The 70,201-nt window shown below is 42.3% G+C and overlaps 1 protein-coding gene across 1 annotated transcript; it reads left to right on the top strand.

Annotated features, from left to right (window-relative positions):
• Window positions 1–29,488: 29,488 nt before the first annotated feature.
• On the top strand, window positions 29,489–42,708 carry C1GALT1 (core 1 synthase, glycoprotein-N-acetylgalactosamine 3-beta-galactosyltransferase 1). Its single transcript, XM_075211759.1, has 3 exons — window positions 29,489–29,820; window positions 35,092–35,759; window positions 40,634–42,708. Exons 1-3 carry the CDS (start codon window positions 29,598–29,600, stop codon window positions 40,814–40,816), a joined length of 1,074 nt encoding a protein of 357 aa, XP_075067860.1. The 5' UTR covers window positions 29,489–29,597; the 3' UTR covers window positions 40,817–42,708.
• The last annotated feature ends 27,493 nt before the right edge of the window (window positions 42,709–70,201 follow it).

Below are 70,201 nucleotides of genomic sequence, written 5' to 3'. Positions count from 1 at the left end.
TGGTGTGAGAAACCCCCCTCTGCAAATCCTGCGTTTGCCCCTGTGTACACTCCTCTGACAATTTTGTTCAGAGAAGAAGAGAAAGTAAAGATTTCATATATATTTCCTCTAATAATAAAGGGTATTTATTACATGGTCTTACCACAATTATTTTGGTCTCAGAAATCAAAAAACTGAACAGGAAAGACATCTGGGATGACTTGAAAAACCAGCAGTGACCTTGTTTTTAATTTTAGTAATGCTGTGAAAACAGGAAGTATCTGTTCAGCGCTTTTTAATCTCACTTTGCTCTTTTATCATTAACTATATCATGTGGGGGGTTTGTAAACTGTTATTCCTCTGCTGACATAACAATGTGACACAAACAATTGGTATAACATTTACAGATAGACAAAAATATAAAATACCTTATTATTAAAAATTAGAAACAAAAGCAGGTACTCGAAATGGGAATAGATGCCAATTTCCTCAATACTTATACACCTGTAAACAGCACTGTATATGTAAAAACCAATACGGCAGAAAACAATAGAAAAAAGTATTGGCAAAATAGAACAAGTTTTATTAGTCCAACGTAATAAACCATCTATATAATTTGATCTGCTGCCTTTGTTTTATTAAAGGAAGTCACATTATTTATTCACTGGACTTGTGTGTTCTTTTGCTGGCTTTGGGCATTCATTCACTGGTAATTTCTGTATTTCTCCTGTTTTCTGGTTGTACAAATCTAACTATTACTTCATTCTTTAAACCAAAAACATATTTTTAAAAGTAGACATAGTAATGATGATGGTACATGTCTAAAAATTTGTTTTTCTGTTGTATCTTCCACATACACCATCCTCTTAAAAACGAGAATTCCCTTAAAAGTTCATTTACTGGACAATTCACCTACATAAAATATCCCTAAGAATAATAGATAATCACTTTAAAACAATAAAAAAATGATATCACACCTCTTCACACAATGGACAACAATATAATCTATATACCACGGCATAAACTCTTTATACCAATGAATCAAAAATATAACTTTTTTAATTCCGAAGATGTATAAAACACAGCCGGCTATCAGTCCTTAGACCATCCGTTTGTATTAATATTTATTAGCACTCTAGTGAGTCACAAGCATCAGTCCTTTCTCCTGTAATAAGATTAGAAGCTACAGTTAGGAACTCCTTTGACCCTGATAGCACATCAAATGGCACCTTGCATCTAATTAAGAGTGGTCATGGTGTGAAGAGGTAGCTGTTGGTATTTACCATTTTGATGTAGTTTTTAGTAATGATTTTATTCCCAACTCTCATGAAAGCCAGATCAATGTATTCTATTTGTATGGTGGCAATTTTACCTGTAAATTCAAGGTTGTAGTCATTCTGGCTAATATATGTAAGAAATGAGTTCAGGGAGTCAGTATCTATATTCCATACTAATATAATATCAACTATGTATCTTTTAAAGATCTTAATGTGATCAAAACAGGGGTTGGTATCATAAATGAATGGTTGTTCCCAGCTACCCATAACTAAAATGGCAAAACTGGGTGCAAAGATTGTTCCCATAGCAGTCCCGCACACTTGAAGATGGAAGATGTCTAAGGGCTAGATTTACTAACAGGCGTAATGCATGGCGGCTTGAAGCCGCCATGCATTGCGGCAGTTTTCCGGCAGGTTTGCATTGCAAACAGCCGGATTTACAGAACATGGCGCTTTTGCTTTAAATGACGGCGCTTTCGTGTGAAGGTGGTTTTTTGGAAAAATACACCTGTCTCATGGCCTGTTACTATTGGTCAGGAGATTTGACATCACAAGCCCTATATAAACCACTGGCCTGACACTTTTTTTTTTTAGGGTTTTGAGGAGTTTTGTGAGAGGAGTTTGGAGGATTGTGCTTTGTGATAGTTGGTGAGAGTTGGAGTTTGGTGGATTGGTGAGCGATATCTGATTGAAGTGTGAGTAGTCCTGTGGTATTTTTCTGTTTTGTACATTTATTTTCTGTCTTGTATTTTTTGTATTTGACTTGTCCTTTGTCTGTGTTACTTGTGTGTGACTGTGTTGAGAGTGTGTCTGTAGTTAGTGTAGTAAGTCTTTGTGTTTGTAAGTCTTTCTGTGTTTTGTGTGGTTCACATTTATTTGTGAACATGTCCAGAAAGACGTACGAGGAGGAGCTGCGCCAGATAATGCCGGCAGAGATTGTGGAGGGAATAAACGTCCAAGACACGGATTCGCCCTCTTTTGGCCAAGTAGTTGGTGAGTTATTTGGTTTTTTTACCCTAACAGTAATTAAAATGTTATTTTATTTTTAAAAGTGATTTTTTTATTTTTCAAGTGTATTTTTTACTCTATTAGTTTGTAAAGGGTTTTTTGTTTTTATTCAAACCTGTTTTTTTATTTGCAAACAAATTTTTTAAACAAACTGTATATTTTTAAATTGTTTTTTGCTGCAAATACATTGTCTGCTTTTTCTAATACATCCAGATTCGCCAGGACCGCAGTTCAGTCCAAGTCCGAGGCCGACACCTCCACCTTCAGTGAGAGATTCGGGCACAGACGAGCAAGCAGGTGCGTGATTTATGTTTAGGAGAGAAATAATGGAGTTAATTGATTTCCTGTGCAAATGTTGGTGTCAATGTTTTTTTTATTTTTTTTTTGGTTTATGGTTTGCAATGAGAACTTAGGGCTACATTTACTAAACTGAGATGTTGCCTATAGCAACCAATCAGAATATACCTTTACTTTATTTATTGCATTTAACAAAATGACAGCTAAAATCTGATTGGTTGCTACAGGCAACATCTCCACTTTTGCAACCACGCCGTTTAGTCAAAATACCCCAGCATGTACTACACAGAGGGAGTACAAAAATAGTATTAGTTTACCCCAAAGTACGATCTAGCAGCATTTGGCTGACTAAATCCTCATATTTGTAGGTTTAAAATACTTTGCTTTTTTACCCCCCTCAGCCATACATAGTCCAAATGATAATGTGTATGCAAAAGATAAAAAGTGCATCCTTAAGCAGGTAGCATAGGACAAGAAATCAGGAATGCAAACATTGTGAAACAATCTGTAGTTGCAAAAGAATGCAATATACAAACATATTATATCCTATATACTTACCGTCATTTTTCATACACAGGGCCCTCTTCATACCAGGCACCTCACCCAGAGTCCCTGCAAATGTTCCCTGAGCCAGATGATCAAACCATCATCACCCTGGAAAGAGTGGATGCCCCTGTGTCCGGCCTCCAGGATGTTTCACCTGGCCCTGCTGAACAACCAGAACACCAGCAACCTGCACCTCCAAGTATGGACCCAGCCAAAAAAATGGCGCTATCTATTGGCGCTTTCCAGCAGCAGCAAACAATATTTATGGAAAGCCAAACTCGCCACATGTCCCAAATTGCGGGCCGTTTGAGGCGGTTACACCGCACAAATGCAATCAACCGTCTGGCTAATGCCTGGGAACAAACCAATGTTTAGATGGCCCAAATGACTGGGGCTGTGGAGGCATTACATTCCTCCGTTCGCGAGGGGAATGCGAACGTGACCTGGCTGGCATGCCAACTACAGCAGGAACTTATTGCCCGCTTGCCGGCACCTTTTTCTTCTGCCACCACCAGTACCGCTAGTACGCCTAGCAGATCAGCCCAGAGTACTCCTCCAAGGAGAGGTGCTCGCACCAGGGGTGGGCGAGGGAGAGGAGAGAGTGGCTTCAGAGGTGGTGATGTGCCTGCAAAAAGGCGCCGCTAGTGTTTGTTTTTTGTATTTTCTTCAACTGTTTTTTCATGCATATGTATACATTGGCAAATAACCTTTATTGTGTTAAACTGTAATAAATGCTGTTTAATTTCAATGCTCTCAGTCTTTCTTTTCATCAAATTAAACAAGAGTATACTGGTTTGGGGAAAAATGCAATATTTTCACTTACACATTGACATGTGCCTGTAACTTTCTAGGGACGTTCACATTTACTACATGAGGAATACACACTATCCTCTGTTTAAAAGTTAACATTTGGGCTAAAAAATAAAAAAACACTCACATCCAACACATTTTAGATCAATACATGTTTCTCATAGTATGCACGTACATGTAAAGTAAAGCTGATTGTAATGAGACGGTCTGTATTGTGCCTCCACCCCTGTGTGCTCTGCACATCACCAAATGGGACACGGACCGCTACTCATTCACTGTCTACTGCAGGGGTGGGCAAACCTGTCCTCAAGGGCCATATCCAGTTCATGTTTTTAGGATTTCTTTAATCATGTACAGCTGAGTTAATCTATTTGGCTGGGTCAGTAATTATCCCACCTGTTTCTACAGACAGAAATTCTAAAAACATGAACTGGATATGGCCCTTGAGGACAGGTTTGCCCACCCCTGGTCTACTGCAATAATCGGTGGGGTAAGTTGATGTAATGCTAGATTATGTATCAAACAGCCAGCCAGGATAATATCAGACCCCTTTTCAGGTGCATACATAGCCCCCCCACCAGATTATTCTAGTAACCTGAACCTGGTTTACAAGAGTACAAAGGTGCGCTATAACACACCTCTACTAGTGGGTATGTGACTCATTGAATTTGTGCTGTGCAGATGTGTGAGGATGCAGCAGAGGAGTCATCAGCCAGAAACCCATTTTTTATTTTGTAAATGTAGAATTGCTTTTACACTCTATTAAGGGATAACTATGTAATGACATATTGTGCATTCTGATTTTGGACAAACACCAGTATTCTTGAGGATTTGTTGCAATTTAAAAATAAAAAAAAACACATGTGGAAATCAGTCAATACATTGCATGGTGGGAAAACACAATAAAAAAAAAAAAATACACTGAAATTACAATACACTGTGGCCTTTTTACATATACACTCCCAAAGGAGCTAACTTTGTACATGAAATGGCCCTTTCCCTTCTGTTCTGATTGACCAAATACCTGAAACAGCACACTGCTTGAACAATCTCGCCGCTCACAAGCAGCGCTTTCATTTTGTTCTTTTGAATGGCGGTTTTCCGGCGGCTTTATAAACCCCCTAATAGTAAATCCGGCTGTTTGTATGTTGAACATTGTTGAAACCGTCACGGCGCTTTATACAGAGGCGGGTTTGAAAACATTATTTCTGGTCGTTTGGACGGCTGGTTTAGCCTTAGTAAACCCGGCGATGGCTAAACCGCCGCCAAACCCGCCGAAAGTCGGCGGGTTTACAAACACGCCTGTTAGTAAATCTAGCCCCAAGTAGTTGATGTGTTAAGATGAAAAGAATAAGGTCACAAATAAAGTCCTTATGGGCCTTTGTCAGGGTCAGATCAGGTGTCAAGAACTGTCTACAGGCACTGAAGCCTCTTTCATGTTGAATAGCGGTATATAGGGATTGCATGTCAATAGTCGTTTTCCTGCCACTTGATATTTTCAAATACCAACCACATAAAGACCTGATAATGACTGTATATTCATAACAAAATATATCTGGATAATGTGGAGTTTGAGTCAAGACAATATTTAATACTAAATACAAAGAAACATGTATAAATCTAAATCTAATCAAATAAATTAATAATGAACAATAAATAAATGTTGGTAATAAAATACCACAATTCGGAGAGAAAGAAAAGTCAGCAATAATATATAGTTATGTCCAGATAAAACAAATTAATCTTATCAGAACAGACTGATTTTCTGCTGTAAATGTTCCACGGACACAATCTTGGGTAAAAATGATTGAAAAGTAGTCCTTATGTTAGTGGCCAAGTCACTGTAAGGATGTCAATCATATAAGTTGTTAACTATTAACTGTTATGAAGTAAATCATATATATGAATAATTAATTATTAATTCTACCATTATCTGTTTTGCTTGCTTCTTAATCCTATTGGCTACTTTGTTATAATATTTTGACACTTTAATTTTACACACTTTATAGGATATCTGTATCTATAAAATGAACCGATACCAGGAAAGGACACACCTGTTTCTTGATCATCTGTGATTATATTTCTAGACAGGTTTTTCTACCTTCCAATCATTGCTTTCCTGTTGCCACAACGCTAAACATTCAATCTATTCTGCTCATTTCTTACTAGAATGTAACTTGTTAACCTTATGACCAACATCATCTAAGATAGTCTGATAAAATGGCCCGGTCCCTGGGGATGGTTTAACACAATGCTTTGACCTTTTTATCACAAAATCTCCTAGATTCAACATTATGTTTCAACACCATATTATACAGTGCAGCTTCCTCTAATGCAACATTTGCTCTTTGCATTGTCTGCCTGGCTCCCATGTTGCATCACTGGTCTCTAGAAAATGATAACACAGGTAGGTCTCTAGCCACACTACAGACACAGTGCTCACTCCGATTAAAGGGCCTTCACCAGGGGACTCAAGCAGTCATACTGCCTGTAGCACACTGCCAAAGGAGTGTATAATCCCTTAGATTGTACGCTCCTTTGAGCAGGGTCATCTCTCCTCCTGTCTTCACCACTTTTAACTCTGCTATCCAGCTACCTAGCCCTCCTTCTTGAGAACCCTCTTCCCCCCGTCCCCTCTCGCTCCCTCCTCTCCCCTCTGGGGGTCTCCCTGTTATCCGTGCCCTCCCTCTTGGACTCCGTCGTATGCGGACCTTCCCCTCTCCCCTCCCCCGCCCCTAGCTGTGCTTTGAACTCACTGAGTTATTGTGCTTTTTGTTTACTGTACTGTGCTGTCTCACCTCGTATTGTAATCTCGTTTGTCCCTGTACGGCGCTACGGACACCTAGTGACGCCCTATAAATAAAAATTAATAATAATAATAATAATAATATTGTTCCCTCCTATTACAGGGCCTTCACCAGGGGGTTATTTCTCAGATAATTTTATCGTTAATAAATGCCAATCACTAACATACCCCACAGCACCTAAAAACCTTTCCCCTTCACACTGTTAATTCAGCTAAATAAACCAGAAATAAAGACACAGACACAATGGTAACTTTTGGCGCCCTAAGGTCACAGTTTTAATTTGTTGTATATAAAGGAAGAAATGGTGGCAACGAAAACAAGTGCAGTAACAGCTACCAGTCAATACTAAACATTAACATGGGGTGGCCAGCTGGCCCTGAACCCCGGTGCTACATTAAAGGCGTCAGAAAGACTCGCCCCCTTCTGGCCCCAGAGGCACGCACACACGATACCCCGGGCACCTACACAAATGACCCTGAAGAGACTAGAGACAAAGGGGGAGCCCACGGCGGCCGAACATAAACCTTGCGCTCCTGTATTAAACCGCTGGCTGCACCGCTTTTACGGCCGACTGTGTCTCCTCTTTATTTAGGGAGAAAAACATGTTAGATAAGAGAAAAATTGATAACAAATAATACCATTTAAAAGGGAGAGGATGGTGGGAAATCCTGAAGAGAAGACGAAAAACTGTCAGTGATCTATTCCCTATATAAACTATGAAACCCCTCCCCCTAAATCTCATAGGCTAATTCATACTTCTGGGAAAAAATGTAACCCTTACAGGTAAGTGCTGTGGTATAAATGCAAGTCTGTCATTTAAAAGTATTTATACCCATTCGGGTCCTCATTTTTCCTTATCATTGAAGACCAATACTAGCATCGACGATGTAGGCTGAGGCGTCCATCACAAACCCAGATGAACCCATCTCTACAGAGTTCCTTGTTTTCCCCAGACACCGGGAAACACTTAAAATATATATACACCTCTTACTTCTAAATATAAGTTGTATTAATAAAGGGTTAGATCCACTAATATTTTAAAACAACCAAAATTATATAGCTTAAAAGAAATAGCAAAACTTTATATAAAACATGTAGACGAACGGTAGTGCTGCGAGTCAGCTTATGAAAACATATAAATATGTAATATATCGTTTGCCGTGTTCATATTTTCATTTTCTTCTACATTTACACTCTAAGGTAACACTATAGCCACCAGTTATTGGGGTTAAGTAAAAGTACCTTATTCAGTACAAAAACCTGCATTTCATTATGTACATCTTACATGTCTGTTATTCCACCAACCAATTATGCTTTTCTGGGGACGGACCAAAACTTTCATACATTTTACTCACCAGAATTTAAGCCTTGTCATAATTATCATATTTTTTGATTACCAAATCTTTATCTATGAGTAAAGTAAGGCGGTTGACCAAGCTTGTTATCTTATTAACGTTTACAGAACACTCAGTATCAATTTCAGGACTCTCTGTTATGAGTGGTGAACTATAAAGGAATTATAAAAATGTCGAAAAATATAAAGATTAAAAAATAGAAAAGAGTCAGGACTTGGCTTTGCTTGATAATCCATTGATCTTCTTTTCTTCTCGGCTTTGTACACCTCTAAACTCCTGAAACAAGTTCCAGAGCTTTGGGAGTAAATCTTCATGCTTGAAGTTTTCTTCCTTCCTTTACTTGTGTAGACTGGATTCAAGTCTCTGTTTCAGCATCCTGTGGTGGATGCCTCTAGTATCACTTGATAAAAGTCCTTCTTACTAATCTGTTAAAACAATCGAAAACGTTAGAAAATCTTCTTCTGTTGTCATTATTTAGAGTCCACATTGTCCTGTGGGCTGATCACCGAATGTGGTTGTCTTTCAAAAGGGGTTTCCAAGATAACAGGTATGAAATTTAAGAGGGAAACTGCGAGGGATTCTGATACTGTGTGGGGCCAAAAGAAGATCCTCTTGCTATATTAAGCTTGACTCTCTCAGTCCTTTGCTCAATTCATATCAACTTCTAACAAAATGATGATATACTGAGTGTAAATTCTACTAAACATATCATAATATTCCTAACTGCAAAATTAATCATTTCTATAGGAATGCCTGTCTCTATTATTTTCTCATTTCACTTAGACTTATCATACCTACACACTCTTGCACTAAATAAAAATAAATAATAACATTTTGCATAGTTCCTACACATTAATCTGGAATAGACCCCCTAAGCTAGAATCAGATTCCTTCCATCATCTACTACTAATTTTACCATATCCAACTTTCTGTAGACTTGTGGTCATTTCACTTTGATTTCCTGATGATTTATTTCCTGTGAGAAATATAACTTGTGATATATTGATTAGAAACACCTACATTCATTGATGATAATACTTTGCAATTTGAGCTTGTGTGTAAATAAGTCTGTACATAAGACATTAGGTAGTGTAATGTAACAAGAATTCCTTAATGTTTAAGGGTGATGGTAATTCATCCTGGAATTACTAATAACGCTGGTCTCTGTGCATTTAAATCTGCAGATGCGTCCGGAAAGACCCATGGTCCTTTCTTCTTTGCAGTCCCCTAATTGATAATGATTGGCAGTCTGAGAAATTAGCTTCCCATATCCTTGCTGCAGCGCGATATCTAGTGGCTAAATCACTCGCTCCTATATTTGGTTTATTGTCCAAATGGAACAGATTACATACCATTTACACGACAAGGACAATAAATTCCACCAGATTTGGGCTCCTTGGCTTTACTTATAATCCCTTAACTCCCACACCAGCTCCTTTCTCCTCTCCTCTGTGGTCCTTATTGATGAGCGACTCATAGGTGATCTGATTTTTGAGCTTGTCCCTCCTTCCTGAGTATTTGGGTAGTATTTTCTTCTGTACTTTATTTTTATTTATTTTTCCTCCTTTGGCGATGACCAGGGTCTCCCCCCTCCCACCTTATATTCTTAGACAATGTTATAGAATCTTGAATAATTAGTACAACAAATGTTTACTTACTTGTTTATTCTATGACAATCTGTTGTTGATTTTAATATTTGCTATTGGAATATCTTCTTTTACATTGCTATCCACCTATGTTTTATCTTTTATATTTTATTTTATTTTTCTCTTCCTGCAATGTACTAATTGCTGATTCCTGTCTGTATGCCGATGCTATTTTTCAAAATAAATAGTTATAAATCTGCAGACGCATGACACGCCGTAAACGACTGGACAACAGCAATTTACCCATGTGCCACCCAGGTCACAACCGAACAACAATGTTTACAGGAAAAAACAAAACGCGCCAACACAGTACACTGATACATAACTATCAATACATATTAAATATACTAAAGATATACTATAGAGAGTGATCTTCCAAGTCCATTGGTGTATCAACTACTAGAAATATCTTAGTCAATTATAAGGAGTATTTTTATTTGGATTTAAAACATATCTTAAGACTGCAATGTATTAATCGATGATTAATACAACAATATTTTAAAGAGAAATAATATGTCATAATTTACAATAACATGTATTTTGTTGCCTTCTAACACATGGCTCTTCAGGGAGAGATAATGGGTGTCACTACTTTTCAGCAGAGTAATTTATCAACAACAACAAAAAATAAAAATGAATTTTAATCAATTTTTTTTCCTTTTGTAAAACCTAATAAAAATTGTTTACTCAAAAAAAAAGTCTGTAAGAAAATGATGTCTTTGTGTTGTTAATAAGACCCAACAAAGATTAAATTACGCATTGTAATTGTAATTTCTTTTAGCACTGTAAAATTCCATTATATATATTTGTACTTTAGTGGGATGCTATTACATTATTCAATTTTAGACTCTTTTCTCTCTAAACACTCTATTTTAAACAATTTCTATTTTAAAGAACATATATATATATATATATATATATACAAGTTAACCCGTGCATGATACTCATGCATTCTAGTCAAATGAAGCAACTTAAGGTCTTAAAAGGGTTCTTGTCATGCATTTGGGCCTAGCCCAGGCCTCCTCAAGGGGAAGAGCGTTACTTCCCGACGCAAGCGCCCTTTTTAATATGTGTTCATGAGCTAAAATTACCTCACGAAAATGAGTTTGACCTCTCAACTCGTAAATTTAGCCTTTACTACCTCTCCCACGGGGGGAAGGGGGGATGATGGAAGTTAACTGACTTCACTATTCTAATTTTTTTGTCAAATAATGTCAGTATACCAAATTTCAGGTCAATTGGATGAGCCCTTTCTGAGAAAATAGTTTTTTCCACACACACACACACTAACACACGCCGCTAGGCTTTTACTTTTATATATTAGATAATGCTAAGAATTTAGTAGGTCAGTGTATAACTCCGCCCAGCAGGTGGCGCTGCAGCCTGTTTTTTTTTTTTCACACACAGATTAACACACGCCGCTAGGCTTTTATATTATAGATATTTCTTTTCTCTACATTTTTATCAGGTGTCTTTCTTGTTACTTTATCTAAATTCTAATTAACTCTTTTGTTCTAAAAAAAAGCTACAGAAAAAAAATTATTTCTCATCTAGGGGTTAATAATAACATTGAAAATATGGAAAAAAAATAAAGATAGCCTTTTGACCTTACCACTGTGAAAGTATACTTGAAACAATTATATTATTATGTCTAGGGGCTAGATTTACTAAGCTGCGGGTTTGAAAAAGTGGGAATGTTGCCTATAGCAACCAATCAGATTCTAGCTTTCATTTATTTAGTACCTTCTACAAAATGACAGCTAGAATCTGATTGGTTGCTATAGGCAACATCCCCACTTTTTCAAACCCACAGCTTAGTAAATCTAGCCCTAGGGGTTTAAACAAAAATACATTTGGTGCCATAGAAACAAAACACAATAATAAAAAGTCCTTTTCACATCTAATTTTATCATTAAATATATAAACACAAATTCGTAGTTATCCCTTTTTACTCTTATATAAAAGCATAGAAACCATATGGGAAATTGTTAAGGACATTTGAAATAAATATTATTGCAAGTACATAATGTGTGGCAAGAAAGTGTTGAGGAATAAAAGGCAACCAATGTGGATAAATAAGAAAATATTGGAAGTAATAAGGGGTAAAAAAAAAAAGATAATTTTATTGTTAAAACTAGATATTACAAAACCCTTTTTTATTTGAAAGACAAGGGTTGTAGCAAAATATGATAAAATGAACAAGGAAATCCGTTTGCAAGAAAATAGAACACAGTCCTGTAATGGATTAAAGCCCAGAAAATGTATGCAAATGCAATTCTAATTGCACATTTATTGTAATAAAAAAAAACACTGGATCTATTGCAGTCTATGTCCTTCATACAGAGCCTCCATTATATTACCAAGAATTGCAAAAGCATAATTCCAAAGCAATTGCAAAGTACAAAAACAACAAGAACAAAAAAATTGTATAATATTGATCCACTGAATAATAAAGTAGGGGAAGCAATTGTAGCAGATAAAGAGGAAGTTGGCATTTTAGATATGTACATTTCATCTCCATTCACAAAGAAGGAAAAAACACCAGGAAATAAGTTGTGTAACAATAACCTATTCATACTGTTGTAGGACAACAGGGTGTATTAAATGGCACTTTGCTCAGCTATTTCCATACACTGTCTTGTTAATCATTTGCATCCTTTTCACACTTTTCCTTATAGACCTCACCTACTCCCGTCCTTTTCAGCACTTAAATAACATACAACCCTCACAAAGTTCTTTGTACAATAGTTAATGTATCAAAACTGTATTTTGCAGTATATACAAATACTTGTTATAAAGCACTTGGGGGTTCCCGGCAAATAGCTGCATTCCTGGGCTGGTCACAGTATTCTTCCTGGTGGCTGACGAGCATCGTACAGGATATAGTATCTCCTTGGTATACAGGCCCTGTCCTTTTAAATCTTTTACTAATGATCTTGTAGGTGACCGAGAAAGTAAGGTGTGGATATTTGCTGATGTCACTAAGCGACGTTAGCAGGGTTACCATCAGAAATTGTGGGGCCCAGTACAAACGAAGAGGTGGGGCCCCCACCTCAACCTGCCAGAATAGTCTTATCAAAGCCCCCCTTTAAAATTTTTATAGATTTGGCACTGGGCTTTCTAAGACCCCTCCACCTCTGCAGTGGTTTTACTTATAGGCTCCTCTCCATTTCTCTTCGAAATCTTCCTCTTCTTTTCTTCTCTCTACTGGGAGTTCCAGCCACCTCCACTGCACAGCGTCGCAACGTCACTACGTTATGCGCGAGAAGCTTCCGGGGAGAGAGCATAAGCTGGAGTTTCAGAAGACAGGGGTTCCTGGAAGAGGGGGGCCCCTAAGCATGTGCCTCCTTAAAATGGCTCTATAAGTTTGTGCTTATAATTAGCAGTGCCTCTGACCAGGGCTCCCATCAGTTTTCCACCACCAGGATCATTGGCGGGCTGCCCTGGTGAGTCCGGGCCCCTTACAATATTACCCTTACACTTACCCCCCTGATGGCGGCCCAGGGTGTTAATAACACAGAAGCGGATAGTAATTTACTAGAGAAAGATATTTAAGAATTGGCAAATTGACACATGGCAAATAATATTGAATGTAGATAAATAGTGATTGGCAGCCTACATGTAATGGAATAAAGTGATTTTATTGCATTTTAGCAGAAGTATTAGTTTATTTGGCTTATATGGAATATCCACTGTGACTAGTTTTTAATATGCAGCACAGACTACTACACATGCAGTGGTCAGTGCAGATCCTACAACCAGATTATAATTCATTGTTACCTTCCCCCAATTTACATGACTAATATATTGTGACTGTAGAAAGAGATATCCAGCAATTATGGCGATATCCCAGTTTTTGTGGTTGGCAGCACGTTCTATATGTGATTCCGATGCTTGTACCAAGTGCCAATAAGAAGGAGTTTCATCCAAATTGGCCTCTCTGGTTTGTGAAGAGATTTGAATATGAGCCTCTGCACCTGGGGCAAGCAGTAGAATTGGCTTTCTATGGCCACATTTAGATTTTAAATTAAAATTTAAAGCAAAACAGTGGCATCACCTGACTAAGGAGTCCTTAGTTTTTTCCAGACAGACAACTGGACTATTTCCAGTAATAGAAGTTTTAGACACAGATGAGCAGATGAGATAAGTACGATTAAGTGTATCATGGAATGTTAGTGAAGTAGGAATTGTATTAAACCTTAAAAGTGAATTGCACAGACAGAACAGAAAGATAATCCTTAATTACACAGTTTAGGCACAATATCCTATTATTGGATTTAGAGCTCAGAGTCCGCTTTTGGCATAAACCGGTCAATTATATCTACCTTCTCTTACAGGGCGATTAGAACTGTATTAGACTGCATGAAGGTAGACAGTGTTCTTTGTTTTTGTGCATTTGGAGTGAATACCATTTTAAAATGCATCTTCATTCATTTGAATGGGATACTTAAAAAAAAACAAAAACACTTCTAAATGCCTATGAGTATCTCTGTTTGTGAAAAACCAAATACATGAGTGTAAAGCTGGGTACACGCTACAGGTTTTTCAAACAATTATCGTGACAATCACACCATAAACGACTGTTCAATCCGATATCACATTAGTGTGTACACGCCCACGACCATGATTTATCACACCAAAGCACATCGTAATGTTTGATTTGATTTTATAACATACCAAACCACATCCGAAGCGTGGTGTTTTTGCATGGTTAAAAAACGTTTTTAGTGTGCCCATGTGGAGTGCCTGGTGAGATGGACTGTGCCCTGCTCGACAAGCCAGGAGAGGGCCACTCAGCCAGGCTCACAAGCACATTTAAATTTAAATAAATTCATTAAAACAAAAATACCCCACTCCTTTACGTTAACTAAAAAACGGAAATATTATTAGCCTGTAATATGGTACTACAAGTGCCAGCATGTACTGGCAGCCATACTTGCACTTGTAGTGCCCCAATAGTGACCAATAGCAGTTTCCCCCAATAAAATAACATAAAATCCCCCAATATAATAATTCACCCAAATAAATACTTATAAAATGTTCCTTCTCTCTTGTAAATCGTAATCCCAATGGGAAGTTTATTATCGGTAAAGTCAAATAAATAAATAAACACATAAAACTTCACTTCCTAACAGGGAAATAAGAACTAAATTTTTCAGTTCAGAAACATAATAAACTTTGTAGACAATTCAGAATCTGCATTTCTCTTCCCACCCTTCTCATGTGTGTCCTGCAGCAATTCGGACCTTGTGAACGCAGAGCAGAGAATGTGCAGAATGTACTCATCACAGCGGTAACACCAGACCTACGTCTGTAATATACGTATGCAGCTTGACAAAACATGCCAATCAATTGCAGCATAGCTAAAAGCAAAGAGCTACAACTTGTGGAGAGATGCTTTGGTCTTATTAGATTTAAACAGTGTATTCAGGGGCGGATTGGTGATTGGCCTTACCAGGAAGTCATTCCAGCTGGTGGGTTGGCGCCAGAGGTGCTGGTGTTGATCCGATGAGCGGGGCACGTTAGGGAATCCGCTGTCAGTTGCTAGGGCAACAGGCAGCCAATCACGCGTCTGCCTGATGTCGCTGTGTGGGGTGAGGGCTACTGAGGCAGCTTAATTTTTTTTCTTTACATTCTTCACCATTTCTCAGTTTGTATACAGCTAAATAATTGCAGCAGTGGTGGAACTGCCATTGGTATGGCAGGTGCAATGCCCCGGGGCCCATGGAGATAAAGGGGCCCCCTGCATGGCAGATACAGAGGGTCAGAGACCCTGGTTCCCTCCTCCCCATCTCCCTGCCCTGGGGCCCACAGCTCATTAGTTCTGCCTCTGATTTGCAAATTACAAAATCCTAACGTTTACACATCTGTCTTCAGACTGAACAATACCTGCGTTACAGTCCTTCACTCTCCTGTGGTCTCGCACTGAACTAACACTTGCTGCTTAGCAGCTCATTATAAATAGTAATTTGTCGCTGTCATCAAGGTAGATGAATCAAATCTAATTAAATGTATCAATTTTGTATATCTACCTAAGTAAAGTCAAACTTGTGCTCTGGACCTATTGTGATCATTGGGATTGTCTGACTCACTCTCATCCGTCTAAAGTTCAATATAATAATATTCAATAACTAACATTCCGCACCTTGAAGGTTTTTTTCCCAATCTTACAAACCATATAAAAACACAAAGGACACACAAATCATTTATTGGTTTTATTTTGGCATTAAATATTAGTCCTTTTTATTATAATTATTATTATTATTATTATTATTATTATTAATAATAATAATAATAATAATAATAATAATAATAATAATGTAATGTTTTTTCTTGTTCTGTATATGCTGCATTAAAATAAGTTAGACGACAAAGAATACACAATAAATTAGCTATTGCATTGTATTGGATGACATCACACTATAATAGTTAATGAGACAATAATATTAAGTGATATTTGGGAATAAGTGACCAATATGCAGGGTCCAATCAACCAAAAGACTGATCATCATCATCATCTTCACCATTTATTTATATAGCGCCACTGATTCCGCAGCGCTGTACAGAGAACTCATTCACATCAGTCCTTGCCCCATTGGAGATTACAGTCGAAATTCCCTAACATACACACACACACAGACATATCAGGCTGCAGCTTGGGGTACTGGGCCTTGGGGAAGGAGGGGGGGGGTGCGAGGCGGCGCTGGAATTTTTTTTTTTTAACATAACTGGCGAACGGCCAGGAGCTGGTTGCAATCATCAGGCTGGCTGAAAAGTAATGCTTCTTCCTCCTATTATGGTACACAATGGACCATAGATGAGGGGGCAGTTACATTACGCTTTCCCGGAGGTTACAATTCCGGAGAGCATTTTTACTGTACGAGACGGACGTTTTATCTGGCCATAATGGAGTGTTGACTAAAGAGCATAATCATCATCATCAACATTTATTTATATAGCGCCAGCAGATTCCGTAGCGCTTTACAATTTACATAATCATTCCAGGTCTGTTAACATTTTTTGGTTCCTATATATTCCTATACATTTTTTGATTCCAATACTTTGCAAATATTGTAAATAAGACCCTAACTGTCCAGGAGCCAGCCAAATGACAACTAAGCAATAAGAATAGGTTAGAGAGAACTGTACAGTCTGTTTATGTTGTTATTGTCATTTTATTGATATTCCGAAGTTGTACTGTTTTATTCTATTTTCTATTGTTAGAATATATCAGACTAAAACATAATGTATTGTACCATTTGTATCTATTATATTATACTGGTTATACTCTGCATCAATATCTATTTATCTACCATATATCTGCTGATTAAAATGGACACTAGTGTGTGTTTGTGTGGTAGGGAACCTAGACTTTAAGCTTGAATGGGACAGAGACTCTTGTGACTTATTGAATATTGTCTGTACAACACTACTAATATGGTGGCGTTATGTAACTAAAGGATATATTACAATTGTCCCAAACTATACAAGCCTTCCAAGAGAAGAGAATGGGGGTTGTCAAGCTAACCAGTTACTGGTGCTAGTTGGCCTTCAACGGCACAACAGCCGACATCAAAAGATGGGAGACGAGAAGGGATTGAGAGCTGCAGTTTAGCCGGGCCTTCAACGGCACAGCCGCCAACATCAAAAGATGGGAGACGAGAAGGGATTGAGAGCTGCAGTTTGGCCGGGCCTTCAACGGCACAGCCGCCAACATCAAAAGATTTAAGAGCAAAAACTAGAACGTAAAAAGAACCACGGAACAATAATCACAGGATTTATTTATCTACGATGCTTTCACTTGACAACACCCTTATCTAAATATCTGCAAACTGCTGGGATTGATCTGCTAAAAGCTCATCAGATGGTGATGGGTATTCTGGATCAGTTACATAAAATACAACGGGACATTGAAGAGATAAAAACTAGAGTCGCTGAAGTTATTGAATGGGCATCAGAGAAACTTGAGAAGCGAATGCCCACAATATTGTCATCTACATGTTTTTTCCAGAAAAAAAAAATAAGGAAATGAAATTGCATCTGAAGAACCAATTGCTGATGCATTTAAAGACTTTGAAGTAGATATGTATAACAGAATATTACAGGGGCAAACGCAGGATTTGTAGAGAGGGGTTTCCACACTACGCCGCCAGTGGGCGTGAACAGTATGCATGGGGGCGTGGCTATAATATTAGAGCGTGCTTGGCTGCTCTCCAACTCTTCATATCCCCATAATATACATGGGCGATGATGCATGCACTACCGTAAGGTGTACGCAGCTCTCTCTTTTCACGCAGAGCCGTGTGAAGCGAGGACAGGGTCCAGCCACCTCAATTATACAGTGCCCCAGGCTTGGAGGGGGGCTTCCAGGCACTAGTAACACCCCACCCCCCCCCCCCCTCGGTTTGCCTATGTACTAGACACAACCATAGAAAGTATAAAAGCAAGCTTTGAGAAGAATGTGTCGAACTATAGGGATCTGACCTGTTTGTCTCCAGTACAATTTGGATAAAGACCTCATTGCCTCCTAATGCACTTCAAAAGCTGAGTGAAGTGCTGGAGAAGTTTGATGTACACATATAGAAAGAACACTTGCAATCAGAGCTGGTGAGTTTGGCAAATAACTGGGACAGGCTGAAAAGATCACTTCCTGAGGAATATATACTGAACAGCCTAGAGGAGAATGTTGAGGATTCCAACATGATAACAAGGGAAAATTTTGACCTGGCTTATGATGAAAAGAAGTTTGTGTGCAAACAATGTAAAACTGTGCAGTGTGTGTTTATATTATGCTGGAGCGCTTCAACCTGTTCACTGGGGCATACACAAGCATATGCCTAGGATATAAATATCTACATAATATCTACATACACTTTCAACACAAGTGGAATGTGAAATAAGTTTTTCAACACTTAAATTTATCAAGAAGAGGTTGAGGAGTACCCTTAGTGCTGAGCATTTGGAATCCTTTGTTCATTTCAATGTCCATTAAGAAATACATTCTACAACGACTGGAGACAGATGCAATCATCGTTAAAAAGTTACGCAAGGAGTTATATCTGCAATAGTATAAAGAGACAAAGCCTTCGTCATATCACCCATATCACCCTGCACTGACTGCATCATAAAAGAAAACTTTTCTAACCAGTTGTTTCACAAAACCTGTTTTGCAAGTATTCAATTCTCACCTGAAATAACTTCATTCATGCAAACTGAAAACCAAAGCAACCCAACATACACAAGGCAGATGATGGTCCAATCAAACATGAATAAGAGGAGGAATGTGCCAGTGAATGTAGATTGGTTTTGACATTTCCACTACTCTTCTGCTTAATTGTGATGAATTTGTTGCACTTTAAGGTTACAAAGCTAAACCAAATATAGTTAGGTTCACAGTTGTATTTAAAAGTAAGGTTATTTTTATTTTTGAAAGCCATCCCTTCCCTCAAAAAGAGACACAGAGGGCACTGGGAGAGCGGAAGCTCTTCTTGGGGTCAGAGCATGCCTATCACCATGGCTGGGACACCCCTACATCTTGGGTGCAGTAGGCAGAGACAAAGGGACTTATTTTTTCTTTTATACTGCTTAGTAGAATTTAAAACAAAAGGGATATTGGAATATCCTACACATGTACCCTACCTTACAGCCAATTTTACGTTTTCTTCAAATTATTTATAGTTTCAGCGATGTGACATCATAGGTGTTCTAGAGCATTGTGACATCATTGGGTCAGCTGACCAGAGTAACCAACAATACAAGAGTTCTACAAGAGTAGAAGTCAGTTTGAGCCGTGGAGCTGAGGACTGTGCTCAAGGGATGTTCCCGCATATCAATACCAAGCGTCATAGAATGATGTGCAAAAGCCAAATATAAATTGCCTGGGGAATATCAAGGTGTATCAGATGCGTTTCCATCGATTCAGGTCTCTGGTCAGATGTTATGTTCTCATCAACAACTGCAGAACAGCGCTGCTAAAGAAATGAGTGACAATCTGTCCAGGGAAATACATCTGGACATGGATTCCCTATTATCAAGACCTTACACTGATGGTTATTGTAGGAGGGGGATGTACAGAAGGAAATCCTGGACCTCACTGCTAGCTCCCATCCCACAGCTGGAGAGAGGGTCTGATGTGACTTCTGTTATAAAACCCGAAATTACAACCTGCAAGACTGCTGAGTGCACGATACCATGTTATGAAACAGACAGATAGTCTCCTACAAGGAAAATCTGCTGACAGTAACTAGACATCGTATAATGCAGAGGAATGGGGCTGGTGAGGATGAGATTGTGCCACAACCTCCATCCACAGGCTTACAGAAGCTGTCAAGGCTGATAAGAGGACCTGTCTTTCCACACCAAGGGAACCTGCACCACCAAGGACCCGTCCTTGCCCCCTGTATTATCAACAACGAAATTCATCATTTATCATATGTGATTAATAATAATATGAAACCAATTCCATAGCATATTCCTGCGAAAATGTTGCTAACATGAAACATAAATATTATTATTTCAATGATGGTTTTCACCTTAAAGTCTTCCTTGAAAGAGGTTTATTTTTATTAATTGAATATGTGTATATTTGATATATTTTATGTCTATTTTCATAAACCATTTTTAAATCTCTCTACAGACCTCTGCACATCTCCCCACACACCTCTGCATGCAGAGAATAACTGATATCGGGAGTAGCAGGCTGGGGTCCGGAGATGAAGGCTCAGCAGGCTGGCTGATGCCCATCATTGGGTTAGAACAACCTGTAGCCAATCACCAGAACTGTTCAGAGAAGCACAAAGAATTTAAGGAGACATGGTGGCTTAGTGGTTAGCACCTTTGCCTCACAGAGCTGGGGTCGTGATCTTGATTCCCAGCCATGGCCTTATGTGTGTGGAATTTGCATGTCTCTCCATGTTTGCATGGATTTCTTTCCAAACTCCAAAAAACAAATACTGGCAGGTTAATTGGCTGCTATCAAATTGACCCTGTGTGTCTGTGTGTGTATTTTAGGTAAATTAGACTGTAAGCTCCAAAGGGGCAGGGACAGATGTGAGTTCTCTGTACAGTGCTGCAGAATTGGTGGCGCTATATAAATTATGATATTGACAGTCAGATGAGATCTCGTAAGAATGTTATGAAATTTAGCTTAATGCAACACAAAGGATTTCCCAACTGCTATCGCTTCAGTGCTAACGCTGGGAACTCCCTATTGCAGGATTAACTCCAATAACCAATACGTGTAACCCAGTTGAGTCTTAAATTCGTGTTTATATTTATTGTAGGACTGGCCAGAAGGGGAAGACTTTGGTGTAAGTTTGTCAGCTTACCATAAATTGCAACATGTGGAAGTAACATTCCCTGCTTTAAGTATGTAGAATAGCATTATTGATGCATTTTGTGAGTGCAGACGATCAAATGTCTTTTTTACAAAATGTGATCACAGCCCAGTTTTCAGTTCTTTATATTTAGAGCAAAATACTTTATAGTCTTTTATTTGTGCATTAGTTGTTTTGATATGACTTTGCCTGCCATTGCATGTTGGATTAGCCATGGTTATGGATAGTTGTGGTAATCCCACCTACTAGACTCCGCCTAGAGTTGATTTGGCCCCACCCACATAGGAGGCCACTTCCAGAATTTTTTCCAGGGGAATTTTAAGTTTCCAATCCGTCCCTGGATATATTCTTATGCTGGGAAAGGGTCCCCTAAGCATCTAAATAATGAGTGATGGGATCATAAGAGATAAAAGGGACACTATCAGCAAAACTTGGACCATACAGAGTATGCAGCTTTAAAGGGGTCCTCCACCAACAAACTTTCATGAAAACTTATTATATTTATTGGATGCGGAGTATTTTTCTTAAAAATAAAATACAAGATCTTTAGTAGTAAGAAGCATTCATAAAGTTAATTGTTTTGAGGGGTGGAGAACCCCTTTAAATAGGGTGTAGCTTTTATCTATTTCCTATAAATACTTTACTCCTATGTTTACTGTTTTGTTGTTGAAAAAAAAATTCCCAATTGCAGAGCTTCAATTTTTCTCTGCCAGTTTCCGCCTCCTCCACAAAATTCATTAAGAAATAAATCTCAGCGCTCCAGACTTCAAAACTTAAACATGCTAATCATTGTATTGTAGCATATTAATTTCCATTAATTCATTTCACCCCAACCTGATGAATGAACTCACCAAAAATTTGTGATATTTAGTATACTTCCTTAATAGTCACTTTTTCCAGTGTCTCTCAACTCTCTCTGATTATTCAGACACTTAGCGAACATAAATTATCATGGGTGTGACCTCAAAGGAAAAAGCAGTACCAGCTGTTCGTACGCACAGTCTGCATTACAAGCCAGCCAGGGTGGCAGTGAACAGTTCAAAAGCTCAACTCCCAGTGGAAACTAATCAAGGTTTATCTGAGTGCCAGTTCTTCAGCCAAATAAAGCAATCAAAATTTGCATACACATCATTATGCACTTACTGCATTGCACAAATCTACACTTTTTTCTTGAATTGTAGCAAAATTGCTGGACATTTACACAACTCGCACGATTTAGACACTTTTCCTTTTATTTTAACGTTATTTGCTGCAATTTTAGTAAATCTAGCACTTATCGTTAATTTCCTTAAAGAGCAACACAAATGAAGAGAAATATTATATCGCCTCTTTGAGTGCTGATTTTATTTACTACTTTGGCCCTTGCAAATATAATTTTTCCAAGGGTCTGAATGTCATGCATGACAAGTGAGGAGCCATTTGCTGTTTGTTTTGTTTGGGGGATTTGTTGGCTGCTCTCAAACCACTACCTGTGCCATAATGCCCTAGTCCAAGACCTCACCTTTCTCTGTCCAGCTTGAGACTGAATGCAGGCATGGGTAATGTTGAGGTGTGCACAGTCAACTGATCTGTCAGTGAAGGGCTAGTAAACATTAACAGACAAATGCATAACAGAGATCCTCCGCTCCGTAAGATGGACAAAGACTGCACTTATTATTAATATTATTATTAGCGTTTATTTATATAGCACCGGCAATCACTTACAAAAAATTGGTAACACACAGTTAATACTCACAAATCAAACTTTTAAAACAACAAAAAATGTTTGGTTTGAGTTATATGTAATTTTGCTTTGAAAAAAAAAGTATGTTTATTTAATTTAATGATAGACTAGTGATGGAGGTCAAGATCCAATTGTCTTTAATGAATAAAGTGTATTCCCAAGACGTGGGCAAGTAAACATTTGGTAAATGTATAGCGGGGGTATATAAGATGGGTGAATTATTTATCCATGGCTATATTTGCTATAATAAACAGTTTTTTTTATCTCACATTGAAAAATTCTAGTACTTCTGCCATTGCTGGAAGTAATTCACCTACTGTAGTTACCAATATGTGAATGTACTTATTTGTTGTTAATCCATATATTTAGCTGTCATCAACTTACAAGGGACAGCAGAGAAAAATGTAAATCATGATCAGAATTTAGTTAGCGTTAGAAACCCTCCACCGATCTCCGTTATGGTTCTATGACTTCTGCTCAAGTCATCGTGATTTATTTTTAGAAATAGAAAACTCTGAATGAACATCTGTTTGTTATGTCTTGTGTGAATTATGAAAATTATGTTGGATGTTTCCCTAGAAGGCTTTGAGTTGATTTAATGAGGAAATCCTATACAACATAGTTAATTAGAAAACTCACGTTTGTGACAGTCCATCTCAGGTTCTCCGACACAGATATATTCTGCAAAGACAAATATGGTGCATTTGCTTGAATGCGTAAATCATCAACGGTCCACATCATTCCCATGTTATTCCATAGCAGCCCCTAATTTGTGATTTAGGGGTCTATTTATGAAGTCTAAAAAAGCCATATCTCCATTGAAAATGGGTAGTCTTCCTATCCATCAAAGGCTACTGCTGTGGAATCTTCAGCAGCAGCCTGTGCTGGTGAAGAGGCTCCCGGCGTTCTCCCGGCAAAACCATGGAAAAGCCTTAAGGAACGCGACAATACGCGTTCCATCGCAAGCTCGCTATCAATATTTCAGGATGCTCCTAGAACAAGATATTGAAAGAAACAAATTAATTTTTTTATTATTATTAATATTATTTGAAATAAAGCATTTTTATTTTTTTTTTAAATCTAAACAATAAATTACTTTCTTTTTAACTTCTTCATTTTTTCAGTTCCGCTGCGCATGCATTGGACCGTCAAGCTGGGTCACGCACACGCAGATGCACCAAAGACTGTCCGGCGACTTCTCTCACCGCAGTCAGTACCACTCAGCTGCTGCAGCCATAGTTTCTTGGTAAATTGTGCCGATAATAGATTTTCTATTGCCGTGATGAGCCGCGATACAAAATCTGTTTTAGCTCTGCATAATAGTAAAAAGACCTCTTAGTGGGGTGGGGGAGAGGGGGGGTTCTAAAGTCTAACTGCAGCCGTTCTTAAGGTTAGGAAAGAATCCGTCAGCAGGGTCAGTCAGACATAAAATCCACCTGTAAACAAGCACCCTATGCAGCATGTAGCATTGCTGTTTGTGTCTGAAGAGTTGTTACATTCAGAGCTTATATGTAAATATTTAGTTTTGCAAACTGGAAACATTTTTGGAGATATTACATTTATTGCATTATTGACCTAGGAAGGTTTAGTTTTTGATTCACATTTGTTTTTTTGCATAGTAATAAGAAAAGATGAACAAGAAATACAAACCCAAGGAATAGGAATAAAGCCTCATTAAGGGTGGAAATTGACACGTGACCAAACCATGTTTTGATGCACGGGGTGTGTGTTTGCCTACTGTCTACTTTTCTATGTAGCACATCAATACTGGACAGCTTTAAATTTACATTGCAATGTAAAGGTGAGCTAGGATATCCCCCTCTCCAGCCTCCAAATCTGTTCACACGTTTTAAATTTGCCCCCTGCTGTAGCATAACATGGTTTTGTCAAGGTGGAAAATTGAAGCTTCCACTTGGATTTACCCTTAATAATAAATGTGTCCCAAAATGTTTATGTAGCAAAATTGCTGATTCTTAAGTTTGAACATTATCCTCTTAATAGCTGTTAATAACAAGTTATTTTGCAATTCAAAAACTAGATGACTCTTCAAATATTAGCTATGTATTGGGTGCATCAGGCATAAGTTGCCTATTTTTTTACTCTTACAAAATTTTCAAAGAGTAAAAAGATGTTCTATACGGGGCACTCAGGTATTTGCCAATACCTTGAAAAACCGAGTAGCGAAATGCGCGTCGGATGTTCGCCTCGCTACATGATGATGCAATATCAAACCACCCAGGCAGACGTGTCAGAGCTATTTCCATCTCAGATACTTTATGGGTCTATCTATATATTTTTAAAGGGAACAATTAACTATACATTAGAGCCTAAACTGCGGAAAATATAGCAGCTATTTAGGCTTTCTCATTAACAGCCGTGATAACTATCTGGAAGTAATGTTGTGTAACTGTGGCTAAAATAAATGCCATAGCAGATTTTTGGCAGCATAACAATGGTGGCTGCTAATGATTATTATACTGGCAGTATTAAATGTAACCATTAAAATATTTTTTGTGCTAAAAATAGCATGATAACTAGCTAAGACAATGAGATTATAGCTTTACTGGTAGATGCATAGTGACGAGTGGATCAGAATTATTAATTAAATATTAATTGAACGAGACTAGTCTGCTCTCTTTGAGTTAGTGTATCACAACAATGGGCAGCGGATAATCTTCATCTTTATAAGATACATTTTTTTCATGGCCACAATTACTGATTGGCTAAATTTAGGGGGGAATTTAATTGGCCGCGTCCGATATTATGGTAATAGTACACACTATTACCGTTAATATGGTAATCTTTAACGCTGGGTTTTGCTCACAGCTCAGGGAACCATGAGCAGAAATCAGGGTTAAAATTACTGTATTAACGGTAATAGATTTAGCGCCGCGTTACTCGTGGCAGAATTGAATTCCCCCCTATATGTGTTAAGGAACTTATATATGATACAGACAGAACATTGATCTCAACAATTAAAGAACTTCCTCATAGAGCAATATTAACAAAATCACTCAGACAATATATAGGTGGTTTTATATTCTTTATTACAATTTCTTATCAAAATGAATAATAAACATCATATATGATTTAGGATCATCTAGCGGGGCCTGGTAGTGAATCTACCATTTTATTTACACTTTTTCATTCTCTTCACTTCTTATGGTTTTAAAGTTTTGCTCCAAGCTTAGAATCTGGACTAAAGGGAAGACAACCGTCCAAAAATGCGTATGGAAAATGTGTTCACGCAAAATTACACAATGACGCGTACATGAATCTCACCTCTCCCTCACAGTGATGGGATTATGAGATCGATTCCCAAACAGGGCCTCATCTGTGTGGAGTTTGTATGTTCTCCCCGTGTTTGCATGGATTTCCTCCGGGCGCTCCGGTTTCCTCCAACACTCTAAAAACATACTGGTAGGTTAATTGGTTGCTAACAAAATTAACACGTGTGTGCATGTTACGGAATTTAGACTGTAAGCTCCAATGGGGCAGGGACTATATATAAATAAATATGGGTCTATATAAATAAATGGTGATGATGAAGTCTGGATTTAAATGTACTTTGTTTTTGTTTTTTAAAAGAAGAAATTACACTATAATATGTAATATACACTAAAACATGGAAACCCTAAACTGCTTGGGTAGAACCATTGAAGCAATGTAGTTCCCGGCGGTTAGAAGCCAGACCCCACTACTAACCAATAATGAGCAGCTTTTTCACGCTCTGACCAATCAGAGCAAAGCCTGTCTGCGCGAATTGTCAGTTGCTTTGCAGCTTCGCAAGGTGCATTTTATTGTCATACACAAGAGTCCTGTTTGTACCCTGCAGAGATTGTGGTAACTTCTCATTTAGAGATTTAGTGGAACATGCAATTTCAACAGGGATGTCCGAACTTTTCCATACAACTGTAAGTTTTACCTTTATCACACCCTGTTATGATAAACATGAGATGTGAAGGCAGATATTGTTTTTCCAGAAAATGTGGCAAACATAATGCCAGGAAGTATTAATGCCTCCCCGTGCCACCATTACCCCAGTACATCTCCCAGTACCAGCTTGCGCTTACCTCTTCTGACTATCTGCTAAAGGTTCATGGCTGCTGTTTTATAATAAGCAAGTGATACTAATATATATATATATATATATATATATATATATATATATATATATATAAACCATGTAAGTAATATCTGAGTATATGGGGAGTTTTGATGCCATCACTTTAGGAAATCTTGTGTATTATAACCAGCAACCTAACCTCCACTGTAAATGATCATGGATGTTAGATGTCTTCACAGGGATATATGGTCTGTATATAAGACCTTGGCCTGCGATCTTGGTCACAGAACTCCTTATTGACTTATGATAGCCTTATAAATCACAGTAGGGGTACAGTATCCCATATGTAATCCATCGCACTGTTCTACCATAATAGCAGTCATGGTCTGACCCCTGTCATTGGTATTTTCTGTTTGCCGTGCACTATTCCCTTCAGTGATCTGTGTCTCATGCAGACCATGGGGTGTAGGAGGTACAGGAAGCACCGATAGGGATAGAACTGCCACTGTTATTAGAGTAATGGGAAGTAGTTTGCACAGTAGTCTTATCCTCGTTACTTCTAAATTTCTGGACCTCGCAAAAATTCCTCCCAGACCTCAGATTTATCACAAAAGCGTTTCGTCAGAAATTACTTTATCTGATGGATTTCGGACAAAACGCGTTGGTTGTGATCAAACCCTGCATTCTAAGAACAGAACTTCGTTTCATATATATATCCAAAGACTTCCAGTCCAATCTGCAGTCCAGAGGTGGGTAATCTGATAGACTACAGGGGTCGCATGTGCTGGACCTCTAACCTTCAAAAGGACCGCAGATTACCCTTAATCTTAGTAATAAATTAAAACAATACTTTTAATCATAGAAAGAGATTCTTATCTATAAAAACATAAGCTATAACAAACAAATCTGATAATAAAGTAGGAAGGAACTGGGGGTCGCAGGTGAATGTTCGCAGGGCTCCCTGGGCTAGATCGTCAGCAGTGGTTATGAGTCTGCTATTCAGCAGGATAATCCTGAAATCAGAAAATGATCTGTAGGACAAGATTTTTTTAATGATATTGCACCATTGCTGGTGCTTTTTGTCCTCGTTCTCCTCTTCCCCTCCTCTCGACACCTGCTCCAGATTGACTGGTCCTAAGGAATTTAAGATAACTCTGATGCCTGAGGGGATTATTACATGCCGGAGATGAGCCCATCCCTGCTAACAGACTGTACATGTATTATATCTGTATATGTGACAAGTTATTTATAAATTACAACACTACAAGGGTTTATAGTGTCTGTGGTGTTTCGTTGGTTGTATATGTTTTTTTAAGCATATTAAAATATTTGGTTTTGTGTGTGTAGTTATCTTTTACCTAAAGTTTATACTTTTATTGCGCTAATATTGGGTTTTCTACACACAGTGAGCCTGATTTATTAAGGAACATAAATAGATACATGCCATATTTTGCGACAAATTGATCTACGCATGTCCAGAACTGGACTATACACCAGGAAACGCAGCAACAGCCAATTCATCTTCGAGTGCAAAGGCGTGCAAAGTACCCTTACTACAGCATTTGATTTCTGGGGGCGGAACGGGGAAGGAAATGGGTGTATGCGCGTAATCAAGGTACTATAAGGGCGTGCCAAGTTCGAATTCACGCAACAGAGCCTTCAAGCTTTTGGCATCTCAAGAGTGCCTGTTTTCTGTTGAATCACTTGCAGCAGCAGCAGGTCGGGTGTAAGTGCCGATTACTAGTGATGATGGATGTGTATGCTGGAACATGTGTTTGCAATCAGGAGCAATAGGAAAAATGTGTTTTATGTATGTAGACATTAATTACATCCCAATAAATGTATTTTATGGAGGGGGGGGTTAATTTTTTTGTCATTAATGCCTATATTATAAGTTTTTGGGTTTTTTTCTGTCTCTTAGGACTTTATAGTCCACATATATATTGGATGTATTCTGTAGGGTATTGTGTTTGTTAGAGCAGGGCAAACCTATACCTGTATTCATCAACAGACGTATCTTTACATGCGCTCCTTGTTGAATACGGACGCGCGTATGCCCGATTGAAATAAATCGCACAATACCTAGTTGCACATGCCTGAATGAAGCAAGCCCTGTATATTCTAAAGCGCCTACCATGGACATTTTTTTCTTTCCCTTTTTAGAACTATATTCCATATAAAGCATATTACCCATACTTGGTACTAATCATTTAATAAAGGCAGCAATGAAAAATTCCAAAATGCAAACAAAAATAAATATAAATATATATATATATATACACATAGAAGTGTTTTATTTTCCCATGACTGCACAGTAAGTGACTCATGATAGTAAATTAGGAGAGACACTTCTCCTCACATGAGCTGTCTGATAAGGAAGCCATGCTATGGGGACAAGGCACATATCTACTGGCTGCAGTTACACTGTGACTGCAGCCTTTGTACACGGATGTGAGTGTCAGTTATGGGCAGACCTGGTGGGTAACGGTCACCCCCCTCTGCTCTCACACTGACCAATACGTGATGACGTCAGACGCAGAGGCTCCCTCTCTCCACCTATCCAGCCCCGGCCGATACCTGAGCGCGTTAACCTCTTCCTCCCCGGGCGGCGGTAGCATGTGACGGGGGGCGGGGTCTGTGTCTCCGGGGGGCGGGGTCTGGGCGGCAGGCAGACGGTGCCCAGTGCTCGGTGTCTCCGCGATGTGACCGGCTGCCTCTGGCTGTGTCCTCCCGCCGGCCTCCAGGAAATGGCCCTCAGCAAGTCGGTGCTGAGCCAGGCCACCTTCTGCTTCGGCCTGGCCATCGGCTTCATCTTCTGCTACGTGATCTTCACCATCGTCCTGAAGGAGGAAGCCGAGCCCCCGGCCGACATCCTGCACAATGACCCCCATGGGAGACACGGCGACCACCCCGGCGACCAGCTGGCCGGACATATCATGGACTTCAATGCCGACACCCAGCAGCACCACGGTAACCCGCCCCTGTCACTAATACCCCCCCCCGAATGTCACTAATCCCCCCCTGACTGTCACTGATACCCCCTCCCTCCCCCACTGTCACTGATACCCCACTCCTGCCACTAATCGCTCCCTGACTGTCACTAACATCCCCCCCCCTGTCTGTCACTAATATCCCCCCTCCTGTCACTAATCCCCCCTCCTGCCACTAATCCCCCCCCCCTTGCCACTAATCCCCCCTCCTGCCACTAATCCCCCCCTCCTGCCACTAATCCCCCCCTGTCACTAACACCCCCCCTGACTGTCACTAACACCCCCCCTGACTGACTAACACCCTCCCTGACTGTCACTAACACCCCCCCCCCTGACTGTCACTAACACCCCCCCCCCTGACTGTCACTAACACCCCCCCCCTGACTGTCACTAACACCCCCCCCATGACTGTCACTAACACCCCCCCATGACTGTCACTAACACCCCCCCCCATGACTGTCACTAATACCACCCTCCTCCCGACTGTCACTGATACCCCCCAGACTGTCACTAATACCCCCCCTCCTGCCACTAATACCCCCCCTCCCGACTGCCACTAATACCCTCCTCCCAACTGCCACTAATACCCCCCTGTCACTAATACCACCCCCCCTCCCCACTGTCACTAATACCACCCCCCCTCCCCACTGTCACTAATACCACTCCCCACTGTCACTAATACCACCCCCCCCTCCCCACTGTCACTAATACCACCCCCCCTCCCCACTGTCACTAATACCCCCCAGTCTGTCACTAATACCACCCCCCCTCCCCACTGTCACTAATACCACCCCCCCTCCCCACTGTCACTAATACCACTCCCCACTGTCACTAATACCACCCCCCCTCCCCACTGTCACTAATACCACCCCCCCTCTCCATTGTCACTAATACCCCCCCCAGACTGTCACTAATACCACCCCCCCTCCCCACTGTCACTAATACCCCCCTAGACTGTCACTAATACCACCCCCCCTCCCCACTGTCACTAATATCACCCCCCCTCCCCACTGTCACTAATACCACCCCCCCTCCCCACTGTCACTAATACCCCCCAGACTGTCACTAATACCACCCCCCCTCCCCACTATCACTAATATCACCCCCCCTCCCCACTGCCACTAATACCCCCCAGATTGTCACTAATACCACCCCCCCTCCCCACTGTCACTAATTTCTCCCCAGACTGTCACTAATTTCTCCCCAGACTGACACTAATACCACCCCCCCTCCCCACTGTCACTAATATCACCCCCCCTCCCCACTGCCACTAATACCACCCCCCCTCCCCACTGTCACTTATACCCCCCAGACTGTCACTAATACCACCCCCCCTCCCCAGAGTGTCACTAATACCACCCCCCCTCCCCAGAGTGTCACTAATACCACCCCCCCTCCCCAGAGTGTCACTAATACCACCCCCCCTCCCCAGAGTGTCACTAATACCACCCCCCCTCCCCAGAGTGTCACTAATACCACCCCCCCTCCCCAGAGTGTCACTAATACCACCCCCCCTCCCCAGACTGTCACTAATTTCTCCCCAGACTGTCACTAATTTCTCCCCAGACTGTCACTAATTTCTCCCCAGACTGTCACTAATTCCTCCCCAGACTGCCACTAATACCACCCCCCTCCCCGCTGTCACTAATACCACCACTGTTCCAAATCCCCCCCCCCCTCCTCCGTCTGTCCCAAATCCCCTCCCCCCCCGACTGACACTAATAACCCCCCCAAAACTGTCCCTGTTATTCCCTCCCCCTCGCAGACTGTCACTAATACTTCCCCTCCCTGACCAATATGTCCCCTGACAGTTTATAATTATCTCCTCTGAACAGTTATGGTGACTGACTTATATCCCTCTTGACAACTGATAGACATTGTCTAATACCCCCTCAGCACTTTATAGTGCGCCGCGGCTCCCAGGGGTGCCGCGGCGCTGTCTCAGGGGTGCCGCGCGGCAGCCATAAAAAAAACAAACAGAAACACCAATGCGCGCGGCGCCGGGACCCAGCATCTTCCTCTCTCACGCAGCAGCTGTCACTGATATAACAGCTGCGTGAGAGAGGAGGATGCTGGGTCCCGGCGCCGCGTGGATTGATAAGTGTTTCTGTTTGTTTTTTTATAGCTGGCGCATGGCAGAGGGGGCAAAGTGAGAGAGTGCAGAGGAGAGTGACAGGAGGGGACAGAGGAGAGTGACAGGAGGGGACAGAGGAGAGTGACAGGAGGGGACAGAGGAGAGTGACAGGAGGGGACAGAGCAGAGTGACAGGAGGGGACAGAGGAGAGTGACAGCGTAACAGGAGGGGACAGAGCAGAGTGACAGCGTGACAGGAGGGGACAGAGCAGAGTGACAGCGTGACAGGAGGGGACAGAGGAGAGTGACAGCGTGACAGGAGGGGACAGAGCAGAGTGACAGCATGACAGGAGGGGACAGCAGAGTGACAGCATGACAGGAGGGGACAGAGGAGAGTGACAGCATGACAGGAGGGGACAGAGGAGAGTGACAGCGTGACAGGAGGGGGACAGAGGAGAGTGACAGGAGGGGGACAGAGGAGAGTGACAGGAGGGGGACAGAGGAGAGTGACAGCGTGACAGGAGGGGGACAGAGGAGAGTGACAGGAGGGGGACAGAGGAGAGTGACAGGAGGGGGACAGAGGAGAGGGACAGCGTGGCAGAGGAGCTGTGACAGAGGGCAGAGGAGGGGGACAGGGCAGAGGAGCTGGGACAGCGTGACAGAGGGCAGAGGAGGGGGACAGCGTGAGAGGGCAGAGGAGGGGGACAGCGTGACAGGAGGGGGACAGAGGAGAGGGACAGCGTGGCAGAGGAGCTGGGACAGAGGGCAGAGGAGCTGGGACAGCGTGAGAGGGGCAGTGGAGGGGGACAGCGTGACAGGAGGGAGACAGCGTGACAGAGGGCAGAGGAGGGGGACAGTGGGCAGAGGAGGAGGGCAGCGTGAGAGGGGCAGTGGAGGGGGACATCGTGACAGGAGGGAGACAGCGTGACAGAGGGCAGAGGAGGGGGGACAGCGTGACAGAGGGCAGAGGGGGCAGCATGAGAGAGGGCAGAGTATCTGGATGCAGAGGGGGCATTTTTGCATACAACTAAATAAGCATTTCTGTCCTGACCTAAATACTTATTACAATTTTTTGACCCAACTACTTCTAAAACAGGACTGCTCGGTAATTATTTTGGAGGGGTGCCTTAAAACAATTATGGAGACTCTAAGGGTGCCGCGAACTGCAAAAGTTTGGGAACCACTGATATAGTCTGTTATAGGTGTCACTTGATTGTGTGCACTTCATTCTGTGATAATGCCTGTTTGTTTTATAATGTAAATATGCCTTGTTTTCTGTATCTTTATATATGAGATACATTTACCAAACATAGTTGACCTTTAAATCCAAATCACATCCTTTAAATCAAACTAATCGCAATGTCTGTTTTGAACATCTGCAAACAACAATAAACATAAAATATTGTTTTTAAATCCTTTTCTGAGATTTTCTGTCTGTCTCGGGGGAAAGCAGAATGCGACTGGAGCTACCAACAGGCAGCTGTAATGTTGACACTGAGCTGATTTAGTAGGGAATCTGGTTAACCTTAATATTCTCTAATAATAATAATAATATAATAGTGTAATAAAAGTAAACAAGTTTATGAAAGTGAAGATTTTATTTGAGCAAACAAGTATCCCATACCTACATATTACAACTTGGACAGTTATGGGAAATTCACTTTTAATTTATTTAGGTCACTTATTTAAAGAGAGACGGTGCATAGTTAAATGCTGTCTTGAGTATTTATTGAGCATGTAAATATGTGCGTGCTTTGTGAACCAGCTGTGCAGACATACAGGAACCTGCTTCCTGTGATCTGCTCTTGTGAGTTTATACCTCTTACATATGCACGACAATGCCAGATTAAATACTGCCTTCATTGCTTTCTTTTGTGATTTAGCATGTGGTATTGCAAGTTGTGAATGAGTCTTGGTAGAAGACTGGGAATATAGGACTGAGTAGAGAATACACCATCAAGACCAGTGCTTTTACTGCTGAAAAGAATATATGCATTATTAGGCCATTTTAGACTTTTTTGGCTGAAGATTATGTGGTTTGAGCTCCAAATAGCCTTCAGATGCTGTTCAGGCATGCAAAACATCCAGACTAGGCCCGTCTGACAGTGTGTCCATATATTTTCTAAAGCTGGGTACACACTACAGGAATTTTGACCAACTTTTTATGCAGAGCGATTTTACATGCGATTGATGGTCAGATCGCTCGGTCCATGGACTGCATACACACTAGCCTTGTTTAGGACGAGAAAGGGAAGAGCAGACGTCCCTTTAGCGACTTTACAACCATGTTGTCGTGAGCAATGACTGTAATTTTGTACTCACTGTTATGGATCGGTCGGAAGTTTATACACACTACACAGCGGAAACGAGAGATTGGACCGAAAATATTAAACGGTACGACCAACCAAATGAGGCGATAATCGTCCATTTGGGCAGACTTTCGACCATCGTGTCACTACACACACTGACCCGACTTTTGAACGAGCGGTCGTATGTCGGCTGTTTGAGCCGATTATTGGATGAAAACAGTGTAGTGTGTACCCAGCTTAAGCATTAAGTGGCTTGATCTTTCCAATTCGGCTAAGCTCCAACTTGGGCATAGATCTGGCTGCTTGGTGCTGTAGTTTAATGGCTAGATCTGCCCCTCGCCAAACGAGGTCTCGTCATTTTGCAAGTCTCTCAAACAGTATTTAAAATGAATAAAACAAAGAGGAAAACACATTTTATGTTTGTAACTTTGATTACAGGTCATTGTCCTAGAATGAAATGTACAGAACAGAGTAAAAAAAGTTTTCTTTATATACTAGTGTTCATTTATTCTTATTGCTTGATTTCTGTATTTGACTGTGTTAACCATGAAATGCAGAGAGGTGGAACGTGATAGGGAACCAAGTCAGAGACAGGTTGGCTGATGTGAAACAGTTGGAGGTTTGACACAACGTGGTAACAGAGAGCACAGGGAGTTAGGTAGAGGTAACAAGCAGTGGGTGATTCGGTATTTTGCTGGCTTCATCTCGGCAATGGGAAGGTTCCAAAGTGGACCCAATGTTTCAATAGTTCTAGTATATCTGTAAACAAATAAGCAAGGGAAAAGCCCTTCAGGAAACTTAAAATGAGTGTCAGCGCATGTCTTTGTATAGCGCCTTTTGTAAACCAATACAATCTCTGTTCCCTTCAGACGAGGATGTCCACATATCTGAAGATCTGTCCAAGAAGGTGAGAATCCTGTGCTGGGTCATGACTGGACCTCAAAACCTGGACAAGAAAACAAAACACGTAAAAGCCACTTGGGCACAAAAGTGCAATAAAATGTTGTACATGAGCTCTGAAGAAAATAAAGACTTCCCCACAGTAGGACTGGATACTAAGGAAGGAAGGGACCAACTCTACTGGAAAACAATCAAGGCCTTCCAGTATGTCCACGACCACCACTTGGAAGATGCCGACTGGTTCATGAAAGCAGACGACGACACGTACGTGGTGGTGGAGAACTTGCGCTGGCTCTTGTCGAAGTACAGTCCGGAGGACCCCATCTACTTTGGCAGGCGGTTCAAGCCCTATGTAAAACAAGGGTACATGAGCGGAGGGGCTGGTTATGTGCTGAGTAAAGAAGCCTTAAAGAGGTTTGTGAATGCCTTCAAGGAAGAGAAATGCACGCACAGCTCCTCCGTGGAGGACCTGGCGCTCGGGAAGTGTATGGAGAACATTCACGTCAAGGCCGGAGATTCCAGAGACACCAGTGGAAAAGAGACCTTTCACCCGTTTGTTCCTGAACATCATCTCATCCAGGGCTATTTGCCAAAGACTTTCTGGTATTGGAATTACAACTACTATCCGGCCATAGAGGTAAGGCACGCTATATAATTTATTTATATAGCGCCACTGATTCCGCAGCGCTGTACAGAGAACTCATTCACATCAGTCCCTGCCCCATTGGAGCTTACAGTCTAAATTCCCTAACACACACAAACAGACACAGAGAGAGATAATAGAGGCCAAGTGCAATGTTAGCTGCTCTGTACTCGAGTCTTCTATGCTAGGTTGCACGTCATTGGTGGAAATAAATCCGCCTGGAATGTTTGCAGCTAAGCTTACCTAGACTTTGTGACAATAGAAATGTAGCATTGGCTGCAGTCCAGTATACAGCGCTATAGATAAGACACATTAACCCCAGGCAATATTCTAAGTATACATCCTTATTTTAGTGTTGCATGGGTTCACACTACAGACATTACTTTTTTTTTTTAACCCCTATAAGACTGATTCCACAACTTTTTACGTTAGTAATCTTTTAATCTAACCTACATATTGAAATGGTGTGTTGCTTTCATTTATTATATTAGACTACATTCCTTTCATTCTCATAAGCATAGGGACGCCTATGTTGTCTGTACGCGCCTTGTTTAAGGGCGCCTTGTTTAAGGGCGCCTTGTACGCACCTTGTTTAAGGGCTTATGGAAGTAAAGTAGAATATTCAGCCTGATGCTTCTGGATCGTGCAAACAGTGTTCACATTTGAACGCTGACTGGGCAGTTCACACACGGAATAAAAGGCGTTCGGCTAATCCCTGGACAGTGATTGTGGGTGGCTCATTCATGAGTGTGATTTTCAACACCCCCCCTCCATCTGAAGAGTGATATTTACAAATGTCATATTACATTAGGGCTAGATTTACTAAACTGTGGGTTTGGAAAAGTGGAGATGTTGCCTATAGCAACCAATTGGATTCTAGCTGTCATTTATTTAGTGCATTCTACAAAATGACAGCTAGAATCTGTTTGGTTGCTATAGGCAACATCTCCACTTTCTCAAACCAGCAGTTCAGTAAATATTCCCCTAAGGATTTAAAGGAATGCCGTTATCTAAATGATATATCTTTACTGACTGCTGCCGTGAACTTAGGCACGACCGTGGCCTCTTATGTGAAACAGCAGGTAGAAGATATCGGCAGTGCTCATTTCAGGTATCTGCTGCCTGCCATCCCCATTACAAGCAACTTCTATTAGATCCGAGTGACACTAAAATCGTTTAGTGCTGATAAATGGGGAAAACAGTAACACAAACCAGGCTCTCTCCAAGTTAAACATAAGAATAATAATAGAAAAGGCTTAAAAAAGTGAAGAAGAAATAAAATATACAGCTTGTTTTTATATCCTGTCACTCCTTCAAATGTAAAATAAAGTACATCTATTTAGTGTTGTTACACTCGGGTGATCTAGCTAATTAAACATTAAATTAATGGTCTTGCACTAACTGTATAAAAGTTACAAAAAGCAGAATCTTGAGTGTTTTTTTTTTTCTTTTTATAATTTTGCCAATTTCCCCTTTTGATGGATTAGACGCTCCTGTATAAACATAGTGGACTAGCACACAATGATCCCAAATCAATCACTTTTATCAGCAGAACCTTGAGAACAGACAGTTTCCTACATGTAAAGTGGATTTGTCACCTGTGTACAATGTTCTAAATCAGGGTGTTACGCATAAAATAAACCAGTTTCTGCCTTGCCTCACAGTGGGAGCGGCTGTTTCCATTTATTATTTTCAAAGTTATTATGAGAGTTAACTTGAGAGCTTTACGTAAAACTTCCCTGAGGAGCCCAAGATGATCAGATTTCAGTAGACAATTTCTTGTGAATTGACCTGATTATTTTTGTTTTATTTCATTTACAATTCTAGTGAAATACTAAGTGACAAGTAAATTTCAGTGAGTGTAACCAAAACTGTACTTGGGAAATATCAAAAAAGTGCTCAGGACCGTGTCATGTACCTTATGATCCATAAATGCTTCCACAATTAGTAACAACTGATGTGTTGTCCAATATGACGCTGTATGCAATGTATTGTACGTGGTAACTGCTAGTAAATTATGTACATACTATTGTCTCGCCCGTTTAGGTGCCACATATTTCATTGCTGCCCCTATAGACAATGTACATGGCAGTGAGATCAATAGGGCATCTCATGGAGGTCTTAAAAATCAGGATTCCAGGGTTGGGACCCCCGTCTACAATTTCATATAATATTCTATTAAATAATGTTTCAAAGGGGAGGACGTGTCCATTTAAGCAGCTCTCAGTAAGTGCAATACTCTTGGGGGGTATATTTACTAAACTGCGGGTTTGAAAAAGTGGAGATGTTGCCTGTAGCAACCAATCAGATTCCAGTTATCGTTTATTTAGAACATTCTACAAAATGACAGCTAGAATCTGATTGGTTGCTATAGGCAACATCTCCACTTTTTCAAACCCGCAGTTTAGTAAATATACCCCTTGTTGTGTTTTGGCCCAGATTATCTTATATACAGTGTTTAATTGTTCTAAAAGTCACGCTAAAAAGTAAGACGCCGTTTTGGTGGCCCAGGCCAACACACTTAACACCGTTGTTAGGAATTCGGCATTTGTAATCTAATATTGTATAATTTTGACTGTGTGATTACAAATACTATTTAAGTATTTTGTTTTAGTAATAAGTTCTGATGATCTCCTCTTATACATTTCATTCACCCTACCCACAATAAGCATTAATTAAATGACAGTAGCAATAGTAATCTATAGCTAAAGTTTAAAATATTAAGGGTGTGACCTGGGATACATTATGAACCAGACTTTCCTGTAGGACTACTATATAAGTAAAGACTTGAGATTTCTTGATTGGTGAAACTGCATTATTTGCAAGAAAAGAGGTTTCTAGTCTTCAAAGAAATCTTACTAGAACATTTGGAATTTCCAGGTCTGCATATCATCATCATCACCATTTATTTATATAGCGCCACTGATTCCGCAGCGCTGTACAGAGAACTCATTCACATCAGTCCCTGCCCCATTGGAGCTTACAGTCTAAATTCCCTAACATGCACACAGACAGAGAGAGAGAGACAGAGAGACTAGGGTCAATTTTGATAGCAGCCAATTAACCTATTAGTATGTTTTTGGAGTGTGGGAGGAAACCGGAGCACCCGGAGGAAACCCACGCAAACACAGGGAGAACATACAAATTCCACACAGATAAGGCCATAGTTATAGTTTATTGATGAGGTATAATTGTAATGCTTAGCTCTCAAAAGGAAACATAGTATTTTGAGAAATAAGAAACCAATTTGTTTATGTTCCTGTTTCCCTTTGTTGCATCTTCACTGATATAATTGGTGGAGTAAATGAGATTTTCCTGCTTCACTCCCTCAGGATGGTTTCTAAATAATGGGAAGGGTCTTTTGGGTAAATGCCATTTTACGTGGCAGCCCATTGTGTTGAAGCCTCACCCCACTTTATTTACAGAGCATGAAATGTGCGTGTACTGATGCAAGATGTTCGCCCAAAGGCTGTCTGTGTTGTTTTGTTTGGTCTCTTCAGTGCAGTACAGGTTGATATGGTCTGCATGTGAAATAAGAGCAGAATTAGGAAGGGGCACTGACTCATGTTATATGGCGTTAGCCATAATTTCATTCTTTCAGATTTTATTACTTAGAAATATAATCTGTGACACTTTAGCTTCAACAAAGAATAACAATTTAAAAAACTCTGTTCTGTGGTTCCATAATGAGGATTATATTTCAAAGTAAGTTCTATGCCAGGCTCTGCAAATGTTTTACTCTGGTAATAGCAAGGAGCTCACACTAGGTGATAAGAAGAGCACACGTTGTATGTCCAATTTATTATAGCACACCCCGTTGTCATCACATCCTCTACACAGTATGTTATACACCATGTTGTCACACAGCCCTAGCATATAAAACAGCCCCATATTCTCAGCATATAGAGCTGCCCCATCCGATGACCAGGGCAGAGCTGGCGTTTACAATAATGTCTCAAAGGGGAGGACGTGTCCATTTAAGCAACTCTCGGTAAGTGCAGTACTCTTATTTTACTAAACTGCGGGTTTGAAAAAGTGGAGATGTTGCCTATAGCAACCAATTAGATTCCAGTTATCATTTATTTAGTACATTTTACAAAATTACAGCTAGGATCTGGTTGCTATAGGCAACATCTCCACTTTTTCAAACCCGCAGTTTAGTAAATATACCCCTTGCAGTAGTATCCAATTATGGTCCCTGCTCATTGGTTTTCCAGCACAACCGCCTTGTTTTGTTATGGATGCACTAAAGTAGAGAGCACCTGTTTTGGTCTGACTTAATATTCATGGGAACATTCCCCATTTCCTAACGCATTTCACCATAAAGCGCTGTTTCCTAGCGTTTCCATGGACTGCGCTCCCATGAATGTTGGTCAAGACCAAATAGCTGCCTCCACATCCCGTAAAGGTATAGAGGTCACCCACTTAAGTAAGTACTCAGCGCAAAACTTAAAATCTAGAACTAGTCGCTAGTCTTTACAACAGTTCACTCTGCTAACATTAAATCGTCAGCATTACTTACCTCTTATGTAGCAGTTGCCCAATCCCCTGGGTCTCCCGAAGCCCTAATGGTCATTGTGCTGGTCATTGTGTTGGTCATTGTGCTGGTCATTGTGTTGGTTGTGCCCTTGTAAGTTCACAGTGGGACAGGGAGCAAGAACATGATCATGTTGTACTTGTACCCAGATGAGCAGATCTGGACAATTAAAGCAATTGAAGGTCCCAGCAGATAATCCAGAGACAGGATTTAATATAAGTACAGTGAATTCCACCTAGTTCTACGTTTTGGATGGAGTAGAAGACTCTCCATAAGAAGTCTTTAATGGAACAGGGACGGACTAATCTTGTGACATCTTTCTTTATTCCAGGGCCCCGGCTGCTGCTCCGACCTGGCCGTATCTTTTCATTATGTGGACTCTACAACAATGTACCAGCTGGAGTACCTGATCCATCACCTCCGTCCTTATGGATACATGTACAGATACGACCCTGACTCTCGGAATAATCCATCCGAGCAGAACGTGAAGGAAGAATCTGTAAAATCAGAGTGAATGCCACATTATTTTTCCAGGAAGAAAATGCACTGAGTTCACCTGGTCAGACCTACGACTACAGTTGATAAGGGAAAAAAACAACTTAATGTCCTGTACTATATGTTTGACTGTATTGGAGGTATTTGTTTGCTTGTATGGTTTTTTTTTACACTTGAAATGACCACAAACGGAATCTTTCCTGTGGACCTCTGTGATGTTCTGATATTTTTTTTTAATCTATTTTGTGAAACGTCAAAGATCCATTTTGGTGATCATAGGAAGGGACATTACCCCTTTTTTTTTTTTATCATTGACAATCTTATGTTTATTTGTGGAAGAATCGTAACTTGCACAGTACACTTGTATGTAAAGAAGTTATTTGAAATTCAACTCATGTCCTAAATAATCTAAACCTTCCTACATGCCCAGTCAAAACTTCGTAAGTGACTCTATGGACTCTACCCACCAAGACAATCTACTTCTGGGTAATGCCTTCGATATAGCATGTCACATGGTGACCACAAATCCTATCCTGCACTGAGGAGTACTAACCAGGATGAAACAGGCTTTTCTGTAGTTGAATATTGCCCATGTCTCGCTCTAAGTACTGGTAAAGCATTGACTCAGATGTGTCCTGTAAATATCACTACCCAGAAGTGCATTCACAGTAATGGAAGTGGCGTATTAAAACATTGTCGAATTACTTAGAAACGTTCAACCACCCTTCTCTATATAGGCAGCTACATCTAGACTCGTCATTTTGCAGTACATGTTAAAAGTGGTACAAGCAAATGACACAAAGCTGCTAATTATTTACTAACAGTTGTAGGATAAAATACAGTACATGACAGTCATTGAAAGTTGTACCCCCTTTAATGACTAAATGCCCGAAAGAAAGAACAGATTTATACAAACACAATACACGTGTTTAATAGATCCTATTAAATATGTGGCTGACATTCTTATAATTGCCCCAGGTTAGACACACACCAGGACTTCATTTAGCTGATTCCGATTCTTGAATCTTCATCTCTGTTCATCTTTTGGCCCTCTTCTGGACATATTGTCATACTCCATCATTATTTATTTGCAATTTATTTATTGTAAACCATGCCTGAAGAATTATATTGCTAATACTATAGTTGGGCATTATTGTAACTTTATCTTGTATTATGTAAATCATTTAAATGGGGTTAATTAATCAATTTTGAATTTTGTAGAGATTTGCATCCCCTTTTTATTATGACATTAACTTTATGGTTATTTGTGTTTATTGAACAGACATATCATCATATTTCTTCTTCATCTTTATGTATAGACACTTCTTAAATACGTATGTATCATTCTAATGTCTTTTAAATGTAATATAATTTCTTCCCTACTTTTCAGGGGTGGGGGGTTCTTGTCTACCTGCAGTAGAGTTGGAGTCTATACGATATAGCTACGGTCATTATTGAGATTTATAGGCCTGCATTGTCTGGGCGTTGTTAGCAGTGTAGGATGGTATTCTCCTTAGATGTGTTTATCCGGTTGGATAAATCCCATGACTCTGGCTACAGAGGAAGCCATTGGTCGCAGGTCTTAAAAGTGCCTAAAGGTCCATTTGTAGTAAAAATAATAATATACTTGGCATGTAGCAGTCAAGGTTAAGTTCCTTACAGTAATCCGCTGTGTTTCATAATGAGATATAGCAATAAGGTCCAAGACCAAACATATGGTGGGCTCTCACACTAGTGTAGTTAAAGCCCAGCATTTAATATGAAAGAGATTTTCCACTGGTCCTCTGGATGGAACAGCGTTTCTCAAACTAGTACCTGTTGGAACTGATCCTCCAGATGGAACAGCGTTTCTAAACCTAGTACCTGTTGGAACTGGTCCTCCGGATGGAACAGCGTTTCTCACACTAGTACCTGTTGGAACTGATCCTCCCGATGGAACAGCGTTTCTCACACTAGTACCTGTTGGAACTGATCCTCCCGATGGAACAGCGTTTCTCACACTAGTACCTGTTGGAACTGATCCTCCCGATGGAACAGCGTTTCTCAAACTAGTACCTGTTGGAACTGGTCCTCTGGATGTAACAGCGTTTCTCAACCTAGTACCTGTTGGAACTGGTCCTCCAGATGGAACAGCGTTTCTAAACCTAGTACCTGTTGGAACTGATCCTCCCGATGGAACAGCGTTTCTCACACTAGTACCTGTTGGAACTGGTCCTCCGGATGGAACAGCGTTTCTCACACTAGTACCTGTTGGAACTGGTCCTCCGGATGGAACAGCGTTTCTCACACTAGTACCTGTTGGAACTGGTCCTCCGGATGGAACAGCGTTTCTCACACTAGTACCTGTTGGAACTGGTCCTCCGGATGGAACAGCGTTTCTCACACTAGTACCTGTTGGAACTGGTCCTCCGGATGGAACAGCGTTTCTCACACTAGTACCTGTTGGAACTGGTCCTCCGGATGGAACAGCGTTTCTCACACTAGTACCTGTTGGAACTGGTCCTCCGGATGGAACAGCGTTTCTCACACTAGTACCTGTTGGAACTGGTCCTCCGGATGGAACAGCGTTTCTCACACTAGTACCTGTTGGAACTGGTCCTCCGGATGGAACAGCGTTTCTCACACTAGTACCTGTTGGAACTGGTCCTCCGGATGGAACAGCGTTTCTCACACTAGTACCTGTTGGAACTGATCCTCCCGATGAAACAGCACTTCTCACACTAGTACCTGTTAGGTCCTGAAGTAACATTACAGTGCTGTAGATTAATGTTGGTTTGTCTTGTTAGACCATTAGCAGAAACCTGTGTTAAATAAATACACTGCCGTCACTTTTACATATCTATCTTACAAGCTCACCAGTTGAAGTTTACGAAGAGAACTCAAGACCTACACATGATGTGGGGGGCCCTTATTACAAGCAACGTAAACTTGATTATTTAGAAAAAAATCTATATTTTTATATGCATTTATATTAAAACCCTTCTGATTTTGAAGTCCTTTGATTGTGTATATGACATCCAGTAACATTAAAACATTGTTTTAATAATTTATCAACTTGTGTTATTTCTATATTTGTTTTAGTTAATTTTCAATCATTATAACCTTGATGTTAGTAGGCTTCAACAATTATCTATAAGCTTGAGGGAATGGTTATAAGTTGTTGGGGGTGTCATATAATACTCTCCAAAGGGAGAAGGGATTTCTGGGTAAGATGTACTTTTGAGTCACTGCTAGAGCAGTACACAGATGTACTTTGGCCTAGTGCAGTGTAAGTTAGGTCAGTACATGAGCACTATAAAAGCAGCAGAATGACTCTCCATAAGGAAAAGGGACTGGGTTTAGCCATTTACATGTCAGTTATTGACTACTTAACGCACTGGGTTTTCAGAACACGGCTCGGACTTTACCAATGAGTCCTGTTTCCTTTTGAAAACAATTATTCGCTGTTTTTTCTCAGTATAATTTGAATTCTCCCTATCCTTATTGTTCGATTGGGGAAATGCGCAAATGTTTTTTATTTCTGGTTAATATACGGTAGTTTTGGGTTTTTTTTCTTCCTATTCTGGTCTTTAAAAAAATTATTGAAAAAGTTTGAGGACCACCTCATACTCAGACTTTCAAACACATAGAAGATGTTCAAATGTGGAAAATAGGTTCCTCCCACTTGATGATAAATGATATCCTTGTTTGTAGGTAGATACACCCAAACTACAGCAAACTCAAACAATACAAAACAGGGACAATAATAGTGCAATATGTACACAACTTAGTAAAGATAGTCCCAAAAAGAATCCCAAAAGATAGATCTTCTATATTTATTCACTTTGTGCAGGGAATGGAAACGACACCAAACAAAACTTCTGTGTTGTTCATGTCAAACTCCCCCCAGTGCCGTTATGCTTACAAAAATGCAGATGGTATCAGGCATCTCGTGTGTATATATATATATATATATATTATACACACTCAACATCGAACGAACGTCGGCGCTCACAGTGACGTCACATCACCTAGCGACAGTCACATTTCTAGTTTTAAGGGGACAATACAAGGACCCGCCGGGCTCCTTTGTAAAAAAAAAAAAAACATTACAGAGCCGTCAGGTCATACCTCACCCATCTAATCCGCCTTGGTGGTAGATTTTTCCAACCTAAAAATGAAAAGTGGTGGTGTTGCTCATAGCAAACAATCAGATTCCAGCTATCATTTATCCACTACATTGTAGAAAATGATAGCTAGAACCTGATTGGTTGCTATAGAAGTGACTTTCTGCCTGACTAAAACCCTCTTTCTACTGACTTTACCCCTTCATGTTGATGGCCTCTACCCCTCCCTCTTTATGACAAGCCCAATTTTCACAGTTTTTGGGACATGTCTGCATTTATTTTGATAGCACAATCTGAGAAGGAAGGAAACGTTTTATTTTAAAGCCATTAACACACCTAGCACTATCTGTTCTAGTGTTATCTGGACCCAATGACTGTTGTGTAATTCACCCTCCCAGCCAATAAGAGGGTCAGATGAGTGAGGGCAATGGGTGATTTTCTTCCCTGTCTGTTCAAATCAAATTAGACTGGATCAGAATACGATGCGGCCATGTACAGCGCCATTGTCGGCCAGTTTGGTAAATAACGCCTAAATTGGCTGATCAGATACGCACGTATACCGCTTCTTCCAACATGAGGCTCTGAAGTAAGTGTTCTGATTTCATTAAAATATTTCTTTTCAGAGGTGATCCAGGTATGTCAAGCGGACTGACCCGTCATAGGAGTATAAGAAGTTCCTCTGGCTTGGACAATCATACCTAGGAATGACACTGCGCTCACCCCCTTTTTTAGCCCACTGTGGTCCCTGTTTAGTCACTGTTTGTATATCTGCAGTGAATGGAGATTAATGGCGTACATAAAGATGTAATCATTTTTTATCAACACACACAAAGCCACTCTGAACCGGTTTATCTTCAGAATAATTCTACAATATGATTCTAGCCACTAATGATTTAAATGTGAAAAATAATTCCACTTGAAAAGGCTGCACATCAGAATCTTTCTGATTATATAATTCTTTGGCTTCCGCTCTTTTTGCCTCCTGCTGACCTCCATAATTTGTGATAATATTTTATCTGTTTGCGTAGCTGTTATAATGTCATACACGGTTTGACGTGGCTTTTGTATAACAGCCTATCTTACGTGTTTGACTAGATAGTGTAAAAATGTTCAATGTCAAGCGGTGCATAATGCAAACGTGTCACCTATGGTAATAAAACCAGGTGCAGAGGAAAAAGGTGCTATAATACAGCAATCAATCAGATTCTGTCCTTCATACCACCGTGTGTAGTGGTCAGATTGTCTTTAATAATAGATTGTTGATTTTGTACTTATAGAGACGATATTAAATTAAAATTCAGGACCTAGCGTCACTGCTTTCTAAACTTCACTTCTAGCAAATTAATGTAGGAAATTACTCCCAGCTAATCAGCAATATGTAAGTCTCTCCAACAATGTTTCACATACTCTATTGATGCTCTGTACTTTGTCCTGGCATATTGCAGTGTGTAGGCATGTAAAGTTATTTATTTACCCACTTTTATTTTTAGAGGTCTTTGTTACTTTAAAGTGGTCAAGCTACAGGAAAGGTGTAATGCCTCAAAATTCACCACTGAAAATAACATTTGCCTTCAAGACCAAGCAAAAATATGTTCCTATTACAGTGTATCTGTCATGCAGTCCTTTGTCTTCCGCCTGATGTGAGCGAGTTCTCTGTACAGCTCTGCGGAATTAGCTGCGCTCTGTAAACAGCTGCTGACGATGAATATTTGGCACCCACCTATTAAAGACTTTTTCATACTGCTCCTGTGTAAAATCACTTTTCAAGTGGTTTGGGGGGTGCCTCTTGCAGATTTTTGAAATTTGAGCTCTTTAAGATTTTAAAACGCTTCCTGGACCATTTTTAATGCACTAACACGTGTGAATTGTAAGATGGGAAGTTTTCAAACTGCCTTAATAGCTCATGTAAAAATATCAGAGATTTAGGTATGAATTTTCATTAAAAAAAAACATGTAAAATTGCATCATATAAATAAAGTTATTTGTTTAAAAAAAAAAAACAGTTCACCAAAAATCTTTCTGGGTATAGAGTTAATGAGACCAGAGAAAAATAAGCCCGCGCTCGGTATATCCCACATTATATATGGTACCAGCTGCTTGGCAATAAGCCCGCGCTCTGTATATCCCATAGTGTATGTGGTACCAGCTGCGTGGCAATATAAATGCCCATATATGTATACAAAACAAAAAGACAGTTGTCAGCGCTTATCCTTTAAACTACATATCTGTGTGTGTCTAGCAAAATGAAAACATGAGGTATTGGTTCATATTTTGATCAAAAGATTTAAGCCTGCATCCCAATGTCAAGGGCACCTCATTATATGCAGGTCCTACACTGACCTATATGCTTTAAACACCATTAAAATGCAGTTAAAATCAGATGCACTCACCTCCTAGGTATAGGGTTTACATCTAGCAAGGGCTGGCTTGTGAGCCACACCCAAATGTGCCTTAAATAGGCTTAATGGACAGCTAGTGTTAACGAGATATAAGATATTGGCTTTATGCGGCAGATCCAGGAGGATGGAAGTTCAAGCATGACCGGTGCACTTTGGGAGTTAAAAGTTTAGTAAGTCCAGACAACAAGATGTAGTGCAATTTAGACCATTAAAGCTAATGTCTAATTGGTTGCTATGAGTTACTGCACATTAATAACAATTGTGCAATTAATCTGTTCCAGGGCAGAAATTGGGATTGTTTTATTCCGTCCAAGTACAAATAAATACTTGGATTATTTTGAAGCTTTGACTATATGGTAGTGATATATACCATATTTGCTTCCGCTTAACTGATAAGACTACTAAAGTTACACAAAGTGGAGGCAGCCATTTTGTATGCTGAACCCACTATTGCTCAGAATGCATCAATCCAATCGATAGGGTGCATTTGTATTGACTCATGCCACAAAATGGCTGCCTCCACCACCTGCAGGCCACACGATTTAACCCATTGCGTGCATGTTGTATATATTCCATCAGACGGACATAGGGAACGTGTTTCTGTAATGCTCTTGTTTTTATAACTTTGATAATGTGCATTTTGAATCAGTTTTGTTGTATTCAAGTGCCTTTTAAGGTGTGTTACCACAAACAATAAAAAAGTGTTACTGCTTGTGTTTTGACCATTGTTATTCCTGTTATGACACTTTTATTTTAAATATTTGAGGTATAATATAACCAGTATAACCAGGTCTTCTAAGTAATGGTTCTCCCGGAGGCCAAACGGTTATTGTAATGAGTAGAACACTAGCTGTACATTGAATTAGAAAGAAAAGGTCAGTAGTACGATCTGACACTGAATTCCTCACCTACACAAAACTACACATTAAACATATCAGAATAACATATATATATATATATATATATATATATATAATATCATATGTGCTATCTTGTCTTTTAGTTATATGGTATGGTTACCCTCTATTTGCTTGTTTAAGAATTTTATTACTTTGTAGTGTGTGAGATTAGTGGGGTTTAATTCATGAAAGTGGTCACATAGCTATTTGATCCTATTTAAACAGCAGTCTAAGGCTGGGTACACACTACAGAAATTTCGACCAACTTTTTATGCCGAGCATTTTTACATACGATCGATGGTCTACGCGCTACAGAATTTGCTGGCGCTATATAAATAAACGATGATGATGATGATGGTCTGATCGCTCGGTCCATGGACTGCATACAAACTAGCCTTGTTAAGGACAATAAAGGGGTAGAGCGGACGTCCCTTTAGCGACTTTTTACAGCCATGTTGTCGTGAGCAATGACTGTAATTTCGTACACCCTGTTGTGGATCGGTTGGAAGTTTATACACACTACACAGCGGAAACGAGATTGGAACGAAAATATTAAACGCTACGACCAACCAAATGAGGCGATAATCGTCCATTTGGGCAGACTTTCGACCATCGTGTCACTGCACACACTGACCCGACTTTTGAACGAGCGGTCGTATGTCGGCTGATTTAGCCAATTATTGGACGAAAACAGTGTAGTGTGTAGTACCCAGCTTAAAGCTGTTTGAGTCTTTTGGCTAGTGAGGATTCTTCTAAGTGAGGATTTTTACAAGTGTATTAACAAATTTAGTTAGTATAGTAAGAGATATGCAAGAGGGAACCTTTTACCTGCAAACACTGCTACATGAGGACAACATTCCACAAGCAGCCGTGAGCTCAGATATCCTCCACCACCTGGATTGTCCCCTGTCTGGACACTCCCTGCTGATCTGTTTCTTACACTTATTTGTGGCTGCTGCAGTTTTAATATGACTTGTTGATTCCACTTATGCTGCTTGTATTCCCACCTTTAAACCGCATTGTTGCTCCATTAGCTTGATATTTTAATACAAGTTAACCCGTGCATGATGCTCATGCATTCTAGTCAAATCAAGCTACTTAAGGTGTTAAAAAGGTTCTTGTCATGCATTTGGGCCTAGCCCAGGCCTCCTCAGGGGAAGAGCGTTACTTCCCGACGCAAGCGCCCTTTTTTAACGTGGTTTTGTCCACATGTCACCACCTCATCATTTTTCTCCATCACCTCATCCTTCATCTTTATCGCCACATCTATCCAGATGTCTATCCAGACACAGGGATCTCTCTCAGCGGTCCTGAGTATCACACTCCTCTCGCTCTGTCACCCCCGGCAACCACCAACCACTCCACACTGTCACCCCCGGCAACCACCAACCACTCCCAACTGTCACCCCCGGCAACCACCAACCACTCCCAACTGTCACTTCTCCTTCAAGAAATATATATATAGTTTTTTTAAATCTTTATAAACACTTTTAACAACAAATTAAATTAACAAATTAAAAACATCTTAGTATACCAAATTTCAGCCCTTTCCGAGTTTTTTTTTCCACACACACACACACACACACACTAAGAATTTAGTAGGTCAGTGTATAACTCCGCCCAGCAGGTGGCGCTGCAGCAAATTTCAGCCCTTTCTGAGTTTTTTCTCCCCCACACACTAAGAATTTAGTAGGTCAGTGTATAACTTCGCCCAGCAGGTGGCGCTGCAGCTTGGTTTTTTTTTCCACACACAGACACACGCCACTAGGCTTTTATAAAGTAGATGGCTCTGTTATCCTGTGGACTTACATAACCAGCTCAGTGCACCTTGTATTATGCCTTTTGTTATACAATTGCCATCCAATCATGCCTAATGTCACTGTCTAATCTGTTTCTCTAAACACACCCATCTGGTATCTCTACTGTCCTAACTGCTTCCTATTCCCTGGCTCATACTTTACATCTTTTCTTCCTCTTTTCTCTCCTTCTACCGCTGCACTCTCTCGCTTTACTCACCTTTCCTGTTCTCACTATTTCCTCGCTTCACTTGTAAGCTCTTACAATCCTTGATTACTTTCAACTGTCTATTCCACACCTTCTCTAGCTTTATAATGATTTGCTCCTCTCTCACTTCTGTCCTCTCCCTCTATCCCCCTGCTTCCCATGTTCAACCTTTCCATATTCTTCCTCCTCCTCACTCCCCCCTTTCCCTCCCTATCTCCTCTCTACTTCACTCCTCTCTTCCCTTCTGTGCCTCTGTGCCCCTGATCTGACTCGATGCCCCCTCCACCATCTTTCCCTCTCTCCTCCTTTTCCCCACTCACTGTTAGGAACCCCTCTAGCCGATACAGCACAACCCGGAGTCTGCTCTGCCAGTCAGGTGTTCACTGGAGCCCCTAGTGGTGGGGACAGACTTGGCTGCAGACTAGCAGAGGGTCGTGAAGTGCGTACCGACTAGGGGGAACCCAGGTAAGCGGAGTGAAGTCCAGGCAAGGGTCAAGGGCCGGCAGCAGACAGGGAATCCAATACACGATCCAGGGTCAAGGGTCACAAGCACGGTAGCAAGGTCCAGATACAGGCAAGAAGGTCAGGGTCACAGGATACACAGGCAGGGTCAAAATCCAGGCAAGGGGTCATACACAGGTAATCAGTCCAAACAGGTTTTCACCAATACTAAACAGGAGCAGGAGCAGGTTAGCTGACAGGCAGACTGGACGCTATAACCGGCAATGAGGCAGCAGACCTCATTGCCTTAAATACTCACACAAACCAATCAGGAGTTGATACACTCCTGCAGGCTAATTGCTTAGACAGAGCAGGGCCAATCAGGGCTTGACCCTGAAATACACAGTTGCAGGCTAATGCCTGTAAATCCAGCCCTCCTCATTAGATCAGCCTACCGGCTATCTGTTGCGCGCATGCGCCTGGCTACCAACACCGCCGGGACGCAGCGCTGAAGAGATGTCTGGCCGTTGCCTTGGCAACGGTTGGGAGTTGAGGGGAAATGACGTCCCGGTCGTAATGGTGACGGCCGGGACTCTAGAGCGGGCAGGAAGCGAGCCGCGGCAGCTGTGAGTACCGCCGCGGCTCGTGACAGTACCCCCCCCTTGAGGAGGGGTCAAGGAACCCCGACACCTAGGTTTTTTAGGGAATTTTTTAAAAAATTCTCTTAAAAGTTTTGTAGCATTAAGTTTTCTCCGCGGGACCCAGGACCGCTCTTCCAAGCCGCGATTCCTCCACTGTACCAGGAAGTGCACCTGGCCCTGCACGTTCTTAGAATAGAGAATCTTCTGAATTATGTATTTTTGAGGTTTATTCCGATTCTGTACATGTGGACTTGGAAGCTGGGATTGATTTGGGTACAGCACAGGCTTAAGCAAAGACCAATGAAATGTGTTTGGTATCCTTAATGACCCAGGAATTTTCAACCTGAATGCCACGGCATTGATTTGCTTAACAATGAGAAACGGACCGATGAATTTAGGACCCAATTTCCTGCAAGACTGTCTGAGCCTAATATTTCGTGTAGAAAGCCACACTTTCTGGTCCACTTTAAGGGAGCAGGTGGTACGGTGGCGATCAGAATTTTTTTTCGCAGAAAATGAGGCCCGTCTTAAAGCGAATTGCACTTTTTTCAAAATGACCTGGAGGTCAAGAGCTGTGGAACGAATCTCCGGAATACCAGCGGATCTGAGGGAATACAAGGAATTGGATCTGGGGTGGAAACCAAAGTTGCAATAGAATGGCGAGATTTGCGTAGATGAATGATATGAATTGTTATAGGCGAATTCTGCCCAGGGCAATAAGGACAACCAGTTGTCGTGAAACTCGGAAGTGTAGCATCGTAATAACTGCTCCAAGGACTGATTAACCCTTTCAGTCTGCCCATTAGACTAAGGGTGGTATGCAGACGACAGGCTAATCTTGATTCCAAGCAGGGTACAAAAGGATTTCCAAAATTGTGCTATAAATTCTGACCCACGATCAGAAACAATGTCAACAGGAAGTCCATGGAGGCGGAATATGTGCTGGATGAACAGGACAGCCAGATTTCGAGCACTAGGGAGCCTGGTTAGTGGTATGAAGTGAGACATCTTGCTGAATCGATCTACTACAACCCATATGGTGTTGTGTCCTGCAGAGAGTGGCAGATCAACTATAAAGTCCATGGACAAATGAGTCCAGGGTTTTGAAGGAACGGGCAATGGAATCAGTTGACCTACCGGACGATTCCTGGGAACTTTATTCCTGGCACAACCCTCGCAAGAGAACATAACTCCTGACATCAGTAGGTAACGATGGCCACCATACAGTACGGGATAAGACTTCCAACGTTTTCTGGATTCCGGGATGTCCAGCAGTCTTACTATTGTGAGCTTCTGCAAGAACCGCCTTCCTTAAATGAACCGGCACAAATAAACATCCGTCCGGGGTATTATCCGGGGCTATCCTTTGAAACCTTTGGAGTGTAATGCTCAGGTCTTGGGTCAGCCCAGCGTGGATTATGGAAGGGGGAATGATAGGTTCCGGATTCATCATTGGAACATGATTTGCCAGGAAGCTTCTATACAGAGCATCTGCTCGGACATTCTTAGAACCTGGTCGGTAGGTGATTACAAAATCGAATCGAGTGAAAAATAGCGACCAACAGGCCTGTCTGGGGTTCAGACGTTTGGCCGACTGAATATATTGTAGGTTTTTATGATCCGTAATAACGGAAATCTGATGCGTAGCACCCTCCAGCCAATGACGCCACTCTTCAAAGGCCCACTTATTTGCCAATAGTTCCCGGTTCCCCACGTCATAGTTGGCTTCCGCCGAAGAGAATTTCCGAGAAAAGTAGGCACATGGGTGCAGACGGTGAGTATGAGAGTCCTTCTGAGAAAATATAGCCCCAGCACCGACATCAGAGGCGTCAACCTCAAGAACAAATGTTTTTTTAGGATCTGGGTGTCTAAGGACCTGAGCGGATACAAAGGCTTTTTTCAGGCTTTCAAATGCAGCTATTGCTTGAGGCGACCAATTAGTGGAATCCATTCCTTTGCGGGTCAGGGTGACAATAGGAGCCACAATATCACCAAAGCCACGAATGAACCTTCTATAATAATTGGCGAAGCCCAGGAACCTCTGCACCGCTTTGAGATTATTTGGTTGCATCCAATCCAGGATAGCTTGGACCTTGGTTGGATTCATGGAGAATCCTTCCGAAGAAATTACGTAGCCTAGGAAGGATACCTTCTGCACCTAAAACTCGCACTTTTCTAATTTGGCATAAAGGTGGTGTTCTCGCAATTTCTGTAGGACCTGTTTGACGTGGCCCTGATGTATTGTCACTCACCGGACCGTGAGTGCCTCTTCCCGGACATTTAGGAACCGTGGCCGTCCACCTTCCTGAGGGTCTGCGCATGCGCAGCCCTTTTCTATACTTCAGTGTATACCCCTTTAACTTAATTGGCAGATCAGGCAACCTCCCTATATTAAGCACCTGTGGTCACTACCACGTTGCCTGATCTTGGAGTCTCATTCCTCATGAGTCTCTGAAGGTGTTCCTGTATTACTTGTGTATTCAGTGCTGCTGATTCCTGTGGTTTCCAAACCACTTCTACTACTGTGGTTCCATACCACTTCTACCATCAACTGTGTCATCATGACTGTTTGCTGATTCCTATCCGCTGCCTCCGTGCACTACAGTCTTCTACACCACTTCAACGTTATTTTATATCTATGTGACTGTTTACTCATTGCTATCCGCTGCCTCCGTGCACTCCAGCTTTTACCTCACTCACCTGCTTCTCATCAAGTCTGTTTGCTGATTTCTATCCGCTGCCTCCGTGCACTACAGTCTCCTGCTTGCAACTCGCCTGTGTTCAACATCGTGACTGCCAGCTGACTACTATCCGCTGCCTCTGTGCACTACAGTCTCCTGCTTGCAACTCGCCTGTGTTCAACATCGTGACTGCCAGCTGACTGCTATCCGCTGCCTCTGTGCACTACAGCCTCCTGCTTGCAACTCGCCTGTGTTCAACATCGTGACTGCCAGCTGACTACTATCCGCTGCCTCTGTGCACTACCGTCTCCTGCTTGCAACTCGCCTGTGTTCAACATCGTGACTGCCAGCTGATTACTATCCGCTGCCTCCGTGCACTACACTCTCATCTCATCTTTGCTGTGTCTTCCTCGAGACTGCCGCTTTTCATTACCATCTGCTACACTTCGTGATCTACAGCTCCTGCCCTGCGCTGCACTCCTGTTTCCCATCGCTGTTGGTTCCTGTGGTTGCTACTGGTTACCTCCGTGTGCCGCTGAGTCCTGCCGCTGTGGTCAGCGCTATCGTCCATCTCCTGCTGATCCACTCTCCACGCCTTCACGTGTTCCACTGGCCTCTACCCTCCTGTCAGCATTGGATTTGTATCTCTTCTACTACCCTCTGCTGGATCATCTCCATTCTCCTGGGTTTCCTATGAGTCCAGTTCCACGTGTTGCTGACTCCTGTGGATTCGTGTCCCTGTCGGTCTACTCACCTGTGCGCTGCACCTGCTAGACCGCTGCTTCTCCTATCCAGGGACTTCCTATCCAGTCGGCCTCCAGCCGCTCAGGTACCGCTGCAATCCCATCTGACTGCTACTGCTGAACCACGGTATGCATACTTCTCATTGACTGTGCTGTGTATTGCATATCTTGCTGGACTGTGTTTGGTTCTCTCTGGAGTCTGCTATCCGCTGAGTCTATTGCCATCATTGACTGTGTTATCATTGTGCTGGACTACTTCAAGAGACTTTCTAGATTGCAGACCTGATCAGTCATTTACATATATATATACCGATATTGTGCATATTACTGTGGATCGTGTATAAGGTGCCTGTGTATATCCTGTGTTGCAGTCTTCCCCCGTGCACCTCCTCACATATATATGCAGTGGTACAACTTGCTGATGTCAGACCACTGATCCCTGTTTCCGGTATCACCTGTTCCATTATCCTCTCACATAGCAGTGGTACAACTTGCTACCGCAGACCACTGACTACCTGGATACCTCCACTTGGATTCCATTCCTTCACTCAGACAGCGGTACAACTTGCTACCCGCAGACCGCTGACTCTCATCACCTCCTTGTTTCTGTTGGACATTCCTCCTCACTATAGCAGTGGTACAACTTGCTATCGCAGACCACTGACTACCTTCACGTGTCCTTGTCCATACAGTTCCTTGTGTATCATTACCTCAGTATTACCAGTGTTGCTAGTCATAGACTTTCCTGAGCATCTCATCGGTCATCATTTCATGTTCCGTGATCACCCAGCTACCAGAGTACCCTATTACCATCTACATTGCTCTGGTAAGCCTACCATCTGGTGATCCCTGGGTAAAGACTCCTAGTGCCCGTGACAGTAAGATCAGGCCATGACAGACCCAGATGTGGAACCTACCGCCAAAGAGATGCTGCAACATCTGGTTAGCCGTGTGGAGCAACAGGATGCCCGCCAACAGCTGTTACTTCAGTGTTATCAGTCATTAACCTCCCAAGGAACATCTGGACAGACTGTGACAGCTACTACTGAAGCTCCTGTGCTTTCCTCCGTTTCCCCATTGCCATCCCAGGTGTCTATAGCTTCCACGCTTCACCTGCCTACTCCGTCAAAGTACGATGGAGACCCCAAAACTTGTAGGGGTTTCCTTAACCAATGTTCAGTCCATTTTGAGCTCCAACCTCAAAATTTTTCTACCCATCGTTCCAGAGTGGCCTATCTTATCTCTTTGTTTTCAGGACAAGCCCTGGCTTGGGCCTCCCCTCTGTGGGAGAGGAACGATCCAATATTACAAGATAGTGCCAAATTCATTTCTACATTCCGAAGTGTGTTCGATGAACCAGGTCGTGTGACCTCCGCTGCTTCCAGCATCCTCCGTCTGCGACAAGGATCTCATACTGTAGGCCAGTACGTCATTCAATTTAGGATCTTAGCCTCTGAACTTCAGTGGAACACTGAAGCCCTAGTTGCCGCCTTCTGGCAGGGGCTTTCCGATAAAATTAAAGATGCACTGACTACCCAAGAGCTTCCTTCGTCACTTGAAGATTTGATCTCTCTATGCCATCGTGTTGATATGAGATTTCGTGAAAGAGAGGCTGAGAAAACGACTTCTGCTAAAGCACCTTTTCGCTCTAACCCTCAATTTCGTCCAGTGTCACCCGCTGTGATTCCCATGGAGATTGGACGTTCCAAGTTATCTTCTGAGGAGAGGAAACGAAGAGTCAAGAATAGACTCTGTATCTATTGTGCTGATTCCACTCATGTTCTCAGCTCCTGCCCTAAGAGATCGGGAAATGCCAGGCCCTAACTAGTTCTGGAGAGGTGAAGTTAGGGTCCCTGGAGTCCTCTCCATCGTCTATGAAATCTAAAGTCTGCGCTTTTGATGTGACTATTTCCTTTGCTACCAAGACCTTTGAGTCACAGGCATTGATTGATTCCGGAGCAGCAGGAAATTTTATTTCCAAATCGTTAGTTAATCAATGGTCTCTACCAATGATTACCTTAAAAACTCCCATTACTGTGACGGCTATCGATGGATCACGTCTCATCAACGGTCTCATCACCCAGAGTACGTCTCCAGTAACCCTTCAGATTGGTGCTCTGCATCATGAAGAGATATCGTTTTTAATTCTTCCTGTTACGACAAGTCCGATTGTCCTAGGCCTTCCATGGCTTCAGTGTCACTCTCCCCAGATTGACTGGCGCACCCCTCAAGTCACGTCTTGGGGGCCTGAATGTCACCATCATTGCCTTTCCCAAGTCATTCCTCTCAAGGTACAGCAAGCTTCCATTTCAGCTATTTCACCGGGACTCCCTCCTCAATATGCTTCATTTACCGATGTTTTTGATAAAGCTCAGTCTGAACGTCTTCCTCCTCATCGTTCTTGGGATTGTCCGATTGATCTTCTTCCTGGCAAGACTCCTCCCAGAGGCCGGGTCTATCCACTCTCGTTACCTGAAACTCAAGCTACATCTGAATATATACGGGAGAACCTCCAGCGTGGGTTCATTCGACCTTCCACCTCGCCCGCTGGAGCTGGGTTCTTCTTTGTCAAAAAGAAGGATGGATCATTACGCCCTTGTATAGATTTTCGTGGACTCAATGCCATTACTATCAAGAATCGGTATCCCATTCCGTTGATCACTGAGCTATTTGACCGCATCAAGGGAGCCCGTATTTTTACTAAGTTGGATCTTCGTGGTGCTTACAATTTAATCAGAATCCGTTCCGGTGACGAATGGAAGACGGCGTTTAACACCAGAGACGGGCATTACGAATATCTGGTAATGCCTTTCGGGCTATGTAATGCCCCCGCTGTTTTTCAGGGCTTCATTAATGAGATTTTTCGGGACTTATTATATGTATGTGTCGTCGTCTACCTGGACGACATATTGATTTTTTCACAGGACCTGCCTTCTCACCACCAACATGTGGCAGAAGTCCTCTCCAGGCTACGGAAAAATTCATTGTTCTGTAAATTAGAAAAATGTTCATTCGAATTACCCCAGATTCCATTCTTGGGGTATATTGTTTCCGGAGTTGGTCTGAAGATGGATCCTGACAAAGTAAATGCTGTACTACATTGGCCCCAGCCAACTACTCTTCGTGCCATCCAGCGTTTTTTAGGTTTTGCCAATTACTATAGACGCTTCATTCAAGATTTTTCTTCCATTGCATCTCCTATTGTGGCCCTGACTCGTAAAGGGGCTAATCCTAAGCAATGGTCTACTGAGGCTATTCAAGCCTTTCAAACATTAAAAGAGTCCTTCTCTTCGGCTCCAATCCTTCGTCAGCCTGATGTGACACTCCCTTTTTTCCTAGAAGTAGATGCCTCTAATGTGGGCTTAGGAGCTATTCTCTCCCAACGCTCGGAACAGCAAAAATTCCACCCTTGTGCCTTCTATTCTCGGGGTCTCCTACCCGCAGAGAAGAATTATACCATCGGAGACAAGGAATTACTGGCTATCAAAGCCGCATTAGAGGAATGGAGATACTTGTTGGAGGGAGCTCGCCATCCGGTGACGATCTTCACGGATCATAAGAACTTGTCATATCTCCAGTCTGCCCAATGCTTGAACCCTCGTCAAGCAAGATGGTCTCTTTTCTTTTCCCGTTTTGAATTAATAATTACCTTCAAACCAGCTGCCAAGAACAAAAAAGCTGATGCCTTATCTAGAGCCTTTGCTACGTCCTCTGATATAGAAGAGGTTTCCAACCATACCATTCTAGACCCCAAATGTATCTCACTGGCTGCTTCATCCACCAAAACGCTACCATTTGGGAAGACCCTCGTGCCTTCTACTCTAAGGAGGAAAATCCTTTCGTGGTTCCATGCCTCTCGTTTTTCTGGACACGCCGGTGAACACAAGACTTTTGAGATCCTCTCTCGAAGTTACTGGTGGCCTTCAATGAGGAGAGACGTCAAAGAGTTCATTGCTTCCTGTGAATTATGTTCGCAATTCAAATCCTCCCGCAGAACCCCAGCAGGGTTGCTGCGACCACTACCCATTCCGTCCAAACCATGGACCCATATTAGTATGGATTTCGTTACTGACTTACCACCTAGTAAGAACCATAACACTATTTGGGTGGTAGTGGACAGATTTTCGAAGATGGCTCATTTCATCCCTCTGTCTGGTTTGCCTTCCTCGTCTATCCTGGCTGAACATTTCATTAAAGAGATCTTCCGTATCCATGGATGTCCATCTGAGATTGTGTCTGATAGAGGAGTACAATTCGTGTCCAGATTCTGGCGAGCCCTTTGTAAAACCTTGGGCATACGATTAGCACTCTCATCTTCTTACCATCCACAATCCAATGGACAAACCGAACGTGTCAATCAAGATCTTGAGACTTTTATAAGGATATTTTCATCAGCCAATCAAGACAACTGGGTAGAGTTACTCCCTTGGGCTGAGTTCGCCCATAACAACATGTACCATGAGTCATCATCCAAAACTCCATTCTTTGTGGTTTACGGTCACCATCCGTCTTTTCCGGAATTTCCTGCCCTCCCGCCCACCCAAGTTCCTGCGGTGGAGACTGTTTGTCAGACCTTTAAAAATATCTGGTCTCAGGTTAGAACCTGTTTAAAGAAGACATCTGTCAAATATAAATCTTTCGCTGATAAGAAGAGGCGGGCTATTCCACCACTAAAAATTGGAGATCGTGTCTGGTTATCCACAAAAAATATTCGTTTGAAGGTTCCATCCATGAAATTCGCCCCTCGTTTTATTGGTCCATATAGGATCATTCAAGTTATCAATCCAGTATGTGTGAAACTCCTTCTTCCTAAGAGTCTTCGGATTTCTAATGCCTTCCATGTATCTTTGCTCAAACCTCTTATTATCAACCGTTTTTCAACTCCTCCCTCAGCTCCGCAGCCAGTTCAAGTTCATCAGGAGGAGGATTTTGAGATTACCGAGGTACTAGATGCAAAAATTTCGCGAGGAGTCCTCCACTTCCTCGTTCATTGGAAGGGCTTTGGTCCTGAGGAGCGCTCTTGGATCAAAGCTGAAGATCTTAATGCTCCTGCCCTTTTGAAGAAGTTTTACTCCAAAAATCCGGACAAGCCCGGTTCCAGGCGTTCTGTGCCCACCTTTAAAAGGGGGGGTACTGTCACTCACCGGACCGTGAGTGCCTCTTCCCGGACATTTAGGAACCGTGGCCGTCCACCTTCCTGAGGGTCTGCGCATGCGCAGCCCTTTTCTATACTTCAGTGTATACCCCTTTAACTTAATTGGCAGATCAGGCAACCTCCCTATATTAAGCACCTGTGGTCACTACCACGTTGCCTGATCTTGGAGTCTCATTCCTCATGAGTCTCTGAAGGTGTTCCTGTATTACTTGTGTATTCAGTGCTGCTGATTCCTGTGGTTTCCAAACCACTTCTACTACTGTGGTTCCATACCACTTCTACCATCAACTGTGTCATCATGACTGTTTGCTGATTCCTATCCGCTGCCTCCGTGCACTACAGTCTTCTACACCACTTCAACGTTATTTTATATCTATGTGACTGTTTACTCATTGCTATCCGCTGCCTCCGTGCACTCCAGCTTTTACCTCACTCACCTGCTTCTCATCAAGTCTGTTTGCTGATTTCTATCCGCTGCCTCCGTGCACTACAGTCTCCTGCTTGCAACTCGCCTGTGTTCAACATCGTGACTGCCAGCTGACTACTATCCGCTGCCTCTGTGCACTACAGTCTCCTGCTTGCAACTCGCCTGTGTTCAACATCGTGACTGCCAGCTGACTGCTATCCGCTGCCTCTGTGCACTACAGCCTCCTGCTTGCAACTCGCCTGTGTTCAACATCGTGACTGCCAGCTGACTACTATCCGCTGCCTCTGTGCACTACCGTCTCCTGCTTGCAACTCGCCTGTGTTCAACATCGTGACTGCCAGCTGATTACTATCCGCTGCCTCCGTGCACTACACTCTCATCTCATCTTTGCTGTGTCTTCCTCGAGACTGCCGCTTTTCATTACCATCTGCTACACTTCGTGATCTACAGCTCCTGCCCTGCGCTGCACTCCTGTTTCCCATCGCTGTTGGTTCCTGTGGTTGCTACTGGTTACCTCCGTGTGCCGCTGAGTCCTGCCGCTGTGGTCAGCGCTATCGTCCATCTCCTGCTGATCCACTCTCCACGCCTTCACGTGTTCCACTGGCCTCTACCCTCCTGTCAGCATTGGATTTGTATCTCTTCTACTACCCTCTGCTGGATCATCTCCATTCTCCTGGGTTTCCTATGAGTCCAGTTCCACGTGTTGCTGACTCCTGTGGATTCGTGTCCCTGTCGGTCTACTCACCTGTGCGCTGCACCTGCTAGACCGCTGCTTCTCCTATCCAGGGACTTCCTATCCAGTCGGCCTCCAGCCGCTCAGGTACCGCTGCAATCCCATCTGACTGCTACTGCTGAACCACGGTATGCATACTTCTCATTGACTGTGCTGTGTATTGCATATCTTGCTGGACTGTGTTTGGTTCTCTCTGGAGTCTGCTATCCGCTGAGTCTATTGCCATCATTGACTGTGTTATCATTGTGCTGGACTACTTCAAGAGACTTTCTAGATTGCAGACCTGATCAGTCATTTACATATATATATACCGATATTGTGCATATTACTGTGGATCGTGTATAAGGTGCCTGTGTATATCCTGTGTTGCAGTCTTCCCCCGTGCACCTCCTCACATATATATGCAGTGGTACAACTTGCTGATGTCAGACCACTGATCCCTGTTTCCGGTATCACCTGTTCCATTATCCTCTCACATAGCAGTGGTACAACTTGCTACCGCAGACCACTGACTACCTGGATACCTCCACTTGGATTCCATTCCTTCACTCAGACAGCGGTACAACTTGCTACCCGCAGACCGCTGACTCTCATCACCTCCTTGTTTCTGTTGGACATTCCTCCTCACTATAGCAGTGGTACAACTTGCTATCGCAGACCACTGACTACCTCCACGTGTCCTTGTCCATACAGTTCCTTGTGTATCATTACCTCAGTATTACCAGTGTTGCTAGTCATAGACTTTCCTGAGCATCTCATCGGTCATCATTTCATGTTCCGTGATCACCCAGCTACCAGAGTACCCTATTACCATCTACATTGCTCTGGTAAGCCTACCATCTGGTGATCCCTGGGTAAAGACTCCTAGTGCCCGTGACATGTATAATTAATGACTTGGAATAGATGAGAATGTCATCTAAATAGACGACCACGAAACAATCAAGGAACTCCCGTAGCACTTCGTTAATCAGATCTTGAAACACAGCAGGTGCATTACTGAGGCCAAACGGCATGACCAGATACTCGTAGTGGCCGGAGAGTGTATTGAATGCCGTCTTCCATTCATCTCCCTCTCTGATGCGGATGAGGTTGTATGTGCCACGGAGATCGATTTTGGTGAAGACCGTGGCACCTCTTAACTGATCGAATAACACCAAGATGAGAGGGAGAGGATAGGTGTTCTTGACTGTAATTTGATTGAGACCCCGGTAGTCAATGCAGGGCCGCAGTCCACCATCTTTTTTTGACACAAAGAAGCATCCGGCACCTACAGGAGATTTAGATGGCCTGATGAACCGCTTCTCAAGATTCTCCTCAATATAAGCTTGCATGGACTTGGTCTCGGGACCAGAGAGAGAATATAAGCGCCCCTTAGGTAACTTGGAACCAGGAATCAACTCAATAGCACAGTCGAAGTCTCGGTGAGGCGGTAAGGTGTCAGCAGCCTTTTTGGAGAACACATCCCAGTACTCATGATATTGTGCGGGAAGTTGCTCCGGAATAGACTGGATTATACGCAGAGGCAGAGTCAATCAGGACTGTGTACAATACGAGCTCCACTGGACAATTTCACCTTTTTCCCAATCCACGACAGGATTGTGACGGGAAAGCCATGGATGGCCCAGGATCAGCGGGACTGATGGATAGTCAATCAGGAGGAGGGTTATGGCCTCGGAATGGAGAGCTCCTATGTTCAGTTGTAGTGATGGAGTCTCGCAAACAATTTTACCTCCAGGCAATGGACTCCCATCTAGACCACAAACTGTAACTGCAGAACGAAGCTTCAAGATAGGAATCCCAGCAGAATGGGCAAACCCGATGTCGAGCAGGTTGCCGGCCACTCCACTATCAATGAAGGCAGACAGGGCCACGGAACTGGCACCAAATGTAACTTGTGCAGGAATCAGGACAGCATTCTTTTGGGAAACGATTTGCAACCCCAAGTGGACTTTTCCCAGACATGCTCCCTTTTCAGGTTTGTATGGACAAGAACAGGAAAAGTGGCCCCTATTGCCACAATAAAGACATAGGCCTTGTGACCGTCTCTTGTCTCTTTCCTCCGGAGGGAGGTGAAACGCCCCTTACTGCGTAGGCTTCTCAACATCCGTGGAAGCTAAAATAATAATTGCAGACAAACAAGAAGACACCTCTTTCTCTGTCCTCCTCCTCGATCATCCTGTTAATTTTAATGGCGAGTTGCATAAGGCTCTCTAACGAGGTGGGGGAAGGATACTGTACAAGTGAATCCTTAATCTCCTCTGACAGTCCTAAGCGAAACTGGCTGCGTAACGCTGGATCATTCCACTCGCTGTCAGGCGACCATCTGCGGAATTCAGCGCAGTATTCTTCTGCCGAGCGCCGGCCTTGCTTTAAGGCCCGTAGATGAGCCTCAGCGGAGGCAACTCGATCTGGATCATCGTAAAGGAGGCCTAGTGCATTAAAGAAAGCTTCCAACGATTGCATGATAGGACTCGACTGTGGTAGGGTGAAGGCCCAGGACTGGGGGTCACCCTGCAGGAGGGAGATGACAATTCCAACTCAGCTAGCATTTCCAATTCCAGCTAGCATTGGAAAAGAAACAATCATGCTTTAATAAACAGATCTCATTCATCCCGTCATATCAAGGTGGGTGTGCATCAACATCCGTGGTCTAAAAATGTTTGTCCATATTACGGGTCTAAGATAAATATCAGTAAGTCCGTGTAAGCAGAATCACGCTGTATTTTCTTCATTCTAACGGATCTCTAGAAAACATTCAAAAGGCATAGATATGTATGATCTTTAGTATCAATAGCAGTTTTGAGATCAGTATAGTTCCACCCTTTATGGTACTTATCATTGGATCAAAATACAATCCTATCTTGATAAATAAATCTCATCCATCACACTATATCCAGGTATATATTTTTCAATGTCCATAATTACCATATCTGATAATATATGCCCATATTATGGATCCAAGATAGTATCAATAGAACAAGATTCTGCTATATAAATTGTCATTCTAATCAGGTCTCTAGTAGACATACAAATCGTGGTTAAATACGTATTTAGTTCCGCCTACAGATGTCTTTTCATTGGCTCATACAGGTCTCATTGATAAAATAATTGCTATCATTCCTAATTGTTTTGGACATCCCATACTGGTTACCCAGGTTAGTTGGTAGCCATTATATATATATATATATAAATATATGGCTGGCCATTGGTCTATTTAGATGTCAATGTCAGTTGTGCCTTACAATGATTTATTAATTGGCTAATTTAGCTTTAATTGATTTAATTTCCATAAATACCACGCATTAGAAACAACGGGTGGGGAGCTCACTATAATTCATTTGGAAATTGCAACGGTGAAGTTAAATGTGAAAATGTGAAAATGTCCTGCATGGGACAGGGGTAACTGCAGCAATCATTTAACAGAACCGTCTGATTTGGATGGTGTTCTGTGTTATGTAGTTATGACATCTGCTGGCAAGAAAGAAGAACTGCGTCCAAAGCTTGAACCATAATTAACTGCGTATGTACTACCAACATGTGTTTGTTTGACCAGATTGGCCATGTACATCCGTACTGGTTTGTGGAAGGCGCCTGATTCACTGTTCAAAACCAGCACTTCTACCTTATTATGAAGAGGATTTACTTTGCAGCGAAGCCCCTTTGGGTCGCCTCCCCATACCCCAGGGACCTATCCCAGTCCCCGCTCAGATGTTAAGGGTATACTTGTCCACTCTCCCAGAATGTCTGAGAGATTCCTGAATTTCAGGTAAGTCTCCTGGACTCCCGGGAGAGCAGGCCATTCTCCTCAAGCTGACCACTTCTTAGTGAAGTGGGTAGGATGGGATCCTCTATGATGCGATGAATCACGTTATTTTGGCCCCATCCCCGTGGCCCCGTGGCAAAATTACACTTTTGCGTAATTTCATCGTGCGGGCAGGGCCAAAATTGCACCAGTTCTCGCACCCGCCCCTTTTGTCCTCACACTTCACTTCCCCTATGGTTAAGGAGGCAGTCACCCGCACTGGAAAAAGAAAAATGACGGGGCACCCTGGTAAGTACATACATGCCAACTTTATGATTTCTCCCCCGGATCTCCCGAAGTCATGTGACATGGGGTAGGGGGAGGGCGTGGTGCAATTGTCGTGTCACCAATGGGCAGGGCCTGATTAAGGGTTCTGGCCGCCCTAGGCTAATACGGCCGCAGCGCCACCCCCCCCCCCTCCTCCGAATATATAGGTGTATAGGAACACTCCTGAATATGAATGTTCAGGTGTATTCTCCAGCATTCAAATTTAGACAGATTGTGCCATTGTCTCTTACCTGTTCTTGCTCTTCTCTCTTGCAACTTTGTTATCCTCTCGCTGGCTTCTGGAAAGTTGGCGTCCTGTTTTGAAAATGCAAAAATGTATTATAATTAGAGATGGTCACTGACCCCCGTGTTTTGGTTTTGGATTCGGTTTTGGATCTGGATTACCGTCGTGTTTTGGTTTTGGTTTTGCAAAACTGCCATTGCGTGTTTTGGTTTTGTTTGGTTTTGTTTTGCTATTTTTTTGGAAAATCCATGTTTTTGGGCCTAAATTAACCCAATTTAGTGCTCCAACTGTTTTAGAGACAAGTAATCTAATTGTTGAGGTAATAAATCATCCAAAAAAACAGTTTAATTCTTCGTTGGTAGGCCTATTCTACACACAAAACAGATTGTCTTCCTCTCCATCTATGCATATTGGCAATGCAGCCATCGTCTTTGAATGTATATTACACCCTACACTTATAGTTAAATATGTAAAGAAATGGAAAAAGCCAGTTTGGTTTCTGTGTCTCAAGGCCCCCCTCCACTTGTATAAAATACCAAAAAATTCAGCCATTATAGACTGTACAATATTAATTGACATGGAGAAAGCCAGTTTGGTTTCTGTCTCTCTAGGCCCCCCTCCACTTGTATAAAATACTAATAAATTCAGCCGTTATATACTGTACAATATAAATTGAAATGGACAAAGGCAGTTTGGTATCTGTCTGCATCAGATCCTCTCTCCACTAGGAGTAAAATAGAAAACTATTCAGCCGTTATATAATCTAGAATATAAATAGAAATTGAGAAAGGCAATTTGGTATCTGTCTGCATCATAATCATCAACATCATCATTAGCGCCCTCGTCGCCTACACAAATCTCCCCCTCACCCTCTTCTAATTCCAAAGTGGCATCCTCAATTTGGGTATCACCGGCTACACTCGGGCTATTAAGGCACACATCAGCAGAATGCTTACGATTAGACATCCCACTGTTGGATGGACTCTCCACAGGGATTGTTGTCATTTGTGAATCAGAGCAAATATTCTCCTGTAATGCCTCACTGTTATCTTGCAGCTCGGCTTTGACGCGTAACAGTAGTTGTGCACCAATTGTAGGCTGGGTAACTTTTTGGGATCTGCCACTAATAGCCAAAGGTGAAGGCCTCATTCTCTCTTTGCCACTGCGTGTGTAGAATGGCATGCTTGCAATTTTTTTTTTTATCGTCACTTAACTTTTGCTCAGTTACACTTCTTTTTCGCTTCAATACAGTAAATTTTTTTTTGGTTTTTGTTTTTTGCACTAATTTGAAAACACTCTGTTGTTTGACATCGCCTTGGCCAGATGACGTACTGGGAACACTAACATCAGGACTGGTGACAGAACCTGGTTGCTCATTCAGATCATATGTGGACTGCTTTGAATCCATTCTGAGCGCAAACCACTGGGGAGTGCTAAAAATTATTTAGTAGATACTGCTGACAGATATGACTTTTGACAGCCAGAAATATTAATGCACAATTAGGGAGGACACCCCAAAAGCACTGAGGAGTGCTAAAAATTATTTAGTAGATACTGCTGACAGATATGACTTTTGACAGCCAGAAATATTAATGCACAATTAGGGAGGACACCCCAAAAGCAATGAGGAGTGCTTAAAATTATTTAGTAGATACTGCTGACAGATATGACTTTTGACAGCCAGAAATATTAATGCACAATTAGGGAGGACACCCCAAAAGCACTGAGGAGTGCTAAAAATTATTTAGTAGATACTGCTGACAGATATGACTTTTGACAGCCAGAAATATTAATGCACAATTAGGGAGGACACCCCAAAAGCACTGAGGAGTGCTACAAATTATTTAGTAGATACTGCTGACAGATATGACTTTTGACAGCCAGAAATATTAATGCACAAATAGGGAGGACACCCCAAAAGCACTGAGGAGTGCTTAAAATTATTTAGTAGATACTGCTGACAGATATGACTTTTGACAGCCAGAAATATTAATGCACAATTAGGGAGGACACCCCAAAAGCACTGAGGAGTGCTAAAAATTATTTAGTAGATACTGCTGACAGATATGACTTTTGACAGCCAGAAATATTAATGCACAATTAGGGAGGACACCCCAAAAGCACCGAGGAGTGCTAAAAATTATTTAGTAGATACTGCTGACAGATATGACTTTTGACAGCCAGAAATATTAATGCACAATTAGGGAGGACACCCCAAAAGCACTGAGGAGTGCTAAAAATTATTTAGTAGATACTGCTGACAGATATGACTTTTGACAGCCAGAAATATTTATGCACAATTATGGGGGACACCCCAAAAGCGCTGGGGAGTGCCAAATATGAAGAAAAAATAATAAACCTCTATCCTCCTCTCTGCACTAGCGATTTTGGTTAGAGCAATTGCAAGAACAATATTGTATTCTCTGTCCCTGCTCTAATTAGCCTATGACTACACCCTGCTCTCTCCCTCTGTCAAATGGCGATGGATTGCTGTGGAGGCGTGTATTTATAAAGTTGAAGTATCGCGAGAACCGAGCCCCGAGATCCGACGACGTCACAATGACGTTCAGCCTCGATTTGGATTCGGAATGGGCGGGAGAGTACCGAGCTGCTCAGCTCGGTACTCGGATACCCAAAGTTCGGGTGGTTCGGTTCTCGGAGAACCGGACCCACCCATCTCTAATTATAATGCAAACCCTGAATGATTAGGCCCTTTAGTTAAAACAAAACACTCCATTATGGCCAGCTAAAAGTACCCCATTGGACAGGCATATATAAGCAATATCTGAATATTTGTTGTCAATCAAATACAAACCTCTACCAGCCCCATCTCACTAATATTTAGTATTCTAGTGATTGCTGAGACCACCCATGTGACCACCACACAATCATGAGATTCTGCCCCCCAAAGCTGCTGTATTTTTTAAATACCCCCTGCAGCCATTTTCCTTAACCACAACCCCCCCACAGCCATTTTCCTTAACCCCTGCTGCAGCCATTTTCTTTACCTCCCATCCTGCATCCATCCCCCTTGCAGCTATTTTCCTTACCTCCACTCTGCTAGCTAGCTATCCCCCCCGTCACATCAAAACTCCCCCAGTCACATATATCAGCCCCCCTCCTCTGCCCTCCTTCATACATATCAACCTCTCTCCCTCCCTATAGATTTTTATGGCAGCCCCTCCCACCCTATAGATTTGTATGACAGTCCCCCTCTCCCTCCCTATACATATGCATGACAGTCCCCCCTCTCCCTCCCTATAGATATGCAGGGTAGTCCCCCCCCCCTCTCTATAGATATGCAGTGTAGTTCCCCCCCTCCCTATAAATATGCAGGGTAGTTCCCCCCCTCCCTATAGATATACAGGGTAGTTCCCCCCCCTTCCTATAGATATGCAGGGCAGTTACCCCTCCCTATAGATATGCAGGGCAGTTCTCCCCCTCCCTATAGATATGCAGGGCAGTTCCCCCCCCTCCTTATAGATATGCAGGGCAGTTCCCCCCTCCCTATAGATATGCAGGGCAGTTCCCCCCCTCCTTATAGATATGCAGGGCAGTTCCCCCCCCCTCCCTATAGATATGCAGGGCAGTTCCCCCCCCTCCCTATAGATATGCAGGGCAGTCCCCCCCCCCCCTCCCTATAGATTTGTATGACAGTCCCCCTCTCCCTCCCTATACATATGCATGACAGTCCCCCCTCTCCCTCCCTATAGATATGCAGGGTAGTCCCCCCCCCCTCTCTATAGATATGCAGTGTAGTTCCCCCCCTCCCTATAAATATGCAGGGTAGTTCCCCCCCTCCCTATAGATATACAGGGTAGTTCCCCCCCCCCTTCCTATAGATATGCAGGGCAGTTACCCCTCCCTATAGATATGCAGGGCAGTTCTCCCCCTCCCTATAGATATGCAGGGCAGTTCCCCCCCCTCCTTATAGATATGCAGGGCAGTTCCCCCCTCCCTATAGATATGCAGGGCAGTTCCCCCCCTCCTTATAGATATGCAGGGCAGTTCCCCCCCCCTCCCTATAGATATGCAGGGCAGTTCCCCCCCCTCCCTATAGATATGCAGGGCAGTTCCCCCCCCCCCCTCCCTATACATATGCAGGGCAGTCCCCCCCCCCCTCCCTATAGATATGCAGGGCAGTTCCCCCCCCCCCTCCCTATAGATATGCAGGGCAGTTCCCCCCCCCTCCCTATAGATATGCAGGGCAGTCCCCCCCCCTCCCTATAGATATGCAGGGCAGTTCCCCCCCCTCCCTATAGATATGCAGGGCAGTTCCCCCCCTCCCTATAGATATGCAGGGCAGTTCCCCCCTCCCTCCCTATAGATATGCAGGGCAGTTCCCCCCCCCCCCCTCCCTATAGATATGCAGGGCAGTTCCCCCCCCTCCCTATAGATATGCAGGGCAGTTCCCCCCCCTCCCTATAGATATGCAGGGCAGTTCCCCCCCCCTCCCTATAGATATGCAGGGCAGTTCCCCCCCCTCCCTATAGATATGCAGGGCAGTTCCCCCCCTCCCTATAGATATGCAGGGCAGTTCCCCCCCTCCCTATAGATATGCAGGGCAGTTCCCCCCCTCCCTATAGATATGCAGGGCAGTTCCCCCCCTCCCTATAGATATGCAGGGCAGTTCCCCCCCTCCCTATAGATATGCAGGGCAGTTCCCCCCTTCAATTACCTGTAGTTGTGCCAGTGTCGCTCCTCTCCTCAGATCAGCAGATAGGAAGTGAAGACGTCCTGCTTCCTGTCTGCTGCACAGCAACAGGCAGCCTGGCGATTGGCTGTGTGTTGCTAACCACTGACCACCATTGCTTTTGATTGTCGAGCCCTCCACGCCCCCGCGGTGACCCCCCCCTCCCCCA

This window comes from Mixophyes fleayi, chromosome 5 (assembly GCF_038048845.1).
Source record: "Mixophyes fleayi isolate aMixFle1 chromosome 5, aMixFle1.hap1, whole genome shotgun sequence".
In the NCBI taxonomy this organism is placed as follows: domain Eukaryota; kingdom Metazoa; phylum Chordata; class Amphibia; order Anura; family Limnodynastidae; genus Mixophyes; species Mixophyes fleayi.
This window is presented reverse-complemented; position numbering and strand designations above follow the sequence as displayed.

What these genes read in the sequence shown, in the direction of transcription:
- C1GALT1 (XM_075211759.1), top strand. Translation starts at nt 29,598, where the DNA reads ATGGCCCTCAGCAAGTCGGTGCTGAGCCAGGCCACCTTCTGCTTCGGC. An exon ending in CGACACCCAGCAGCACCACG is followed by an intron (nt 29,821 to 35,091) that starts GTAACCCGCCCC and finishes TGTTCCCTTCAG; the next exon opens with ACGAGGATGTCCACATATCT. An exon ending in ACTACTATCCGGCCATAGAG is followed by an intron (nt 35,760 to 40,633) that starts GTAAGGCACGCT and finishes TCTTTATTCCAG; the next exon opens with GGCCCCGGCTGCTGCTCCGA.